We start from the raw sequence: 72089 nt of genomic DNA on the forward strand, positions 1-72089 counted from the left end.
GCCAGGGGGTGGCGACAACACTCCTTTTTCAGTGAAGGCGCCATTGGCCCTGGCGACCGTGTGTATTTGCTTGGTGTTGTCGCCACCCCCTGGCGACAACACCCCCCCTTATTTTTTTTTCAATTTTTTTGTTATTATGTTTTTAGCTGTTTTTTTTTTCTTATTTTTTTTTCAATTTTTTTTTCAATTTTTTTTTATATTATTTTTTTAGATGTTTTTTTATTTTTGAACATTTTTTTTAGGTTGGAAAAATAATATCAATAAATTTAAAATTACCAAATACATTTGCCATTAATCATAATTAAAAAGGTACATTAAAATTAAAAACAACACAAAATACATTAACGATACAAATAAAATTCCTATTGAGCGCCACCTGGACCATGGTACGATCCGCATTCAGGTTGTCTAATAGGTCGCGTAGAAGGGTCACGAGTTGGTAGTGCTCCCCTATTCCTACGACGCCCCCCTCTATTTGGTTCCTCTTGTGTTTGAGTCGACGGCCCCTCAATGCACTCCGGGTCTACAAAATCTGTGAGTCGTCCTTGACCTCTAGAATTCCCGCTATAGGAAAGGCGGGTGCCCGCGGCGCCGTCAAAGCTTTGTGTAGGTGGGTTGAAATTTCTCCTAGTGGGTGCGGCCTGGAAGTTTGGATTTTGGAAGTTGGTGGTGGATTCGGTTTGGTTAAAATAGATTGGTTGTGGTGGTGTATTGAAGTTCAATGGTTGGCTAGGGTATTGTGATGTTGGTTGGTCGAATGTGTTGTATGGCGGGTATTCTTCTTGTATGCCTATGTCGGGGGTTAGTGGTGGTGATCTGGAAGAACTCCCCACATGGAGGTCTTGGAAGTGTGATCTGGAAGAGCTACCCGCATGGTATTGTTGGGATTGTTGTTGTTGTTGTTGGTAAATAGGTGTTTGTTGGTGGATTGGTTGGTGGTGGTAATTTTGTTGTTGTTGTTGTTGTGGTGGTGGGTAATGTTGTTGTTGGTAATTTGGTGGTGGTTGATGATGTTGGAAATACGGTGGTGGTTGTTCTCGCTGAAAATTTTGTTGTTGTTGTTGTTGGAAAATATGTGGTTGTTGTTGTTGTCCTCCAAAATATGGTTGTTGTTCTCGCGGGTCAGCCAAATAGAAAGGGGCAGACACAATCATTTCGGGATTTGTGACCGATCTGTACCAGTTGACATATTCAGGCGTTGGTTTCATTTCTTTCGGCGCCACAAGAAATTGTAAAACAGTGGTGGAACGTTTAGCCCATATTTTACGCTGATCTCTAGCAAACATCTTCCAATTTTCTACGTACCACTGTTCGCTAACCTTCGCCAGATGCCAACATCCCAAAGAGTCAGGCTCAGGGGGGTCAGGGATACCTTGATGCATGCCGAATTGGAGCTTCACACGGTCACTTGGGTGCATCTCCACAGTGGTGAACCGTATGATGGGTGATTTTGCCGTCCAAACAGCCGCCTCTTTAGGGTCGGGTACGTGGTCCAAACCCAAGTAAGGTCTCCAAATAAACTGCAACAAAAAAAATATTAATTTCAAATTATATAAGATAGTTAATTTTACAAATATATTTAGAAGATGGAAATGTTTAGTGGTGTTACATCTTGGGGTCTTAATCGATCCAATAGTTGGCGGTAAAAAATGATTTTGTTTACTGGCGTATTGGTGTAGTCCATCCCGGTTGCATTAAACCTAAACACATTCAAAAATAAAAATCAATATAGTTACAATTAATAATGGAAAAAAATGCACTAATTAAAATAAGATCATTAAGTTACCTTGACGCATAAGGGAAGACGTAAATGTGCGGAATTGCTGGGGCTAATACTGGAATTCTCCACCATCCCCATGTTTGTAGCAAGAATGCACATCCACTAAATGTACAACTATCCCTTTTTGCATATTTTCACAAAGAGCTATAGAGGTATGCCAACACCGCCGAACCCCAACTATACGTCTTAATTGCATCAATGTCCTCAAGTAGACACAAGTACATAAAATTAACACTATTCCCCGTGCCTTCGGGAAATAGAAACCTACCAAATAACAACATAATATACATTCTAGTTTTTTGTAGTTTACTTTCTTCGCTAGAGCCTTCATTCAACTCAAGGCCTTGATAAGCTAGTTGAAGGCCAGAAAGCTTTATACCTTGGCCCCTACCTCTTTGTCGCCCCTCACCCTCTATTAAATCAACACCCAACAATTCGACGCATAGAGCGTTTGGTTGTTGGACATTTCCAAACACAGCTTTTCCATTTGTGTTGAGACCTAATAACATGTACACGTCCTCTAGAGTGACAGTACATTCACCCATTGGAAGGTGAAAAGTATGGGTCTCAGGCCTCCAGCGCTCATACAATGCTAATATAAACTTCATATCGATTGAGGTACTTATTAAGTTCATTACCTTCCCAAACCCCGCACGCTCAAGATAAGGCACAATCCAAGGGTCCGGAGAACTTATCGGTCCCACACGGGTCCTAAATCTCGTGATATCCTATAAAAAAACGATGAACCATAAGTATTTGAATGTTTGAAATTAGTAACTTTAATTAAAAAATTTAAGTGTTTAGAACATAAATAAATTGAATTTACTCAAACTTACATAATCGGCGATGTTTGCAATGGTTCCTCGATGCTCTTGACCCATTGTTAGGAGAGACATTTTTGTTGATGATGAAAACTAGTTGTTCTGATGAAAGTTGCTCTGATGATAGTTCTTTGGTGATGAAGAAAATGAACAAGTTTGGGAACCTATTTATAGCCAAAACAAAACACAATTAAATGTGTTTGGTGCAATAAAAGTCTGCCACAATTAAATGTGACAAGACAAGTGCATGCGACGGTTGAACACTTAACACGAAGCAAGTCGCCACCCCCGTTGGCAACTACTCTTAAAAATCAATGTTGTCGCCACCCCCGTTGGCGACAACTCTTAAAAATCAATGTTGCCGCCACCCCCCTTTGGCGACAACTCTAAAAAATCAATGTTGTCGCCACCCCCCTTTGGCGACTGCCATAATTGCATAGGTGTGTAAGAGATCCCCTAGCCTGCATGCATTAGTCTTGTAACATTTATTTGTTTCAGACTTTGTATTGCATGTATTCTTGCATGCATGTTTGTGTAGGAGGTGGGGACGAGATTCCATTGTGGCATGCATTAGTCTTGTCACATTTATTTGTTTCAGACTTTGTATTGCGTGTACTGAGTTATCTTAACTTTTTTTGTTTTTTTTAATTGTTTTTATTTTAACATATTTAAAAAATATGTATATTAAATTAGCGCAGATAAGATCAGTGAATCAGCTAACACGAGCGTTCATGGAAAACTTAATTCATTCATTAATTAAAAGGTACATTGAAAATAACCAACAAAAAAAACTAAAACATCTAAGAAATTACTACGGTTAAAACAATGTCATTGGGTCCATGCATCATTTGAATGCAATCAATGTCGTATTCCACGTTATCCCAGAAACTTATCGTTGCTCCAGTCACAGCATCGACCCTTGTTTTAAGCCTCTTGATGCTTCTTATCTATTCGCCGGATTCGTACTCCCCCTCTAAAAAAAGTCATGAGAGTCCTCTTGAGTTGCTCGACGGAAGAGATATTCCAAAACATAACCGGCATGGGAGGTTTGACGGGTGAGAATATGACATGTTCGTTCCTTCTGCGATACTCCGGTTCAGGTTCGATATGCCATGTTGATCTTCGGGGCGGCGTCTCTGTTGTCCGGTGACATCCATCTGGCCTAATGCGAGACATTGTTGTGTTTGTGTAATTGTTTGGTATTTGGAGTTTGTTTTTCTGTGTGTAAACTCAACTCTAGGAGCCCCTAATTTATAATAGTAGTGGGTAGAAAAGGAGTATTGTTGCGTACTGTTTACAAGCACGCCTAACTTGTATGATAAATGAAGGCACACTGATCAATGCATGGCTTGATGGGACTAGACGAAAGCATGCGTATTTGACTGTCCAAAGCATGCGTATTTTACAAGCACCCCCATTTTGTCATGTTTGATTCTTATGCAGAATTATTGCATGTATTCTTGCATGCATTAGTCTTGTGTAAGAGGTGGGGATGAGATTCCATTGTGGCATGCATTAGTCTTGTCATGTTTGATTCTTGTGCAGAATTATTGCATGTATTCTTGCATGCATTAGTCTTGTATAAGAGGTGGTGCATGTATTATATGAACTACTTCACAGATTTTTTTACAACACAATTCTCCCAAACATTTCTTCTTTCACACATAAACTTCACAAACATTCATCCCAGATATTTCTCACAAACACATATCAAAATTATGGCATCCACCTCGCAATACAAAGTTCGTGTTCATATGAACGGTGAGACTTACCACTGCGACACAAACGGTTTTCTATTTAGAAACACTAACTCAACACGTTTTTCTCTAAATAGACAAGCGGACTTCTCTTATCTAAAAAGGAAAATCGAATCCAAAATAAGAGAACCAGTCTCTCAAATATTTTACCAACAACCCCTGTTTGAACCTAACAACTCGGTCAAGTTTTATCAATCACAGATAACAACTGACATAGAGGTTCAAAACATGTTCCTTACCCATGAGTATTTTGGTTATGATTATCTGGAACTGTACATAGTGGTCGAACAAATTGTTCCTTCACAAAATATTCAGTCACAGGTTATTGATCCTGTTGTTGATGACGAACAACAGCCCGAACATTTCATTGACGAAGAAACTGAAATAGAAGATGTCGTTGATGAGTTGGTGAATCGTGATTCCGAAGATGACGAACAAGTTCCAGTACCGGATCTAGTACCGGATACACATGCATATTCACCTCCAGCACATTTCACAACACTTAATTTGGGAGAGGACGAGCCATCATCCGATATGTTCTACAATCCATATATGAGGTCAGACGAGGAGTTAAAAGAGGGTGACACGTTTCGTTCGAAGGATGATTGTATGTTGGCTATAAAAAATTGGCACTTAGCAAATTGTGTTGATTTTAAAATTGGTCGCTCAAATCTAGAGAGAGTCACTATTGTGTGCGAAAACCCGGAGTATGGATACATGCTGAAGGCATCATTCAAAAAGAAATTTAATGCGTGGGTGATACGTTCGATATCTCAAGGCCACACCTGTGTCACCACTAATATGGCGCAAGATCATCGAAAACTCAGTCATGACATGATATGTCATACCATCATTCCTCTTGTCGAAACTGACCCATCACTGAAGGTGAAGACAATTATTTCTCATTGCGTTTCTGTGTTCAAATACAGACCTTCGTACAGAAAGGCTTGGTTAGCGAAGCAAAAAGCAATTGAAAAAGTCTACGGCAACTGGGAGGAATCATACCAACAACTTCCTCGCTACCTGGCTGCACTGCAATTGTATTCACCTGGGACTGTTACTATATTGGAGACACTGTCGGCACAGTCCCAGGACGGAACCCCTCTCGAAGGTAATGGAATCTTCCATAGACTGTTCTGGGCGTTTCGACCATGCATCATTGGTTTTGGTTTTTGCAAGCCGATTATTCAAATTGATGGAACCTGGCTGTATGGGAAATGCAAGGGAACTTTGCTGATGGCGGTCGCGTAGGATGGAAACAGCAATATTTTTCCAATAGCCTTTGCTTTGGTAGAAGGAGAAACAACTGCTGCTTGGAGTTTCTTTCTGAAGAATCTCCGAGCTAGAGTTGCTCCACAACCTAATCTTTGTTTGATTTCGGACAGGCACGCTTCTATTGACAGCGCATACAACAATCCGGCAAATGGTTGGCACAACCCCCCATCTAAGCATGTCTACTGTATTAGGTATATAGCACAAAATTTTATGAGAGAGATCAAAGATAAAATTTTGAAGAACCACTTGGTGAACGCGGGGTATGCCTTAAATCAACCTGGATTTCAATACTACCGCCGAGAAATGGCGTTGACAAATCCAGATGTAGGGAGGTGGATTGACAGCATTGACAAAGCGAGATGGACTAGGTTATACGAAGATGGGGCTAGGTGGGGCCACATGACTACAAATCTTGTGGAATCAATGAACGGGGTTTTCAAAGGCATACGAAACCTACCTGTAACTGCCTTGGTTAGTGCTACGTATTTTCGGATGGCAACTTTGTTCGCCACAAGAGGTAAGCGGTGGAATTCAGTGTTACAAACACAACAGGTATACAGCGATGTCTGCATGAAATATATACAACAAGAATCTGCCAAGGGTAACACTCATCGAGTGATCGAGTTCGACCGTCATGGCCACACCTTTAGTGTAAAAGAAACAATTGACCACAACCAGGGGCTTCCACAACAAGAGTATCGCGTCAATATCCCAGGTCGTTGGTGCGACTGTGGCCAATTTCAAGCATATCGCATGCCTTGCTCCCATGTCCTTGCAGCATGTTCACATACTCACTTTGATGCATTATCTTTGGTATCAAAAATTTACAAGGTATCAACGTTGCTCAACGTATACGACAATTACTTTCCGGTGGTACCAATGGAGGCATATTGGCCTGTGTACGAGGGGGAAACAGTTTGGCATAACGATTTAATGCGTCGGAATAAAAGTGGTCGACCAAACAGCAGGCGTATTAGAACCGAGATGGACGCCACTGAAAAAATGCAGAGGAAGTGTAGTATATGTCGTGAGGTAGGACATAATAGGAACAAATGTCCCAATCGTGGATCTAGCTCCACAACATAGTATTTAGGTGCAATGATATTTGTAATTTATTTTTTCAATGAAATGGAAAAAAATAGTTAAAAAAAAATAATGGAAAGAAAATTAACAAAAAAATTATATAAAAAAAATAATGTTGAAAAAATAGTTGAAAAAAATAATATAAAAAAATTAGGGAGAAAAAATAGTAAATAAAAAAAATAATATAAAAAAATGAAAAAAAAAAAATAAGGGGGGGTGTTGTCGCCAGGGGGGGTGCGACAACACCTGTTTGTTGAACGTAGGCGCCAGGCCCACTGGCGACAATGCATTGGGCTTATTGTTGTCGCCACCCCCCCTGGCGACAACGTGCTATTTTTTTTTTTTAAAAAAAAGACATTTTGGGAATTTTTTTAAAAAGTTGGTTATTTTTGAAATTTTTTAAAAAAAACTGGATATTCAAAAAAAAAATCTTTTTTCACTCTCTGATAATATTTAAATACACTTGTGATATTTTTATTAAAAAATAATATAAACTACTCATAAAAAATTGTAGTTAATATTTTCTTCCTACACATGAAATTTTTTTCTTACACAAATGCAATTTTCACTCCCTGAATAATATTTAAATACCCTTGTTATATTTTTATTTAAAAATAGTATAAACTACTTTTTTATAGTTAAGTTTTCTCTTTTTCTATATTACATCTCCAATCTTTCTACAATATCTATTCTCTGTATTACATGTTTTTAAATTTATTTATTAATGTAGTTAATAAAAAAATTGTGAATCTTTATTCAATTATGAAATTATTATCATCGCCTACACACTTTCGGTCTACATGTGTTTATTTTACTAGAAAGTTAAAATGTAAAAGTACCTTATATTATAGCATCCTAACAAAAAAGAAATTGATACCATACCACTCAATTTGATGGTGAAATGCTAGAAGAGGTTATCATCTCATCTAAAAATACTAGTTAGTATGTGAACTTTTTCTTAGAACATTTTGCTTACAACTTTAAAAAATTTCCATACAACGATGTAGAGTTACTTGTTCCGACTATTTGGTGTAGTTGTCCCCCTCAAAAGTCATTATTTTCTCTTAACAACTTCTTCGGGAGCATATCTCGACCAGAGAAAATTTATCTAAGAGAGTTGTTCATTGACCTCTGCGACTATTTTTTGTCCCTTCTTCTCTGTTCATGTTGAGACGGCCTCCCATTCTTTGTGACTTATAGGGTTACTTCCTCTGTTTAGTATCACATCTTTAGGTGGTTGGGGTGGTAGGTTGTTTTACCTAGAAATATTTTGACCCTTTTTCAGATGTTTCTCATTTCTAAAGGAGGTTCTAGGACTAGAGGGGTTAAGGATAATCTAGCATGTTGTGATTTGGTCTATTTGAAAATCTCAAAATGCTATTGTTTTTTTTGGAACTCTGGTGTCACCAAAAGATGTGGAAGACATGGACATTTTTTGGCATGAAAATGGTATCGTGGTATGTCTGAGGTAATCTCTCATATCATCTTGGATCTGCTTGAGGATCCTATTATGTGTCTAAACCAATAGAGGGGTGAGTGGTATCGACCTCCATTGGATGTGTTATTGCTGCGTCTTATAGGGTTTGGTGTTCTTCAGGTGTCCTCGAGTTAGAGAGGTCTAGCTTCGTCCGATGCTAGAGTTTTTCTAAGTGTTTTCTTGTTTTAGTTTTCTTTTGTAATTGTTGTATCTTTGATGCTTAGGCTAACTGTTCTGTTTTTTGTTTTTTCCCTTTTAGATCCCGAATTGACACTTCTTTTGTCCTCCTTGGATCTTTGTATTAGTTATAGAACCTCCCATTTCTTTTATATATATATATATATAAGAAAAGTTTATCTTTTCCAACATTGTATCTGCATCCGCCAAGTGGCTTGCTGTAAGAAGAGAATTCCCTCCTTGAACTGTGAGCCTAGAGGCTCCACGTTACTACTGATTGCTCTTCTTCCATTTTCCATACGTTATAACATGTCCTATGGAATGTTGGAACATGTTCTGGAATAACATGTCCTATGGAATAGCTTTCAAGCCTTCAAATGGAGCATTAGCTACACATGACAAAAGGAGTCATGTGGATATCTGTAAATTGTTGTTGCAATGGTACAAATAGTTTCAAACCAGAGTACCGTTCAATCTTGTGAAGTTTCTATGAGAAAATGATGCCATTCAATCTGTTATGACATTATGAAGTTATTGTAATATGAACAAGACATGATTGAATCTAATCATGGGAAGTTGGGTGAAAAACAGAAGTTCACATATCTCTTGGAATCTTAATGGATGAGTCTTAGAGAATTTAGTTTTTCTACATAGAATCCTGAAAGGACTCTTTACGAGGTCACAATGTGACATTCTGAATTCCTAGTATGTGTCACTAAGTCAGAGTGAAAGGAGAACCCTTAGAATCCAATATGAACAAGTGTACAATCTGGTGAAGCATCCCTGATTGGTGGGAGAAGATATGCTGGTCATATGTTGCAACAAGAAGACAATGTCTTGACATGTTTAAGGACATATTTCCCTTGAGACCGGCAAGGAAATGTTTGGAAGACAAGATAATTCACAGTCATAAGGATGTGTCTGTGACGGTGCAACGGGATATTATTGGTAATTTTGTTCTCTCAAAAGAATTAGTCCTCATCTAGAAAAGGCAATCAATGGTAGTCTTGGAAAGGAATGTTTGAATTCGGGTATTTTCCTAAAATACCGATTTGTGTTGACTAAGATCAAGACCATCATTATTTCCTATGCCTGCAGGTGGATATATATATATATATATATATATATATATATATATATATATAATTCCATCTCCTTCTATGTATTAAAATTGTTGAGTTCCTTACAAACCAATAGGTCTTTTGGTCGGGTATGTGTGAAGTACCTCTTGGGTCTAGTTATTAGAAGGCTTTTAGTATCAGTCTTTGTTAAAATTGGGAGAGGAAATCTTGATCAACATTGGAATCTGATGTTAGTATAAGGATCACAAAGTAATATAATAGGATGTCCTATTCAGATAATAATTTTGTGACTTGTGATCTGAGTTATGAACACAGTTGTTACTTGTGTTCTGAGTTATCCAGGGTTGTAGGCTTCACCCTTATGCCTAAAACAGGATAGCTCAGATTGAGTGGTGCCTGCTGCTAAAGGGTTCTCGTGTGTCTCTTAGAATCAAATTTTTCCTTTAGTAGTCAGTAGAGATTGTTGGGTTAAGGGGGAGTGTCCAAATGTAATCCTCATGAGGTTACTAATGTAAGGAGTATACACCACTATGTCTTCAGGTTTCTATCTTATCTTGAAGTTAAGGTTCTTTGGTAACTAAGTCTGATAAGGCTAAATGGTAATGTTCCGAAAATGTCAAACAAGATGTTGCGACATATAAATCAGAGCTGACTGTTCGTCCTGATGTTGGCTTTGCCATATTATGTCTTAAAAGGGGGGAGGACTTGTATGAAGACAATAAAGATTAAAGAAGAATCAGAGACAGTGAAGATTAAAGAAGAATCATTTTCTATTTGATATTGTGAAGACTGTCGAAGAAAAAGATGTAAATTTATTGTTTCTTATGTTTGTTGCTAGTTGGGTTCAAATGTATATATAATTTTAGCCAAAATAAGCCAAAGGGGGAGATTTTTAAATCTTTGAATTATGTAATGGCATTCATGTTTGGCTAAACTATAATAGCAACAATATGTATCATAGGATGTAAAACTTTCTAATAGAACACATGTACAAAACACATCAGGTACATCAAGAAGATGTGCTATGGAATGTGGGAACATGTTCTGGAATAACATGTCCTATGGAATAGCTTTCGACATCACGCCTGCTGAGCTCGATTAATGAGATTCAGTTCCGATTTAACATATGCAGAATATTCTTTGAATATTAGGCAAATCATATAAGGCGTTATATGTTTAAAAGGTCTGAAGAATGAATCAGAATATTTGAAGATTATATAGTTTCTAAATATGGAGATATATTCGGAAACTATTTGTATTGAAGACCTTGTTTGTAGAAAAAGTTACTGATTATTTGTAACAGCAAATTAGCTATGTTTGAAGGCATAAATCCACTTGGGTATAGGTTATAAATAGAAGGGTTTGTAACCTAAAAAAGTGAGCTAGTCAAAGTATATCAAGATGTAATCATTAGGGCTAGGTCAAGTGAACCTCTCGGGTTGTGGGAAGGTCACCGCAACGTTCAAAGCCAGTATGCAAAAGGCGGTACATATGTTCTTGGAGGAAGCTGTGAAGTAACTCAAGGTTGTTGTTCTTAGGTAGGAGGAAAGCTAACAAACATCAGAGTTTGGCTTTGTGTCTTAGCTGGATTGTCATGACAGTGTGTCTTCCAAAACTATTTGTCTGTGTGATTAGAATGTTGGTGATTAGGCCGTTGTTACAGCTCCTGGGACTGGAAAATTGTACAGCACCATTGCGATGGTTGGGAGTGAGATGGGTTTCTCATATCTAGAGAGGATCTAGGTAGAAGGGTCATTGAGTGGAGATTAAGTGAAGAGTTGTAACTAGAGGTTGTATAGCTCTGAATTAATACTGCTGATAGTGGACTTCCTTCCTGGCTTGGTAGCCCCCAGAGTAGGTGTGTTTGTCACCAAACTAGGTCAACAATTGATTGTTTTCTTTACTTTTAAGTACTGCACAAAATCATTTATATCTTGCCTGTGTTTTTCATGACAGACCGGATGTCTCGACATCCTATAAGACATCTGGGTCTGCTACACCAAAATTTTAGCGTTCATGCATTCAAGAGTTTTCAACTGATCCACTCTCAATAATCATAATCATTTTGATATTTATAACATGCTTCACGTATTCCTCTTCCATAATATCTCAACCCTCAAAATTTCCTGCTTGTGGCAAACGATTGGACGTTTTGGCCAGACCGGTGGCGAAAATCTACGACGTCAACGATAGCAAGAAGCTGGGGAAGGTTTCTGTTCGAGTTCATCACAAATGGAAGGCTGTGTCTAACAAAATGGAGCATTTTGAGATGATCTTTGTCGACATAGTGGTAATTTGTTGCTTTATTTACTTTGTTATTGAGATACTGTGTTTTTGTTTATGGTTTGTTGGGTGCTGAAAAATCATTTTTTGTGTTGCACAGGGTGGGGACATACATGTTGTTATCCATGCAGCACATTACTCTCTATTTGATGATAAATTGGAATTGGATCATAGTTACATGGTTTCAAATTTTAAGGTTCAGCCTAATGTCTTGGCTTTTAGACCTTCATGTCATAAGTGTTTGTTGAAGTTCACAGGAGGAACGTCGGTTGCGGATGATAACAAGAATGAAATACCGCCAAAGCCGCTGGTGTTTATGAAATTTACTGATATAATCACCGTTAACTTTAACAAGGATGTGCTAGTATGTAAAATATTCTACCCCTATTCTATTTTACACTGTTTGTTTTTTTATATGTTGTTTTCACCTTATGTTGTTTCCGTGATGTCTGTGTTTTAAGACGTCATTGGTATGGTGGAAAGTATTAGTTATTCACAGACGGCATCAAGTGGCAGAAAGTAGCAGCTTAACATTATGTTGCAGGACCATGGGTTTGCATTTATAATTTCATTTTAGGCCACATATCTTCTATGACTTCTTAGATGACATGCCTTTCTATTATTTCTGCAACAACAACACTATCAATTGTACGCTTTGGGAATCATATGCTGAACAATTCTCGAAGTTCAACTAGGAACGAGGGGATGATTCCGGAGCTATGTTTGTCATGCTCCGATATGCGAAAGTCAAGGAACAAGGTTAGAAATTTTGTTATCTTTCTGTAAGATATCCTGATTTTTTTAAAGTAGATGCTTATGTATAACTCTACTGTTGTAGGAAAGTTTCCGCTGTCCGTGACAAACACCTTTAATGTCACTCTACTTTGTCTCAATACTGATTTTCCTCTGATAAAACAGTTTATGGAAAGGTACAGTGATGTAATATGACTTAGTATGGTTTCAGTGTGTATGTCATATGATGCTGACACTAATGTGTTATTTGTACAACATGCCGAACGAGTCAATGATTACTGTATCTGGCTAGGTGGGTTCTAATTCGCAGCTTTCATCGTAGAGCTCTGAAAATCAACATCTCATTCATGTTGAGAAGTTGCTTTCAAAGGCTGTTATTATGCCCATTTGTGATATCATAAAACTTAGATCTGTATGTAGCCTGTTTGTTCACAAGTTATCCTAATTTATTGTTTTTTAAGACCATGTCCTTGCATTTGATTGTGTATTATATTAAAATCCTCTATCATTTTTGTAGATTACATTTTGTGAGACTGTTGGTGAAACTAAAATGTTGGTTTCCTCTCCCTATGGCTAGTATTATCGTTCTTGTCATGCTTGCTCTTGTATGGCGTGTAACACCCCATTTTAAATTATTTAATCGTTATAGTAATTTATTTGTTTGACGTTGTTTTGGGTGTGGGGTTAAGCGCGTAGGCGGAGTGCCCTTACCGGAGCGGGTAAATTAGAAATGTCAGAATAGCATTAAGTTAGTAATAATAGACTTGGGTAATATTATTATTAGTAATATTATTGATATTAATAATATTATTATTAATATTACTATTTTGTTTTTATTGTTACTATTATTTATATTATTATTAGAATTATTATTATAAGTATTATTGTTAATATTATTATTATTATTAATAGAATTAAGGAAATTAGGTTATTAGTGGCTAAGGGCAAGAGTGATATTTTACTAATAAGTATATAAGGGTCTAAGGGGAGGAATTAGGTTTTTAGAATCATTTGTGCATTGGAGGCTAAGGGAGGAGGAAGAACAATGAGGCAACTAAGAGATTTTTCCATAGTCAAAGCAATTTCCGGAATTGAGGTAAGGGCGGAGAATGGGTTCTTTATAGGTGATTTAATCATGAGAGGGTAGTGAGGGGTCCTTTCCCTCGTAGGGATTTTGTATGTTAATTTCTGTTGTGTTTGAATGTTGATTGCAATTGGTGAATTATGTGATTGAATTGATACGAAATTAACATTGTTATTGTGGCTGTCATATGTTGATAATACTGTCACGGTCGGTTGATTCAATTGGAATAGTGACTTCTGGAAATTGTCATGTGTTGATGAATTAGTGTTGAATTAATTTGGGAACCAATCGGGTGATTAGAAAAATTATTTTGTTCTGTGAATGATGTAGCACAATGTAAGAATTATTACTGGCCACATAGTCTAAATTTTGGAAAACAATCACTAAGCGTAGAAGAAATATAAAGGATTGGTGTAGGACCCGTGTGTGAAGGGGGGAAGACCGTCCCGGGCTAAGAAAGGGGTGGGGGAGCCACGTGAATGCCTAGTCTTATGTCTTAGCATGTTTTAGTGATTGCTGTGAGTAATTTTGTACACTAGTTTAATTGAATAAATATTAGTAATAAGTACTAGTAATTAATTAGCAACCTTATGATACTGATCCAAAGAACTTCATGTAATTAATCCACTTATAATTAGCAAGATAAGTAGTAGAACAACTTAGAACAAATGGCATATAAGTGGTTATAGTAGAAAATTAAATAAGGGTAATAATGGCTTAGTAAATTGCAGCAGTGCATATTAATAGGTGGTATGAGAAAGAGAGACTAGTGATTTATTTGGCACTCACATTTTGATATGAAACTGGTTTGTGTGTTATATCAGAATTTTTGGTGACAAAAAAAAATAATATAAGTGAAAGTATATTATCAATGTAAAATATCAGTCCACGTTTGGATTAATAATTGGTAAGTTTATCCAGAATAACATAAATTCTTGTTGTGTGCTGTCTTGGGACAGCAGTAGTAATTCCAGTGTGAATTACGGTAAGCGTGGCTTACGAGTGATCAGGAGGATCGTGTAATATACATAATGTTTAATTTAAATATGTATATTATTTGTTGGTGCATTGCATATCATAGCATTGAGACTGCTAGGTGAAAATATTTGGTAGATGCCTAGTAGGTCCGGACTCATCGTGGAGTCGTAGTGGAGATAATTCGTTGCTCAGTGGAGTGTATGCGAATTATCCGGATTCCTTGTGAATCGGGTTCGATTGAATGAACCGTGTTTTGGTACCACATGCATTTGTGTCAATTCATGGACTCACATTGCATTATTGTAATTGATTGTTAAATTGTGATTCAATTGATATGTGTGTTGTAAATATGTGATAATGTGTGATTGGTGTGAGTACTACTCCTTAGCATGTATTATTCACCGTTATTTATTGAATGTAGTTCTCACTCCCTTTCTTGTTTGTTGTGGTTGTGCTTCTTCGGAAGTACAGATAATTTAGGTACTTAAGCTGTACGTGGAGTACGTGTCGCTTGATCGAGTCTTAGGAGTCGCTCTGATACGTAACACGGGGATATTTTGGGAATTTATTTCAAATGTTATTTTATTGAATTTTGTTACGTATCGCTTTTAAGTTCTAATTTTTGGAGGACCACAAGTTAAGGTGGATTTTATTTATTAGTGGCAAGTGTGTCGCGATTTATTTTAGATAAAAACTATTTCCGCTGTATTATTAATTTTTTTGTGAGAAACGAATAAATAAAGTATTGAGACTTTAGTTTCTATTTTATTTGAAAGATGTGACATTCCACTTGTGTTGTATTACTCTGATAATATTATTACTATTTTACCGTAATTTTTAAATTGGGAAAAGTGAGGTGTTACATGGCGCGTAGTGACAAACCTCGATTTGAGTGTGAGGCAGGGCATTTTACTGAGGCAGAGATTTTTAGGTCTCACTGTTTTTCATATGATATTCGTTTTTGCATTTAAACGTATAGTCCTCTATATATGTGACACTGACTCTGTTTGTGTGACCCAGTTATACTGGAAATCTAGGTATAAGATTGAGATTCAAGTTTCTCATGCAAGGAATAGCTATGGAACAGAGAGTATAAGCTTCTTTTGGGATTGTCTGCATCTTAGCTGTGTCACACCATGATCCTGGTACTTCTTTTCACACATTATCCCTAAAACGTACACAATTATGCAACACGTAAGTGTTCATCGGGTTGCATCCTTATACATGTTGGAACTCATGATCCATTGGTTTTCCCACTGGCTTTGCACCATATGTTGGATTTCAAATTAGCTTTCAAAGTCAAGTGGCAGCTACGATGGAAGAATTGCTCGGTAGTTATGCTCTTGAAAAATGACCCTTTTGTGAAAGAGCTCGGCGGTCAGTTGGACACAGTTAAGGTAATTTAATGTAATCCTTTCGGTTTTATTGTTTAGTTGGTTATAATTTGTAGTATTTCTTTTGACTTTATTGTAATTGACTTTTAAAAGGAGCCTGTACCTATACGCTCCGTACCGTTTGACCCACTGCAGGTATTTACCTCTCTATATGATTTTGGTGTCTTAGTAGTTGTAAGTTATTTCATTTGTAACCGTTTTTGTACATTGTATGTTTATGTAATATATTTGCAATGATCTGTAGATCAAGGAAAGTGTTGGTGAAGCAAAGCCCATCGCCCCTGCAGAACCTGATTTTGAACTGTATAATAGGATCTTGAAATCACTTCCAAGCACAACCCATATCCCATTACTCCTACTTCCAAAAGACAGTTTCCAGGTGCATCAAGCGAGTCGACAACCTCATATGGCCTTTGTGATGGAGAACTGTCATCAAACAAGCTGAAGAAAATTATCAAAGTAGAGAAGATAGATTAGTCGTTGCTGCATATTTTTATGTGTCTTTAGTTGTTTTAGTGTGGTATGGTATGGTCAATTATCATTAGTTTCCACTTGTGGCCGTTGTGTTTGGACGTGTGCAATTACACTTTTGTTACTTTATTTGTTTTGGTCTATGTAATTCGACTTCTGTTACCTTAATATATCACTTTTGTGTTTTCTTTCACTCATACTGTATACTGATTTGATTTGCTTTGTCATTACACCATACTCCATACAAAATCATCCTCTACATGTTATAAAAAATCAATACAAAACTACCATGAATCAGGGTTTACAATATTGGCGACTAATGAACGCGGGTGAACTGCACACACAAAATCAGTCATTGCATGTTATAAATAATCAATAGAAAACTACTCTTAATCAGAGTTTACAATATTGGGGACTAATGAACGCGATTGAACTGCACACATCATATACGCAGACATTAAATTAATGTGTTGAACCTGACTATAATCACTATTCTTTAGAAATTCTACAATATTCTAAAAAATTATCTTTTCCCAATGCTGCCTCCGCATCCGGCACATCACTTGCTGAAATAACATAATATTCATTTTATGCAAGCCATATACCATGAAACAGACGCAAAAGAATTAAGAACAGCTAAATGTTCATCAATGTTGGCATTAATGGAGACAACAATAATGGCATATCCGGAGGACTCTACATAACGTTTGCAAATTATAGTGACATGATCTCTCATTTCAATGTATCAATTATATGTCACATTAATCTTCAGTTTTCCAGGCAGTTAACAAACCTATCCATCCATTTCCCTCATCCCAATCAACTTTCCAATATATTCCAATAATTAAATATCTATTGGATTCATAACTCCTGCTTAAATTCCATTACTTTTAATACGTGCAGTTTTATATTCCCCTTAAACCGGTCATCCTCATGTTTGCATTACTTACTGTCATCGTTATTATATGTTTCAACCATGCTATCAAGTTTTCAACCTAACAATGTCACTAAATCTTCTATTGCTAGACATAGTGGGAGACTTATTTTGATGTGATAGCAAGGAGTGGTTCAATCGTTATACATGCTTGAATTCATGATCCTTTGGATTTCCCATTGGCCCTCGACCAGCTGTTGGATGTGAAAATGGCTTTCAAGGTCAAGTCGTAGCTGTAACACCCCTTTTATAAACCCAAATTATAATTAAACATTCACAGAGTATTAATATGCATAAAATAAAAGGGCGTCACATGTTTTCACCGCAATGAAAACCCAAAACAAAATACAAACATATGAACATGCACCTGATCATTTCATAACACAATTTGAAAACTTCATATTTCATTAATTATGCATATCGCATGCGGAATAATAATTACAATTAAACCATTTCAATGAATATATCCCATACTATATTATCTACCAATTCAAAATGACATAATCAAACTATGCTATATGAAATCCAATAACTAGGCAACATAGCCTTCAACAACCATATTCAAGATATCATGTTAAAATACTAAAAGATAACAATATCCAAATAACCAAGACATGATTTCAAATAAACCCCCAAGTGTTACATGATCATAGCATTTGACTCACTACCTAATCAAAACGATAAATCAAAAGCTCATCGGCTAAATCCTCGGACAAGCTCACTATTCGTCGAAACCTGCACAATGTCACAATGAACATAATTTAAACAGAAGGGTGAGAATTCACATCATAATGAATACATAATATATGTACAATGAACATAGCATAAAATAGCATTATCATTCTCCACACTTCATAAATTAAATAAGTTCCACGATTATTGCACACACACAAATAAGATTTCCACACAAACAACCACATCAATTCAAACAATCACATAATACGTAATGCGAATCGAATGCAATTAATGTGACTCAAATGCATGTGGTACCATTGTGAGTATCAAGATCACCGCTCCCGATCGAAACTAGAGCCACGCTTCAGATCCGGACAAGATCAAAGCCCTCCAAAAATATGAACCTTTAGTTCCCCGCTTCCGAACCACAAAGGAACAAAGCCACGCCTATGTTTCCTCACAAGGATCAAAGACACCATGTGAAACCAAAGTTTCGCCGCCTATGTTTCAAAGCCACCATGTATAACCGAAGTTTCATCGCCTATGTTTCAAGGCCACCATGTGTACATGTACAATTATCACCAAAACATATGCAATTAAGATTATCCATACAATCTTAACATACTGCATACCACAATAATTTTACACATTGAATTATCCACCAATTATACAACATGCATCAAGTAATCATTCACAAAGAATACATTAAATTAGCATATATTCATTCACCTCTTCATGAATATCATACCACATATCATACCAACGAATGTTATTCATACTTTATCAAGTCACAACGCACATACACATAATTACATGTTATTCACATAACAAAATCATAAATAACTCCTCAAATGCTAACCAATTCTATCCTATCATATAGATAATTACATTAGCTTCCTAACGCTTCGAACGGCACATAAAAAGGAGTTACGGATCAAAAGTTATGAGGTTTAGAAGTTTGACAAAACATGACACTTTCGCCTGGCAAAAAGAATGGCTCGCCCGGGGCTCCAAGTCAGTAACTTGGTCACAAAAACCCTCGTTTTCCCGCTGACTTTCCCGGCGAACGCTCGCCCGGTGGAAGAAATCCTTTGCCCGACGGAAGACACCAGAACATCAAAATTTTGTGCGTTTTCAGCACCTTCAACACCAACCCAAACCCGATTGTTGCCAACTAAAACTCATCTAAACAGAAATTTAACACCCATAAAAGGGTTCCTAAACATCTCCCTAACCATGGGTTCACATACAAATATTATCAAACATGATTAATAGTACAAATCCCATGAATTCAACATAAACTCTAACATGTGAAAATCTATGAAATTGAGAGGGATGAATACCTATTATACTACTACACATTGCAGACATATATATTCAAGATAATGAGATTTCTCCCCCTTACCTTGAATCAATGTCTCTCTTCTTCAAGAATCTCTCAAATCCTCTTCTTTCTCTACTTTCTCCTCTAGCCTCCTTTTTCTCCTTTCTTACTAAAATGATAGTATTTTATGAAATAACCTAATTCCTTACTATCTCATTAAGTTATATGGGCTTAGTCTAATTCACACTCCCTTATTATTTCTATTTCCACATAATAGGCCCAATAGCTAATATAACTAATTATACTACTAATGATTTAATTAAACCAAATTAGCACAAAACACCGAATTAAATAATTATCACACTAAATAATAATTAAATAATTATACCAATGCTAAAATAAACGTTAAATAATAAAATATAAAAAGCGGGATGTTATAGCAGCCACGTTAGAAGAATTGCTCAGTTGTTATCCTGTTGAATGTCAAGCAGGTCAGCAATAAATTCGACACGGTTGATGTAATTTAATTGAATCTTTTTGATTTTATGATTTAATCCACTATCGTGTGTAACATTGGTTTTGACTGTAATTTAATTCACATTATAAAGGAACCAGAACCTCTACGCTCTATAACCTCAGAGCCATTGCAGGTATTTACGTTGCTATATGATTATCTTCTAATAGTCATTGTGTTTTATGTAATTTCTTAAATGGTTTGTATATATTAGGTGTAACAAATAATTAAAATAATTTGTAGATCAAGGAAAGTGTTGATAAGGCAATGCCTAGTGGCCATGAAGAACCTGATTTGGAGAATTTTTTTTTTGAATAACCATTTTTTTAAAAAAAATTTCAGAAATAACCAAGATTTCAAAAAAATTACACAAATGTCATTTTTTTTTTAAAAAACACACGTTGTCGCCAGGGGGGGTGGCGACAACACTGGGCCTGCAATGCAGTCGCCAGTGGGCCTGGCGCCCATGTGTTGATTTTAGGTGTTGTCGCCACCCCCCCTGGCGACAACACCCCCCCTTATTTTTTTTTTCTTTTTTTTTTGTATTTTTTTTTCTTTTACATTATTTTCTCCTAAATTTTTTTATGTTATGCTTTTCCATTATTATTTCAAAATGGATTTTATAAATAATTTTTTTTTCCATGGTATAATGTTTTCGGTAATTTTTTTACCGACAAAATTAATGTTTTCGGTACTATTTTTTCTTAAATCTTTGTAAATTTTAGTGGTTCCAATATTTTTTTCCATAGTAATATTTGGTAATTTATTTTAATATGTATCATGAACTATTTTTTATTTAGTAATTTTTTTTGTGACCCATAAAATTTATTTAGTGTTGTAACCCATAAAATTTATAATAAAAAAGTTCATTTCATTGAAAGAGTAAATTACAAACATCATCGAAACTAATAACTATGTTGTGGAACTAGATCCACGATTGGGACATTTGGTCCTATTATGTCCTACCTCACGACATATACTACACTTCCTCTGCATTTTTTCAGTTACGTCCATCTCGGTTCTAATACGCCTGCTGTTTGGTCGACCGCTTTTATTCCGACGCATTAAATCGTTATGCCAAACTGTTTCCCCCTCGTACACAGGCCAATATGCCTCCATTGCTACCACCGGAAAGTAGTTGTCGTATACGCTGAGCAACGTTGATACCTTGTAAATTTCTGATACCAAAGATAATGCATCAAAGTGAGTATGTGAACATGCTGCAAGGACATGGGAGCAAGGCATGCGATATGCTTGAAATTGGCCACAGTCGCACCAACGATCTGGGATATTGACGCGATACTCTTGTCGTGGAAGCCCCTGGTTATGGTCAATTGTTTCCTTGACACTAAAGGTGTGGCCATGACGGTCGAACTCGGTCACTCGATGAGTGTTAGCCTTGGCAGATTCCTGTTGTATATATTTCATGCAGACATCGCTATATACCTGTTGTGTTTGCAACACTGAATTCCACCTCTTACCTCGTGTGGCGAACAAAGTTGCCATCCGAAAATACGTAGCACTAACAATGGCAGTTACAGGTAGGTTTCGTATGCCTTTGAATACCCCGTTCATTGATTCCACAAGATTTGTTGTCATGTGGCCCCACCTAGCCCCATCGTCATATGACCTAGTCCATCTTGCTCTATCAATGCTGTCAATCCACCTCCCTGCATCTGGATTTGTCAACGCTATTTCTCGGCGGTAGTATTGAAATCCAGGTTGGTTTAAGGCATACCCCGCGTTCACCAAGTGGTTCTTCAAAAATTTATCCTTGATCTCTCTCATAAAATTCTGTGCTATGTGCCTAATACAGTAGACATGCTTAGACGGAGTGTTGTGCCAACCATTTGCCGGATTGTTGTATGCGCTCTCAATAGAAGCGTGCCTGTCAGAAATCAAACAAAGATTGGGTTGTGGTGCGACTCTAGCTCGGAGATTCTTCAGAAAGAAACCCCAAGCAGCAGCTGTTTCTCCTTCTACCAAAGCAAAGGCTATTGGAAAAATGTTGCTATTTCCATCCTGCGCGACCGCCATCAACAAAGTTCCCTTGTATTTCCCATACAGCCACGTTCCATCAATTTGAATAATCGGCTTGCAAAAACCAAAACCGACGATGCATGGTCGAAACGCCCAGAATAGCCTATGGAAGATTCCATTATCTTCGAGAGGGGTTCCGTCCTGGGACTGTGCCGGCAGTGTCTCCAATATACTAACAGTCCCAGGTGAATACAATTGCAGTGCAGCCAAGTATCGAGGAAGTTGTTGGTACGATTCCTCCCAGTTGCCGTAGACTTTTTCAATTGCTTTCTGTTTCGCCAACCAAGCCTTTCTGTAAGAAGGTCTGTATTTGAACACAGAAACGCAATGAGAAATAATTGTCTTAACCTTCAGGGATGGGTCAGTTTCGACCAGAGGAATGATGGTATGACAGATCATGTCATGACTTAGTTTTCGATGATCTTGCGCCATGTTAGTGGTGACGCATGTATGGGCTTGAGATATCGAACGTATCACCCACGCGTTAAACTTCTTTCTGAACGATGCCTTCAGCCTGTATCCACATTCCGGGTTTTTGCATGCAATAGTCACTCTCTCTGGATTTGATCGATCGGCTTTAAAATCAACACAATTTGCTAAGTGCCAATTTTTTATGGCCAGCAGACAATCATCCTTCGAACGAAACGTGTCACCTTCTTTTAACTCCTCGCTTGACCTCATATATGGATTGTAGAACATATCGGACGATGGCTCGTCCTCTCCTAAATTAAGCGTTGTGAAATGTGCCGGAGGTGAATATGCATGTGTTTCCGGTACTCGTTCCGGTACTGGAACTTGTTCGTCACCTTCATCTTCGGATTCACGATTCACCAACTCATCAACAACATCTTCTATATCAGTTTCTTCGTCAATGACATGCTCGGGTTGTTGTTCGTCATCAACAACAGGATCAATAACTTGTGACTGAATATTTTGCGAAGGTACATTTTGTTCAACCACTATGTACAGTTCCAGATAATCATAACCAAAATGCTCATGGGTGAGGAACATGTTTTGAACTTCTAAGTCAGTTGATATTTGTGATTGACAAAATATGACCGAGTTGTTAGGTTGAAGAAGGGGTTGTCGGTAATATATCTGAGACACATGTTCTCTTATTTTGGATTCGATTTTCCTTTTTAGATACGAGAAATCAGATTGTCTATTTAGAGCAAAACGTGTTGAGTTTGTGTTTCTAAATAGATAACCGTTTGTGTCGCAGTGGTATGTCTCACCATTCATATGAACACGAACTTTGTACTGCGAGGTGGATGCCATAATTTTGCTATGTGTTTGTGAAAGAAGAAATGTGAAAGGAAGAAATGTTTGGGAGGATTGTGTTGTGTTGCAGAAGTGAGAAATGGTTGGGATAGTTTGTGTTTGTAGTAAAAAATAGTATGTGAGGTAGTTCCTATATATCATGCAAGAAATCCTACACAAGGGTAATGCATGCAATAATTCTGCAGAAGATAGTAACTTTGACATGACTAATGCATGTCACAAGAGATTCTCGTCCCCACCTCTTACACAAGAGTCATGCATGCAATAAATGAGGCAATAATTCTGCAGAAGATAGTAACTTTGACATGACTAATGCATGCCACAAGAGATTCTCGTCCCCACCTCTTACACAGGGGTCATGCATGCAATGAATGAGGCAATAATTCTGCACAAGATAGTAACTTTGACATGACTAATGCATGCCACAAAAGATAGGGCTGCATGCATGAAGATAGGGGGAATCGTTGCAGGAATCTATCAGGAATCGTTTCAGGAATCATTACAGGCGCATGCTAGTGTACAGGAACTCGTTTCGGACGCATGCGAAGGACAGAAAACAGATGGGGACCATGTGGGGCCCTGAATTTTATTCTACAAAATTATTGTTTATGTTTTTCCCTTGTAAATGAAACCCTAATTGTCCCTCTATAAATTAGGGTTTCTTGTGTGCATCAGTACAGACACGAAAAAATGCGATCTCGAATAAGGCCAGATGGCACGCACCGGACTACTGATCCTCCGCCACCTGTAAGGCGTTTGGACTATCAACCTCCCATTGTCCGAAGGAACGGTTACGTTATTTTCTCTGCCGTCAAACCTCCCATGCAGGTAATGTTTTGGAACATTCATTCCATGGATCAGCTTAAGAGAACTCTTCTCAGGTTTTTGGAGGGAGAGTGGAGTCCAGGCGAACAAATCAGATCTATCAAGAGACTTAGAACAAGGGGAGGTGTTTTTCTTGAAAGACAGCGTTGGTGGGAGACAATGGAGGACGACATTCAATGCACTCGAATGATGGAGGACAGAGAAGACATTGTCCTAACCGTTGTAATATCCTAGACGTTACAGTTTCTTTATTATTTCAGCTACTTCTGTACCGTCCAATTAAATGCTCTGAGCATATATTAATGAAATGTTTTTTTAAGATTACAAAGTTTCCAATTAGTATTTAAGTTATTAAAAATTAGTATTTAAGTTATTAAAAATTAGCAAAATAAAGGTGTTTCACCGATTATAAATAAAGGTGTGTGTGTGTGTGTGGAGTTGAAGTACCAACTCTTTCTTCATTCTTACTGCAAACACTGAAAATGAACTCAGTTTGGGCTGTCGTTTTTTTTGAGGAAGGTAGTCACATGCGTGTCTGCCTTAACCCCCATTGGAATTTCCAGAGAATTGTTAGAGCCATCAACACCGGGTTTCGTCAACTAGATGGTCCGACCAGAAAAGTTAAACAGATAGATTACCGTTGTCCATACATTACGTTGACGGATAATAATCCAGAAGGCACCTACATGTATTATTGGGACCGCGTGAAAGACGATGTGGACGTGGATCTAATGTTTTGGACACATAGTGGAGAGGTTAACCGAGGCGTTGAAGATCCACTTGTTCTTGCAGTGATACTCGAGTAGTTTAGATTAAGTGTTGTTGTGTTTGTTGCAATGATCGAGCGTGTACTACAAGTTGTTATGTGTTATTTTCTTAGATGTTTTTAGTTTCTGTGCTGGTTATTGTCAATGTACCTTTTTAATTAATGAATGAATTAATGTTTTCCATAACATATATATATCTGCACTATTTTAATATAAAAGTCTCAAAAGCTATTATAGTTGTATGTTTTAAATGAATTCACACTAATGATAATGCATGTCACAAATTATGATATGGAATTAAAATCTATTATAACATAACATTTTCAAAATGTAACATAAATATGAAGAGACCAGACTAATGCACGCCATAAGAGAACCTCGTCCCCACCTATTACACAAGGCTAATGCATGCAAGAAATGAACCAATAATTCTGCACAAGTCACTGTATATGACGTGACAAGACTCTGCAGGGAATCTCGTCCCCACCACCGACATGAAGTGACAAGACTCTGCAGGGAATCTGGTCCCCACCACAGACTTGACGGGACAAGGCTCTGCAGGGAATCTCGTCCCCACCACAGACATAAAGTGACAAGACTCTGCAGGGAATCTCGTCCCCACCACCGACATGAAGTGACAAGACTCTGCAGGGAATCTCGTAATAACCTATGCATTTTGGCTATAAATATGTTCCCAAACTTGTTCATTTTCTTCATCACCTCTTATACTATCATCAGAGCAACTTAGCATCAGAGCAACTTTGTGTTTCATCATCAACAAACATGTCTCTCCTAACTATGGGTCAAGAGCACCGAGGCACCATTGCAAACATTGCGACCTATGTAAGTTTTAGTAAACACTTAATTTTTTTTACTTAAATTTACTAATTTCAAATACTTATGGGAGGTGTTTTTTTTATAGGATGTCACGAGATTTAGGACCCGTGCTGGTAAGATGATTGCTCCTGACCCTTTGATTGTGGACTACGTTAAACGTGCGGGATTTGGTGAGGTAATGAACTTAACACATACCTCAGTTGATATGAAGTTTATATTAGCATTGTGTGAGCGTTGGAGGCCTGAGACTCATACTTTTCACCTTCCAATGGGTGAATGTACCGTCACTCTAGAGGACGTGTACATGTTGTTGGGTCTCAGAACAAATGGAAAGGCAGTGTATGGAAATGTCCAACAACCAAACGCCCTATGCGTCGAATTGTTGGGTGTGGATTTAATAGAGGGTGAGGGGCAACAAAGGGGTAGGGGCCAAGGTATAAAGCTTGCTGGCCTTCAGGAAGCTTATGTTGGGATTCAATTGGATCAGTTTTCTGACGAAGAAACTATACTGCGGAAAACTAGGATGTATATTATGTTGTTGTTTGGTAGGTTTCTATTTCCCGAAGGCACGGGAAATAGTGTTAATTTTATGTACTTGTGTTTACTTGGGGACATTGATGCAATAAAGACATATAGCTGGGGTTCGGCTGTGTTGGCATACCTATATAGTTCCTTATGCAAATGTGCAAAAAAGGATGTTTGTACATTTAGTGGATGTGCATTCTTGCTACAAACATGGGCATGGTGGAGGATGCCGATATTGGCCCCTGCAAATCCAAACAGTTACGCCTTCCCTTACGCTTCAAGGTAACGTTTGGATCTTATTTTAATTATTGCTTTTTATTCCATCATCATTGTAACTATATTGATTTATATCTTTTAATGTGTTTAGGTTCAATGCACTCGGAATGGATTGGTCCAAAACGCCTGATTCCAAAATCATTTTCTACCGCCAGCTATTAGATCGACTAGGACCCCAAGAAGTAATACCTCTAAAAATGTCCATTTTCTAAATATATTTTTAAAAATAACTATCTTCTATATTCTGAAATTAATATTATTTGCTTTGCAGTTTATTTGGCGTCCTTACTTGGAATTGGACCACGTACCCGACCTTGACGAGGCGGCTATTTGGACAGCAAAATCACCCATCATACGGTTCACCACTGTGGAGATGCACCCGAGTGACCGTGTGAAGCTCCAATTCGGCATGCATCAAGGTATCCCTGACCCACCTGAGCCTGACTGTTTGGGACGTTGGCATCTTGCGAAGGTTAGCGAACAGTGGTACGTACAAAATTACAAGTCCTTTGCCATAGAGCAGCGTAAAATATGGGCTCGTCGATCAAAAACGGTTCTAGAATTTCCTGTGGCGCCGGGAGAAATGAAGCCAACTGTTGAGTATGTAAACTGGTACAGGACCGTCACAAATCCAGAAATGATTGTGTCTGCCCCTTTCTATTTAGCTGACCCGCGAGCACAACCTCCATATTTTGGAGGACAACAACAACCACCACCAAATTACCACCAACAACAACAACACCCACCGCCACCAAATTACCAACAACAACAACAACCACCACCAAATTACCAACAACAACATTACCCACAACAACACCAACAACAACAACAACAACAAAGTTACCACCAACAACCAATGCAACTACAAACACCTTTTTACCAACAACATTCCCAACAACTCCACCCGTTTTTTTCATCCCAAACTCAACCACAAAATCAAGAATTCCATGCAGGGAGCTCTTCTAGATCACATTTTCAGGAATTCCATGCGGGGGGCTCTTCAAGATCACCACCAATGACCCCCGACATGGGCATAGAAGAAGAATACCCGCAATACACCACATTCGACCAACACACATCACAGTACCCCAGCCAACAATTTGACTTCAACACACCGCCACAACCATTGTATTTTAACCAAACCGGATCCACCACCGACTTCCAAAACTTCCAGGCTGCACCCACTAGGAGAAATTTTAACCCGCCTAGACACAGCTTCGACAGCGCCGCGGGCACCCGCCTATCATATGGAGGGAATTCTATAGGTCAAGATGTTGAAGACCCAGGTTTCATTCAGGGACCGTCGACTATGGCACAAGACGTACCAAATAGAGGGGGGCGTCGTCGCGGGAATAGGGGGGCATTACCAACTCGTGACCCATCTACACGACCCATTCGACAACCTCAGTGTGGATCGTACCATGGTCCACGTGGCGCGCAATAAGATTTTTATTTGTATCTTGAATGTATTTTGTAATGTTTTTAATTATAATGTATTTGTATCGTTAATGTTTTTTGAAATGTCTTTAATTTTAATGTATTTCTATCGTCAATGTATCGTTATTGTATCTTAATATATAATTATTTTAACGAATGTCCAACTTGGATTTTAATGTATTTAATATTTTTTAAAATAATATTAATTTTTTTCAATATTATATAATCTTAAAATTTATTTTATAATATAAATATAACATTGTTTTACTAACCAACTTCACAACTATATTAACCACAAAAATATAAGTTATTGATTAATTATTTTACTTATAATTCATTAACTACTTCCACTACTTCATTGACCAATAAAATATATATTATTAACCATGTTCAGAAACTAAATTATAAATAAGTTAATTAACATTTATATTCCAAAAATAATTTTAACAAGATAGATAAAAAAAACAATATAAAAAATTTATTGAAAAATTGTTGTTAAAAAAAAAACTAACAAAAATTATTAAAACATTGTAGTTATTAAAAAAAAAATACTGAAAAAAATTAGGAGGACAATATGTTAAAGAAAAAAAAATTACAAAAAAAAAAAGAAAAAAAAAATAAGGGGGGGTGTTGTCGCCAGGGGGGGTGGCGACAACACCTAAAATCAACACATGGGCGCCAGGCCCACTGGCGACTGCATTGCAGGCCCAGTGTTGTCGCCACCCCCCCTGGCGACAACGTGTGTTTTTTAAAAAAAAAATGACATTTGTGTAATTTTTTGAAATCTTGGTTATTTCTGAAATTTTTTTTAAAAAAATGGTTATTCAAAAAAAAAATTCTGATTTGGATATGGAACCTTCATTTACCATTTCAACATCTGCATGAATTGAAATGGAATATATATATATATTGATCTTTTTGAAATCACTACAACGCGCAAGGCTTTTAAAAGCGCTTTTTTTGGCCTTTAACAGCGCTTTAAAGCGCTGCCAAAGCCAGCGCTGGCATAGGCTACGAAAGCGCTTTTAAAAGCGCTCTGGTAGGCCCCCCCTATAAGAGCGCTTTTCTGGAAAAAGCGCTCTTGTAGGCCCCCCTTTAAGAGCGCTTTTCAGGAAAAAGCGCTCTGGTAGGCACCCCTATAAGAGCGCTTTTTTCAAAAGCGCTTTCGTATGTTGCGTTTTTTTTTTATGCTTTTTATTATTTCTAAACCTGCACTTTTGGCAGCAATATTTTAGAACCTGTAATTTACTATTTTTTGGCAGTATTTTTTCATGAACCTATAATTTATCATTTCAAATCGATATATACCATTATAATCGATATCGATTATATACAAAAAAAGTATTATATTATATACCATTAATGTAAATCAAAATACATATATACATATTTCTAAACCAAAACAACTAAACCAATTCACACATTTCTAAACCAAAACAACTAAATGGGAAACAACTTCCGAGTTCTTATGCAACTAATGTACGCTTCCTGTATTATCTGGATCTATGTTGTATTGATGCTTTAGTGGAGAACCAGTAGTCACCTGAGCTATGTTGTATTGTGTCACAGAATATGAATCAAATAACTGTACCCCGAACAATCCTGCCACAGAAGACTTCGGGGTACATTACTTGATTCATATTCTGTGGAACATAATCGGCAGGGGCACATTGTGTTCTATCCTTTACCAGTCCATCCACTGTTTGAAGCTCAACCTACAATAGAAAAACGTGATTATTTACACAACATTCACATTCTCAATATTTTCTCTATCAACCAAAAATTTCCTCATCTCCGAACAAAAGACAAAATAGTTAATAAAAATAGTGCTATACCAGAACAGAAACCAATTTATAAGAAATCAATTAACAACCACATGCACATAAAAATAGTTTTTGATAAAAGAACAAGTCAATTGAGCCAACAACCAAAAACCCTAAAAAAAATCAGCCGTAGAGCCGTAGAGCCAACAACCAAAAACCCTAAAAAAAATTATGTTCATCATCTTCGAAAAACCTATCCAGAAACTGTAAATACATTGTTCATATTCATCCAACAACAATCACAATACACAGCCGCAAACACTAACCAAAACCCTAATTGTTCATCTTTCTCATACACGCAAACCATTCATCAGAAACAAAACCATTCACAAATCATCATCAAACATAACCAGACAAACATTCATCAAACCCAAACATTTGTTCATCACTTTCCTAATCAAACAAACCCTTCAGAAATTTGAGAGAGGAAGAGAGAATAAGAAATAAACTCAGAAAGGTCTCACCCGGTTTTGGTTTGTAGATTCAGAATCGAAACCGAACTCAGCAACAACACGAACCTCAACTCACCATAAACTCGTGTGTTTTGGATCTGAAAGGAAGAAGAACGGCGGAGGTTGCTAGGGTTTCGGAGAGAGGACGGCGGAGCAACGAAGGAAGAAGAAAGATCTGAAACAAAACGCTTGTGTTTGTAAAATATATAATTTTTTAAATGGGCTACCAGAGCGCTTTTCAAAAGCGCTTTAATAACACCCCCTACCAGAGCGCTTTTATCCCAAAAGCGCTTTCGTAGCACCCACCCTATAAGAGCGCTTTTAAAAGCGCTTTCATAACCCCTCCTACCAGAGCGCTTTTTAAAAGCACTCTCATACCCCCCCCCCCTACCAGAGCGCTTTTTAAAAGCGCTCTCATAACTCCCCCTACCAGAGCGCTTTTTTTGCATCATTTTTCCTTGTTTATTAATTTTGTTTTTAGCGAGCCCTACGAGAGCGCTTTTGCTAAAAGCGCTTTAGTAGCTGCGCTGCTACAGCTTAAATTTGGCGTAGTGAATTGCATAACAGGATCATGAAATCACTTCCTAGAACACCCCATATCCTATTACTTCTACTGGAGAAAGACAGTTTCCAGGTGCATCAAGTGAGTCAACAACATCGGATGAATTTTTTGATGGAGAGCTCTCATCTAACAAGCTCCAAAAAGTTATCAAAGTAGAAAAAATAGATTAGTAGTTGCAACAGTTTGTTCTATGTGTTGAGTTGTTTTAGTCTGATTTTCTTTCGACAATTGTCATTAATTTGTGTTTTATTAACTTTTTGTCAGTTTCTTTCCATGTGTGTTATTATACTTGGATCTGGTGTAATTCGACTTATGTTAGTGGAGTGTATGACACCTGTCTTTATGTTGAGTCATGGTGACTACTTGATTGCTTTGCAATTATGATTATGGATTATTACTTTTAATGCAGTGAGTTTTATATTCAATCTCGCATCATTTGCCAATTATTTATTTAATAGATATGGTTAATTATATTTAGTAGTAGTTTCTTTCAACTTACACTAAATTTAAACCGTCGTAAATATCCACCTTTCTACTTTCCATAATACATCACATTCCAATGTATAATTCTTGATATTAAAAATGTCATTACATAAGACCTTCCGACTTTCCAAATGACAAAACCTTCAAAACAACCTTTATATATACATTATCAGTGTTCATTATCCTTACACAACCTAATATCAGATATATTATAAAGCAACTTCCACAAAGAATGGAACCACGAACAAGTATAACAAAAATGGAGCAGAAATAAGAGCCTCCTATCACTGAAACTGTTAATTAGTTTGACTTTGCCATAGGTTTTGTTCAACATGGTTCTCATCATCAAACTGCCTAGCCAACTGTTAACAATGGAGATGCAGTTGTGACACCACTTCCTCATCCAGAAGTAGTTGGTCAGGTCCCACATGAGGCAGCCACGTCTGCTGAAAGAAGACAAAATAGGAAGAGGAAGATAAGACAAAGAAAAAGGAGAGTAACCAAACATGAGGTGATCAGTTCTTCGGATGAAGATGAAAAAGCATGGGATTGGTCCAACTTTATGTCAGGAAGGAGATATCGTTTTGATAATTAGGATTTCATTGTAATTTTGTAATGCCCTTATTTTTGGAATAATAAACATATTTTTGCTTAACTCTAAAGTTTCAGCATTATTTGTGTTCATTTTCAATCTGCTTGCAATGAATGAGGGTTCCAGTTTTCTCCATTTATTATAACCAGACTCAATAAGACTATTCAATGAATGAAAATATACATTGTATTCATCTTGCAATAAATACTAATAACACAATTTGTGATTCAATCAGCTTTGAGATACATATTTATATCCCCAAAGGTATTAATCGCCCTATATTGTATTTATATTATAACATCCATATTTAATTTGAATTATAAAAGCCATAATAAATTATATTAACAAATACTTATAAACTATTGGGTGTACCCATCAAACATTTTCAAAATTCATTATTTAATAAAATCATATTATTGCAACTATTCATTTAAATAAGTTACAAAACATATGAGTTAGTAATAAAACGTATAAATTTAGCTACCATGCCCATTAACAACAAAACAACATTATACATAATAAAGCTTTAACAACTTCTTCCAAACATTTTTGTACAATGCATAACAATAAGCTAACAGAAAGATCACGAAATTCTAACATTCTCTCTCCTCGATGTTCTCTCTTCCCTCTCTCTAGAAGTGGGTAGGGTTTATCTTTTGGTTTTTTCCGATGGCCGTGGGTGGACGTCGGCAGGGCGGAGATTGGGAGGTTGCTAAGAGAAGAAATTTTAGGTATTATGCTCCACGATGGGACGTGTTTCCTTGGGGAGGTGGAATTTCCATAAGCAGCAACGCGCAAATCACCTCTATCTATTTCTCGCGTTTCCCAGACGAGTATTCGGCGAAACATTTCTTCGAACTGTTTGCATGCATAAGGAAAGTGGTGGAGGTGGTTATCTCACCTAGGAAGAACAGTTTCGGAAGGAAATTTGGTTTCGTCAGGTTTGAGGATGTAGAGGACAGAAGGATGTTAGCCATCTGGTGTGACAACATGATGATTCTGGGGAAAAAGATATACGCTAATCTGCCTAGGTTCGACCACTCTAGCTTGGGTTTCGAAGGAAAGTCAGGGGTGAGTCCATTTCAGGGGAAAAGGAATCAGTTTCAGAAGGTAGAGAAGGTTGGGACGAAGGGAGAGGAGTTGAATGTCGGGAAGAGCAGCAATTCAAACAGGTCATATGCAGATGTGGTAAATGATGGGGAAGGAGGCAGCAGAAACGAAGCTCAAAGGCCTGTGCTTTGTTACGCGTCTAGTGAGGAAGATAGAAGAAGGCTGGAAAGAGCTTATGTGGGGTATGTTTTGATTCCAGGTTCGACGTATAACATTCAATCGCACTTCGAAATGGAGGGTTACTTCCAAGTTAAAGTTACACCGATAGGGGAAATTTATGCCTTTTGGAAGAAGTGGAGGGAGGAGTTATCGATTATTTAATCGGGGTGGGCGAAATATGGTGGAAGCAGTGGTTCACAGTGATTAGGAGGTGGAATGAATTCGATCACGACGAAGGGAGAGTCATTTGGGTTAGTGTTTACGGGGTTCCAATCCATGCCTGGAATGCCAACTTTTTTGTTGTGTTAGCAAATTCGATGGGAAGGTTCATTTGTCTGGACGAGTCAACGGCGGATAGGTCCAATTTCGACACAGCGAGATTCATGGAAAGGGTTCACTTAGACCATGTGCTGGAAAAAAGGTGTTGGTTCAAATTGACGGAAAGGAATTCACACTCTTCTTGAAGGAGGATGCGATTGGTTCGATGCGTAATTCTACAGGTACTCGAAAACCTCTTTCCTCTGTGTCTGAGTATGTGGAATCTGAGGATGATTGGTCTGTAAACTATTTATATGATAATGATGCTGTTGAAAATGTTAATGATGTTTCGGTGACTGCTTCTTTGTTTGGTCTAAATTGTAAGAATTCTTTAGAACAGTGTGTTCCTGTTAGCACCGAGGGTGGGGAATATGAGAGGGATGGAATTTTGGATGATCATAATAATTGTCTCAAACAGAAGAAGTGTGGAGCAGCGATGGATTCTAGTGTATCTTTGGTTCCTGATTCTGGAAATTTTAATTGTCCCGATCAGGACCTCTTTATTCCAAACCAAATCTCTTTTGATGCGGCTGTGAAGGAGTTGCAGGGTATAAATGGTGCCAAATCAGTGGATGAGGGTAAGGAAGGTTTTAAGGAATTCTTGGAGGATGGAGAGACAATCGGTAAGGGGCAGCAACGCTTTGTTTTTGGCAGTAGCAGTGAGGCTGTTGCGCAAGTAGCCGGTTTGAATGGTGAAACCCGGGTGCTGGCAGCGGGATATGGGGCTGGTGTTTCAAAAAGGGTCCGGTTTAGGAAACTTCAGGATATTGGCAGGGACAGGGGTTTGGTTGCGAAACAGAAAAAGGGCAGGGGGTTCCCAGGAAGAGGCAGTAGTTGTGTTCAAAAAGTCAAGAAGCTTAAGGGGAAAATGGTGAAGGTAGTGAACACAAATATTTCCAACTCAGATTCGATTCATTCTTTTAGTGGAGAAGGATCGGTTTTTTACGGAAACCACAAAGAGGACTCGGACATTCAAAGGTGCAATAATAGACAATGGCATTTTTTGGAAGGATATGTGGGAAGGAAATTGTTGTCGGCGATTGTTTCTTTGGGGGTGGTGGATGCGGAGGGAAGGGAAAAATTGAGGAGTAGGATTTAAAATCTTGAGAAAGTAGGGAATGTCATAATGGAGGGTAGGAAGGAGTTATCAATTTGTTTGAAATGATTATTGGCTCAATGAACATTAGAGGAGGAGGTAGTTCTTTAAAGAGAAGGAGGGTGAACTCTATCATAAAGAACGGGAAAGCGGATATTTTCATGATTCAAGAAACAAAAATTAAAGATTTTAAGGACTATTTTGCTAAGAGTTTTTGGAGTGGTCAAGATATTGGATGTTCCTTCTCAAATTCTTTGGGAGCTTCGGGTGGTTTATTAATTCTTTGGAAGGATGGAAATGTGGAGGTTGTTAATAGCTTTAGAGGGGAAGGTTTTCTAGGCATCAAGGAAAAGTGGGAAAATCATTGGTATTATGTTATAAATGTTTACTCTTCATGTGCTTTGGAAAAGAAGAAAAGGTTGTGGGATGATTTGTTGAGGTTGAAGGAGAACTTCAAAGATGGTGAGTGGATTATTGGAGGGGATTTCAATGCCATAAAAGGATCATTATAGAGAAACTCATATGATCATGATTTGCAGCGCACATACTCAGTTGAACCGAATCGTCTTGAAACCATGAAACTCTTTATTACTTTTCTTGATTTTAAACGACGAAATAAACGTCCTTTCATAACTTATAGCACAGAGAAAGAGGGCAAATTTTGGGGTGCAACACGCAACATTCTCTGTGGCATTGCTTTCAGACAGTCCTTTAGGATCTTTGCTCACATTTGACTTTTCCAGTCTTCTTTCCCGATCTACAATGTCCATCACAAGGCTTACTCTTTCTTCTAGCAGAAATCTATTGATACTTCTGTATTCCCTACCTTTTGCACACAGTTTCTCATTCATTACACATGTCTCAGAGTAGCCAGTAGAAATTTCAAGTTTGGTGAGTTCTCCAAGATAGGATTCTTCATCAGGTTCATCAGACTCATCAGATTCGTGTCGATGATTTTTTAATTCATATTTGATCATGGAGTAGACAGAGGGGTGGACAGGTGTGTCAGGATTCCATAGATAGCAATTATCCTTATATCTAAATCCCTTCATGACTTCGTCATTTTCTTCATTAGTGACGATGCACTCATTTTTGGTGAACCTAGCATTAAATCCTTCATCACACAACTGACTGATGCTTATAAGATTTGCAGCCAGTCCTTGCACAAGTAACACATTGTTTAGATTGGGAATACCCACTCCTTCTGTCTTTCCAACACCTTAGACTTCTCTTCTTTCTCCATCACCCAGGGTTACATAGTTGTTTCCTTCTAGTTTGAGATGTACTAGAGAGCTCTTTCTACCAATCTTCTTTTGTTGGCCTCCTTAGAGAAGTCTGTGCTACTAGAGCAACATTCTTAACTATCCCTGATTGCTTTCTATTACAGGTATCATGATCAAGTTTGACTTGTTGAGATTGATCTGGATATCCAAACAGTCTGAAACAGAACGGATTTATGTGACAAAATCTTCCACAGTGATGACACCTCCATTTCTGGAACCTTTTCTTTGAGAGCCTCCTTCTTCTGTTTCCTTGATGTTGTGACATTTGGATTGACATTTGCTTAGTCACACACGTCTTGGATTCTCTCCTCCTGAGTTTAAAGATTAATTCTTCTTTAGCCACGAATCCCACTCCAGACATGTCTTTCGATCTTTGTTCAAATTCTTGAATTTCTTCTAGAGTATCAGATCCATTGTTCAGCATTTTGAACGACTTGGTCATTTGATCAAGTTTGTGGTTCAACATGCTTAATTCACTACTGAGGGAGTCTATGGTTGCAAGATGTTTAATCTTTTCAGATTCTAGATCTCTTATGATCACCTCTTGCTTCTCCACTTGTTTGCAGACTTCAGCATTTTCCCTACACAACTTCTTGTACGAGGCAGCTAGTTCATCAAAGGTTAGCTCATCATCACTGGAATCATCATCATATTCATAGATTCTTGTTGAAACTGTGACATGCTTTGCAGTTTCCTTTTATGAATCTAAGTCTTCGTCAGACCAAGTAACAGTCAATCCTTTATTTTGCTCCTTGTGGTAGGTAGGACATTCAGCTCTAATGTGTCCGAATCCTTCACATCCATGACATTGAACCCCTTTCCCTAGATAGGGCTTCTCCTCAACTTTGAATCTTTTGCTTGAGTCATATGTCTAAATGATGTCATAGGAAGTGTTCTTGACATTGGGTCTGGACTTCTGATCAACTCTTTTAATAAGTCTGTTGAATTGTTTTCCAAGCATGGCTATGGCGTCTGATAAATTCTCATCACTTACACCATTGCTTTCTTTTGAATCATCACATGTGTTGGTGACAAACGCAATGCTTTTTTTCTTCTTTTCAACAGGCTCATAGATGCTTGACTCAAAGGTTTGAAGAGAACCAAGAAGTTCATCCAGCTTCTTGTTGCTGATGTCTTGAGCTTCCTCTATGGCAGTTACCTTCATATGAAATCGCTTAGGAAGTGATTTGAGAATCCTCCTTACTAGTTTTTCTTCAGTCATTTGCTCACCTAAGGCTGCAGAGTTATTTGAAATCTCTCAGACATTCATGTAAAACTCATAGATGGTTTCATCCTCTTTCATCTTGAGATTTTCAAACTTAGTGGTAAGTATTTGAAGTCTCGACATTTTTACCTTGGACGTACCTTCGTTCGTGTGCTGTTTTGAGAATATCCCAAGCTTCTTTACCCAGCTCACAGTGTTGTACAAGTCTGAAGATGTTTTTGCCAATAGCATTGAACAGGGCACTTAGGGCCTTGGAGTTTCCCAACGCTAACTCTTCTTCAGATTTGCTCCATTGAGTTTCAAGAATTAGAACAGTGGTTCCAGCTTCCAGAATCTTCTCAGGATGTTTCCATCCACTTTCAACAGCTCTTCAGGCCCTGCTGTCCACTGACTTAATAACTGCTACCATACGAGGTTTCCAGTAGTCATAGTTAGAGCCATCCAGGATAGGTGGTCTGTTCCCAAACACTAACAGTTCCTTCTCCATAGTACCAGAATTTTGTTATCCCTAGATCTCACCCAGATGTAAACAGGCAGGGTGCCTGCTCTGATGCCAATTGAAAATTCTAGTAACACACGCTCAATGTCAAACTGGATGTTATGACATCCATAAATACGCAACACAGACAATAATAATAAACAACATAAAGTAGTAAAGAACACACAAAATTGTTTACCCAGTTCGGTTCAAACAACCTACTCTGGGGGCTACCAAGGCAGGGATGAAGTCCACTATTAGCAGTATCAATTCAGAGCTAAACTCTCAGTTTACAACTCCTCACTTAATCACTACCCTAGGTTCTACCTAGATATGGAATATCTCCATTCCACTCCCCCTCAATCACAGCAGTGATAACACATACATAAAAAACAATTACAGATAGAAGACATTCTTCAAAAACACACCTTGTTCTGTGTCATACCCCAAAATTTGCCCACACTTTTTAGTGATAAAAATTTTTGAAATTCGATTTTTATAAAATCTTGGATTCATTTACATTGATATCCTGAATTTTATAAATATTCGATTTAAAATCTATTTTAAAATATAGTAGTTTACTCTTGGCTTTTGGGTTATGTTTTAATAAATAGAAAATGTTGGCTTATGCTTCATACACTTTCAATTGGCTTATTATTTCAAAAAAATAACATAGCACAATTGGTAAGAATTAAAGGCTTGTAAACAAAAGGTCACGAGTACAAAAGGTTCTCCACTCTCTTCTTGTCATCAAGAATTTTCTAATCATTCTCACAATCTCACTCACACTTTTTAAAGTTTTTTTACACAAATATTTTTAAGGCATTTTAAACATTATTTTTTGCCGATGATTTTCATATGAGACCCCAATTTTATTTTTTTAACTCGTTTTATCTCTAAGTTGTTTTGACGATATGATGAATACTGTCTGATGGAATATATTTTTGAAACCTTTGTTTTTTTTGGAGACCAATTTTCTATTCAGTGTATATTTTTACCGGAGGCCACTTTTCATTCGTAATTTTTCTTTCATAATTTTTCTTTTTTCCCTTCATTTACATACTTTTAACGCTTTAACCCTTATTTTTGTGTGGCCTTGAACATACCAAAATTCAATACTACAAATAAATCTTTTTGCCACCAAAATCCTTCTTTTTAATAACATGTAAACTATCTCACCTTCGTATCATCACTAAAAAAAAAAAAAAAAACTATTAACTTTTTTTTTTCTTTTCATATTATGATCTTCATCAAAATCCACCATTCAAAATCTCTTTTTTTTTTTTTGTTAAAATACAAACTATAATCTTCTTCACATATTAATGTAAAAATTCCAATATGAAAAAATGATAACATACACTAATTCTAACTTTACAACAATAGTGTTCTGTTTCTCTTATTTTTGCAGAAATTTCTCATCAACAGTGGACAAAACAGAGGTGAAAACAATCAAATTGGAAAGCTACCGTTAATACCACAAATCGCAATCGGAATAGCCTTGACAACCACCTCAGAGCGGCCACCACATCCACATCGACGAGCGTCGTCTAACATCACCTCACGCGCACATCCCAGCCGAAGCTCCAACAAAATCAACTTGCAGCCAGCGCTCAACCATCACCGGATTCGGACACGACACACACCCTCCGCTCTTACGACCACTACCGCTGTCGGATAACGCCTTGGGTAATCTTCTTTCTTGTTACTTTTCTACTGTTTGCTTTAGTTGATTCATAGATGTTTGTTGTTTGTTTAAATTTGCGAGATTTGGTTGTTTGTTTTGTATGAGGTTTGATCTTCTTTTTCTAAATATGTTGTTTGAAAGAAACGTGTGCAGAGAGAGCCACTGCCGTTTTGTTCTTCGAGAGAGATGAAAGAGGTTTATTAGGGATTGAATTGTTTTCTTTTCTTTTTATCTCTATTTTATAGTTTTATTTTTGTTCACTGGTTTGTGTTAATTGGTTGTTCTTTTTTTTTTTTTTGGCACCGAGAAAGCAACACATTTCTTTATCATTACTTGTCTCTATATTGGCAAATGTTAAACTATTTAATTTTTATCTCATGTATATATGTATATATTTTTCAACGTTACAGCATCATCATGTACTCAAATTTTCTTTTGTTTACTTAACAATTATTATCATTAGTAATATTATCACATTCATTCAAACCCATTTTAACACCATACTTTTGTCATTTAGTTAATCTAATTTCTTAACCATGGTATTTTGTTTTAATTAAATTTAGTTTTAGTCCATTTTATTTAATACACAAAAATGTTAGTTTAATTGCTCATATTAAAAATACAAAATATGTTACTTTAATTTCTCATATTAAAAATATCAAAAATATAGTTTATTTTGATTTTATTTTTCTTTCAGATTTTAATATGCTTGTTTTTAGATTTTTCTTTAGTCAATCTTCTTGATTAATGTTTGTTAATATTTTTGTCATTTATTCATGCATCATTCATTATACTTATATCTGTCGCTAACGTTTTCTTGTTTTTTGTGAGGTACACTTTGAAACACTGGACTGTTATCATGGACATTTACAACTTCACTTAATTCTCATATATTTTTACTTTCATTTGGGATCTATAATAATTTTATCCCCGTTGGTTTTTATTGTAACTCCCCCATCCCGAAGCCCTGTAATAGCGTAGGAACTTTACATTCCGCACTTTATTTTCTGTACATATTTAACTGCTAGTAATTAGGGCGTGTATGGCAAGATAACTTAATCGAACGCTAGCTCACTAACTCAAAGATTAATTTATCTGAACATAACACACTTGATTGCTGCACACACTCATCCCTAGGGTACGCCCCTCTTGGTTGCCTTACGAATAATAATGGTCGTGTCCCTCGAATGTGGAGGTACCTACTAGCAAAAGTCCTAACGGTCAAGAAATCATCGTAAAGATCATAAGTCCCTCGATGACCCTTAAAGTTGCCTACGAAAATATATGATCTAGTCCCTCGAATGGTTGCCTACGAAACGATGATTGTCCCTTCGAATATTGCTAAAGGTACCTCTACCTGTTGCTTTTAACGACCTCGATGACCCTTCGATTGTCCCAAACGTCCAAACAATAGGACTACCTACCCTAAATGGTAAGGATAGCCCTATCCCTTTCTTAGAAGAATAAAAAGCATAGAAAAAGACCAATTTAGGGTAGTGCTCTTAATATGCCTAGCTCGATTAAAAAACATCTTTTCAATACTTTTTCAAAGACTAAGGCTACGCATTTACGCTAAAGTCCTTATGTCCCTTTTCAACTCAAGTCAAACAAAACAAACATGAGCTAAGTAAATTAAGAGCCCGTAGATAACTACGGATGAAAAGGGTGTTAACACCTTCCCTTTTCATAACTTACCCCCCGAGCCCGTTTCTTTTTTAAAAGGTCTTTTTCTGTACTTTTTACCTTTCCTAAAATTGGACAAAATAAAAGTCGGTGGCGACTCATGCTCAACGCAACATTGCTTGCTTAAAAATAAAAGTCAGTTCACCGAGTTACAATCTGCTTAAAAGCTTCAATCAAGAGACATACACTCGTGCTTAAAAGCTTAGAGTGACACAACTAAAACATAAACTAGTTCCAACGCAATCATCAAAGATAAAAGCGTGGATCACAAGAGACACTTACAGAACATCCGTTCTTCACAAATATAATCTTCTGTTTGTGTTCCAAATTAGGATTGCAGGTCTTTTCATAAGCAGTCTTGGGCCTTGGGCCTTTTTAGAAACACATTTGGGTTAAAAAAGTTAACCTAATTCACACGCCACTGCTTCTTACACAATGTGCTGTCAATAGGATCTTCTGGACGAAATCTGCAGCACTCAATAAAAAGTTTCCTAAATTGATTAAAAGGATAAATCAGGAAACACAAATAACAAATAATAACAGCTTCTGCTGTCACACATGGATGTCATGACATCGATCATGACATTCATTACAAAACCTGTATTAGCTCCACACATATATGCAACCTGCATAAACACAATCAACCAGGTATGTTTTACCAATAATGCAGCCAACATGCAAAACACCTTCATTGTGGATTTTAATTTGACTCTTTTGAGTAAGTGGAGGTGGAAGATTCTTCAAGGGGAGGAGTCTTTATGTCAAAATATTTTAAAGGCGCGTTATGGTGATTTAGTGGTGAAGATAATGGGTGGTGCCACTTCCTTCAAAGATAAGGGTGGGGATTCCTTTTGGTGGAAGGATATATTGAAGTTGGAGGAAAATTATTTTATTGACCCATTTTTTTCTTTTTGTAGGTTCATAATTCATAATGGGTATAATATTCCATTTTGGGAAGTAAAGTGGCTGAATGGGATTGTTTTGAAGGAAGAATTTCCGAGTCTTTTTGAAGTTTCTTGCTTGAAAGGGGTTTCGGTAGTGGCGATGGGAGGTTGGGTGGAGAATAAGTGGGCGTGGGGGGAGTGTGGTATTTTAGAAGAACGGTTGCAACATCCTTTGGTGGCGGCCGAATGGGGGTTCTCCGGAAAACCTTGGAGGATTTTGGAGCGTTGGGTGTTCATAAGGATGGGGTGGAATGGGTCTTAAATGGGGATGATGGGTTTTCGGTTGCTTCTTATTATGAGGCGTATGCTTGTAAACGTACTCCTTTTGGTCCGCTTGGTAGATTCTTTGAGGCAAAATCTTTGGTTTGGAAATCAGATGTTCCTTTTAAGATTAAGGAATTTGGTTGGAGACTCCTTGCAAATAGGCTTCCAACAAAAGATCTCTCGGTGTTAAGAGGTATTCCTATTCCTTTTGATAATTTAAAATGCTCTTTTTGTAGGATTGAACCGGAAAATCGGGATCATTCCTTTTTTGCTTGCCCTTTTGTAAAGCGTATTTGGAGGGATATTGCATTTTGGATAGGAAAAGATGGGATAGGGGAGGAAGAGAGCTTGTCAAATTTTATGGATTGGTGTAACACCCGTATAATTTTAATTTTTTAATTTAATTTGAATATTAGATTAATAATAATTATTATTATGGATTTTATGAAAATAATGGGAAAATGATGGTTGATGGCATTTGGGCCATGTGTGAGATTAGTAAGAAGAAGGGGGTGTGGTGTAGTAAAGCCCTTACTAATTTAATATTATTTTTCATAAAATAATCAAAGTTGGGAATTGGGAAAGAAAGAAAGGACGTGAAAGAACAGAATTGGGAACAAGGAACGTGAAGGAGAACTGTAGAGGGAGAGACCAAGAACCAAGACTTTTATCTGAGGTAAGGGGAGACTCTTCGTTTAATCTCTTTTATCGTATTATAGGTGATAGTATGGATTAGGAGTATGATTGGATCCATTGATTCTATATTCTGAATTTTCATCTGTGTTCATCATTGAGTTTTGGACTGTTAATCCCTAATAACTGATAGATTTAGGGAATGATAAATGAAATAGATTATGGGATTATATGTAACACCCCATTTCTACTCGGCAGTTATAATGCGGAAAATATCAGAGTATTTAAAAATTTCTGGACAAACAAATGAGGCGTCACATATTCATTCAACAATAAATCACATCATCGCATTTAGCGGATACATAGCACTTTCTTTAATGAATCAACAAATACTCAACATATAATACTTTTCAAAACAAAATAACTTCTTTCATTAGAACATGGTGGAATCATAGTTCTCAATCTTTAAATCAATAACATCTTATTCAGCTAAGATAAAACAATAAACAACAACATCATAACATCATAAATCGTTCCCCCGAGTGCTACGTATCAGAGCGACAACTGACTCGATTAATGGTAACTAAATCTTCATACTTGAATACCTGCACGTTACCAATATAAAGGCAACGACGAACAAGAGAAAAGGGTGAGATATCAAATCATATAAGTGGGCGCATGATAAATTGTATAATAGGATCCAGGAATATATAGTTATCACATCGCAAGTATTAATATTGCTATACACTTCATGCTTTCACAAATCTCACAACAAGTCACAACACTTCATATTCATATCAATTATATATATACTTCATTTACTTTGCAAGCCAAGTCACAATTCATCATAAGTATAAATCACAATTCTAATCCTAAAACATCACCGCATATAAGTCATACATCTAGTCACAAAAATATCACATATAAGTCACCCAGACATATTCAGTTAATTGCACTCACATGTATTGATATCATCATACTATTCATAAAATCATCAATTCACATTTTCACATACTTCCATCATTTAACAAGTCACCAAATACAATCACAATATATTCATAAAACGTCACAACTACGAATCACATAAGACACATGAGACATGACTCATGTATATGCATGTGGTACCAATCGGAGCTTCAGCCCCCGTCACCAATTGCCCGAATCTGAGGCACAAGGCATAAGCCTTCGTCACTAATTTGCCAATCCAGGCCGTCACAGAGTATGCATATGAAATGTGACTCGACAAACAAGACAACACAGCATACTCATCACAATCACATATCGTCACGATGCATAAGCCTATATCACAATCAATTACCATTATACGAGGTAATTCACGTCACCATAATATTTCATCTTCACATAGTCACAAAATTATCATCACGAATATATACAACATCACGCATTACCATTCATCACAAACATCGCCAAGTTTCGACACATCACAACAAACATATAACGTCAAACATTAACAAAGTCATCACAATATCATCATGTTTCGGTATATCACAACAAATCAACACATTGAGTCAATTCACATTAGTCTCATAATTCTCTATAAATTAGTCGTTAAATCAACTCACTAACCCGCTATAAACTAACCAAAATCATTCACTTAATATTCTCTAATTAATTATATATATATTCTACGTCACTATCGGTTATCTAAGTTCCGGTTAAAATTCTTAATATTCACGACTTTATTAGTCTTCGGGTTACACTTCCAAATCACCAAAAACACAACTCAACCGGTTAATTCGGATACAATTCTATTCTTTACCGGTTAATCTATTCGTTCGGTTAGATTCTCAAGATGTCATAATTTACCGCTAAACCGAATAGTTAATCTAAGTTCAATTTATTCTAATTAAATAGGCTTATTAAAAATTAATTCAACTATTAATTTAATCGACCGATTATTTTCATAATTTCGACAAAAGAACACCACCACGTTAATGTACTAATTAAACTTAGCTACCACGTAAATTTTCATCAAATTCCGGTCAACTAATTATACCGCTTAATTCGGCTATTTCGATCAAATGGGTCTGTTTTACATTATATAATTTCTAGTGACTAAACTCATATAATTCCAAAACGTGATTCTTTCATAAAATATTTTATTTATATAGTTGTTATTGTTTTCAAATTATTGTTCCTACTGTGTTCAATTCATTTCCTTCTAAAACCATAATTCATTAAGTGAGGCAAACATGGAAACAAGCACATGAGAAAATAGAAACACCAAAGAACAAAACAACAAAACGGCAACAACAACAAAAAAACAAAACAAAAGGCACAAGCCGTGGTGGCTGCCGACGGTCCGTATTCTGGGTACCATGCCCAACGTCATCATCATCCTTGACCCTTGTTGAAATGCCATTCGTCAATTCCATTCCAGACACTAGCAGATTTATTCAAACTCAAATAGCAACGGCAAAATTTAGGTTTTCAATTTTCAACATTAATTTAACACAGCAATATAAATTCATATATATTTTTTTTTTTAGCAACATTTCAACTTTCAGCAAGAAATTAACACAAACAATGTCAATAACTTAAATCCCAAATTCCCACATACAAGGTTGCATAGGCCCCATTATAAGAAGAGAACCCCACCCTTACCTTATCAATTGAAGCAACTCAATGGGTCTCCAATTTGACACCATGGATGGAAGTTTCTAAGCTTTGTTCTTCTCCTTCAAACTTGCCTCTTTCTCTTCTATTCTTCTTTTCTCCAAAAATGACAACTATTCTTTCTCCTCTCTAAAACCCTAATTTATCATTTCAATTGGGCTTAGATAACAATTCTTCACAACCAATTTAGGCCCAATAACATAAATGACCCGAAATAACCAACACATCACTTTATAATATTCCGTCGATATAATAAATTCCGACTTGTAATAAATAATATTATTCTTAATATTATTTTCCGACTTCAATTTAATAATTCCAAATGTGCCCTTAAATAACACCGACAATACAAATTCGACCAATATATCATATTTCCGGTCTAATCTTAATTACTCAGAAAATTCCCAAAACTTCAAATATTATTCCAATAATATTTCTAATACTGAAAATATCAAAACTCTTGATTAAATATCGACCCGCTATCCCGAACTAATACCGACTAAATCGTCTCAAAATACGAAAACTTCACTAAACACTCCGAACGTCTAGATTAAGAGAATAATCGAATTTTCGGGCGTTACATTATACACCGTGGTTGTGGATGAATTCGTATGCTGTTTAGATGTGAATTTTCTGGTTTTTAGACTCAAAATCGTGGACTGGTATGAGTAGAAACGAGTGGGTTTTGGACTGTTACGAAGTTGCAGGTGCTGGGCATTTTCTGGTGTTTCGCGTATGAAACAGTGCCGTACGCGTATGGGATGAGGTCATACGCGTATGGGGGACACTCCCAAGGGGCTATACGCGTATGATACGCAGCTGCCCTGTCCCAAACACCCTGTGCTATTGAAATGCGTATGATACGCGTATGGAAATTTTGAAAGAGGAAAATTATTCTGGTGATACGCGTATGGCAAGACTGATACGCGTATGAGGTTGCTTTTGGGCAAAACCTGGTTTGTTGAAATGCGTATGATACGCGTATGGAACATAGAGATACGCGTATAGATGCGTATGGGCATTATGATACGCGTATGGTCGCTGTGAGTGCAAATTCCTGTTTTGTGATTTTTCTGGAAAGTTTAATGACGCATAACTTTCGATCTGTAGGCCTGTTTTGTGTGCCGTTTGAGGATGAGTGAACCTTATAGTGTGATAGTTTGGTTTACTGATGGCTTAATTGTATTTGAATGATGTGAATGTATATATGAACATGCTTAATAATGATGATGATGATGATGATGATGAAATGAGTATAGATGATGCTACTCATAGTATGATGATGAAAGTATGTTATATATATGTTACATGCATTCATAAACATTGATGAGAACTGAATCCTAGATGATGAGAGGATTTCAATGAATGGCAGAATTCCTATTGTGTGGAATTTGTGCTGGCAGGGCCGTCTCTGGATGATGATAGATCGGTCGGTGGATGATTTCCACTGGTGATGATTTGGTACCACATGCATAGTGTCAGTTTCATACATGTGCATGATTTGTTTATAGCATGATGATATATGTTATATGATGACTTGTCTTTTTATCTGTGGATGTGTGAATGACGTTTTGTCTGGATATGAAATAATTGGGTGAATGATATAACTATGAAATGTTATTATTTATGATGCAATAACATTGGTTAACTGTGATGAGACTCACCCTTACTTGTTGTCATTTTTCAGATTGAGGATAGCGGCGTGACTTGGTGAGGATTAGCTCATAAGTCGGTTTTTAGTATTGTGTCGGTGTCATGCTCTGATAGATGTAACACTTGGAACGCTTTGTTTTTAGAGTTCTGATTATAACTCTATTTGTATTTGTTTATGATGTTTGAAGTCTGATACATTATTGATGAATGTTGACTTGATGAATTAATTCCGCTGTGTAAACATGTTTTGCTTAATGAGTTATAATTACAGATGTTTTCAGTGGGTGCATGATATGTACTGACGTGTGGTTTCTTCATTTTATGAATTGTGACACCTCTTGCTTGTTTACTCTGATTAATAATTATTTAACTGCCGCGGGTTATTAGAGGGGTGTTACAATAGTTGTATCAGAGCATAGTCGGTCGTTGTGACCAGAGTCTTAGTGTCAGTCTTGCTGTGTATGCGACTAATACGAGTTATTTGTCGATACTTTTGTTCTGACTGGATTGTTTGTGTAAGCAGAACAATGGCTGGAAGAGGAGGAAGAAACGATGATGCTCTCGCTGAGGCTCTGGGCATGATTGCTGGTGTGCTTGGAGGAGGGACTGTAGGAGCAGGGATTGGTGCTGATAGGCAACTGGGGAATTTTCAGAGGAACAATCCTCCATTGTTCAAAGGCACGCATGATCCAGAGGGTGCTCAGAAATGGCTCAAGGAGATCGAGAGGATTTTCCGAGTCATTGACTGTGTTGAAAATCTCAAGGTGAGGTTTAGCACTCACATGTTATCTGAGGAGGCTGATGACTGGTGGTTAGCGACCAGAGCTGAACTGGACGCTGGTGGTATAGCAATTACTTGGGCTATATTTAAGAGGGAATTTCTGAGGAGGTATTTTCCTGAAGATGTCAGAGGCAGAAAGGAAGTTGAGTTTCTAGAGCTGGTGCAAGGTAACATGACGGTACCAGAGTATGCTGCCAAGTTTGTGGAACTGGCAAAGTACTATGTGCACTACAACAACGACGAAGCCAGTGAGTTCTCAAAGTGTGTCAAGTTTGAGAATGGTCTACGTGATGAGATCAAACAGGGTATCAGGTACCAGAGAATCCGGAGATTTGTTGACCTGGTAGATTGTAGCAGGATTTTTGAGGAAGATAGCATCAAGCTGAAGTCATCTCACTCTCGCGAGTTGGTTGACAGAAAGGGTAAGAAGCCTATGGATAGAGGTAAGCCATATGGTAGAGGTAAACCTGTCGATTGGAAGAAACCCAGTGGGGGAGATTCCAGTGCTCGTATCAGATGTTACAATTGTGGTGAGATGAGGCATCGTAGGAATGATTGCAAGCTTGATCAGAAGAAGTGTTACAAGTGTAACCAAGTGGGTCATATTGCTGCTGACTGCAAGAAGAGGGTTGTGACTTGCTACAACTGTGGTGAAGAGGGTCACATCAGTCCTAATTGTCCTAAGCCGAAGAAGAACCAATCGGGAGGAAAGGTTTTTGCTTTGACCGGGTCAGAGACTACTCTAGAGGACAGGTTGATTAAAGGTACGTGTTTCATTCATGGCACACCTTTAGTTGCAATTATTGATACCGGAGCAACGCATTCTTTTATTTATTTGGATTGTGCTATGAGGTTGAATCTTGAGATATCGGATATAAATGGAAGTATGGTTATTGACACTCCTGCGTCGGGTTCAGTAACTACTACGTCTGCATGCTTGAATTGTCCGGTTGACATTTTTGGTAGAGAATTCGGGATGGACTTAGTGTGCCTTCCGTTGAAACAACTTGATGTAATCCTGGGAATGAACTGGTTGGAATTCAACCGTGTTCATATCAACTGTTTTACGAAGACGGTAATTTTTCCTGAAGAGGTTAGTAATGATGATCTGGAAATGACAGCTAGACAAGTGAATGAAGCCATCGGAGATGGAGCAACAGTGTTTATGTTGTTCGCATTGATGAATGTGAAGGAGAAAGTGGCGAGTGGCGAATTGCCTGTGGTGTGTGAGTTCCCAGAAGTCTTTCCAGAAGATGTGAATGAATTACCACCGGAAAGAGAAGTGGAGTTTTCTATTGAATTGGTTCCGGGAACTAGTCCAGTGTCGATGGCACCGTACCGTATGTTGCCGTCTGAATTGGCTGAAATGAAGAAGCAGTTAGAGGAATTGCTTGAGAAGAAATTTATTCGTCCTAGTGTTTCGCCGTGGGGTGTGCCTGTGTTACTGGTAAAGAAGAAAGAGGGTTCAATGAGGCTGTGTGTAGATTACAGACAATTGAACAAGGTCACTATCAAGAATCGGTATCCATTGCCGAGGATTGATGATTTGATGGATCAATTGGTTGGGGCATGTGTATTTAGTAATATTGATCTGAGGTCTGGGTATCATCAGATACGTGTGAAAGATGACGATATTCAGAAGACTGCTTTTAGAACGAGGTATGGACATTATGAGTATTTTGTAATGCCGTTTGGGGTTACTAATGCACCTGGTGTTTTTATGGAATATATGAACAGGATCTTTCATCCTTATCTCGATAAGTTCGTGGTGGTATTTATAGATGATATCCTGATATATTCTAAGAATGAGGAAGAACATGCGGAACATCTCAGAACTGTGTTAGAGCTGTTGAAAGAGAAGCAACTTTTTGCCAACTGTCGAAGTGTGAATTCTGGTTAGAGGAAGTCAGTTTTCTTGGACATGTGATTTCTAAGGATGGTATTGCTGTTGATCCTACAAAGATAGAAGCTGTATCTCAGTGGGAAGCTCCGAAGTCAGTGTCAGAGATTCGTAGTTTTCTGGGTCTCGCAGGTTATTATAGAAAGTTCATTGAAGGATTTTCAAAGTTAGCATTGCCGTTAACTAAATTAACCAGGAAGGGACAAGCTTTTATTTGGGATGCCAAGTGTGAAGAAGGATTCCAAGAGTTGAAGAGGAGGTTGACTAGTGCTCTTATCTTGATTTTGCCGAATCCGACAGAATCATTTGTAGTTTATTGTGACGCATCATTGATGGGTTTAGGTGGTGTATTGATGCAGAATCAACAAGTGGTCGCTTATGCGTCGAGACAACTCAAAGTGCATGAAAGGAATTATCCGACTCATGATTTGAAGTTGGCAGCTGTGGTGTTTGTTTTGAAGTTGTGGCGACACTATTTGTATGGTTCGAGATTTGAGGTATTCAGTGACCATAAAAGCCTGAAGTATCTCTTCGATCAGAAAGAGCTGAATATGAGACAGAGAAGGTGGTTAGAATTTCTGAAAGATTATGATTTTGGTTTGAATTACCATCCGGGTAAGGCAAACGTGGTTGCTGATGCATTGAGTAGGAAGACCGTGCATATGTCTAAGCTAATGGTGAAGGAATTGGACTTGATTGAACAATTCAGAGACTTGAGTTTAGTGTGCGAAAGTACTCCTACTAGTGTTAAATTGGGTATGCTGAAGTTGACTAGCGGTATTCTCGAAGAAATCAGAGAAGGTCAGAAAGCTGATGTTGGATTGGTTGATAAGTTGACCTTGATTAACCAAGGCAAGAGTGGTGAATTCAGAGTGGATGAGAATGGTATACTGAAGTTTGGTGACAGATTTTGTGTTCCTGACGTTGATGAACTCCGAAAACGTATTTTGGAAGAAGGACACCGTAGTGGGTTGAGTATTCATCCTGGTGCTACCAAGATATACCATGATTTGAAAAAGTTGTTTTGGTGGCCTGGAATGAAGAAGGAGATTGCTGAGTTTGTGTACTCTTGTTTGACTTGCCAGAAGTCAAAGATTGAGCATCAGAAACCATCTGGGTTTATGCAACCGATGTTTATTCCTGAGTGGAAGTGGGATAGCATATCAATGGATTTTGTTTCGGGTTTGCCGAGAACTGTCAGAAATTGTGAAGCTATCTGGGTCGTGGTAGACAGGTTGACGAAGTCTGCACATTTTATACCGGTGAGAATGGATTATCCGATGGAGAAGCTAGCTCAGTTGTATATTGAGAAGATAGTTAGTCTTCATGGTATTCCTTCAAGTATCGTGTCAGACAGAGATCCGAGGTTTACATCTAAGTTCTGGGAAGGTTTGCAGAAAGCTTTGGGTACTAAGCTGAGATTGAGTTCTGCTTACCATCCGCAGACTGATGGACAAACTGAGAGAACGATTCAGTCGTTAGAGGATTTGTTGCGTGCTTGTGTGTTGGAAAAAGGAGGTACTTGGGATAGTTATCTCCCTTTGATTGAGTTTACCTACAACAACAGTTTTCATTCGAGTATCGGTATGGCTCCGTTTGAGGCTTTGTATGGTAGGAGATGTAGGACGTCGTTGTGTTGGTACGAATCTGGTGAGAGTGCTGTGATTGGTCCAGAAATTGTACAACAGACTACAGAGAAGATTAAAATAATTCAAGAGAAGATGAAGGCTTCTCAGAGTCGTCAGAAGAGCTATCATGACAAGAGGAGGAAAACACTTGAGTTTCAAGAGGGAGATCATGTGTTTATGAGAGTTACTCCTATGACAGGGATTGGTCGGGCATTGAAGTCGAAGAAGTTGACTCCGCGTTTTATCGGACCATTCCAAATTTCTGAAAGAGTGGGAGAAGTGGCTTATCGTATCGCTTTACCGCCGATGCTTGCAAATTTACATGATGTATTTCATGTGTCTCAGTTGAGGAAATACATTTCAGATCCGTCCCATGTGATCCAAGTAGATGATATACAGGTGAAAGATAACTTGACGGTTGAGACTTTACCTGTGAGGATTGAGGATCGAAGGCTGAAGCAATTGCGTGGCAAGGAAATAGCTTTAGTCAGAGTAGCTTGGGGAGGACCTGCTGAGGGAAATGTTACCTGGGAGCTAGAGAGTCATATGAAGGATTCTTATCCAGAGCTCTTTACCTAAGGTATGTTTTCAAGGACGAAAACTCTTTTAGTGGGGTAGAGTTGTAACTGTGAATACAAGATTACACTCAAAGATGTTTTTGATTCATGGCAAACTCAAATAAGCATTCAAACAACAAGACGGAAGCAGAAAACTTAAAGAAAAGCAAGCTTTGATCTCTCATAGGTCAACCCATTATGTTTATATGTTTATAGGTTGCCTCAACACAAGCAAAACAAGAAGAATGCAGAAAAACAGCAGTTAGGTCGACCTACCATCAACCCAGGTCGACCTAAAATGGAGAAAAACTCATATATCCCTGCTAGGTCGACTCACACATCATTTAGGTCGACCTAAATTGATGAATTCTACATACCAGCCTGTTAGGTCGACCTACACATCAACTAGGTCGACCTAATCTGTGAAAATGTCCCCAGAATGCATCAGAAGAGGATTCTGGTCGACCTACTCCTTCAACAGGTCGACCTAACTGGGAGCAAAATTCTGCAAGCTCTGTTAGGTCGACCTAAGCACTACAAGTGGTCGACCTAACTGATCAAGAAAGTTCAAAAATCAGTTTTTCTTGGTTCTAACTGTTATGCAATCATATATATTGTGCAAGGGCAATTATTCAATCAACACCAACGACTGAAAGATACACAAACGCTTCTCATCTTCATTCTTCATCATCTCCAACACAATTACACATAATCATTCTTGCGTTGCGGGTTAGTGATGAGTTCGATAACGTCCATGGAACGGAATTGAAGATTCCTAGTGGGTGAAGGTTTGTGGGGTTTGTTGGTGAATAAAATTTGCGGGTTTTGTCCTCCACGACGGGTGGTTCTTGGGGGTTTTTATCAAGAGGCGTTCATTGAGGATTCGGATGAGTGTAACGATTGAGGAACGGGGAGTTCAAGGAATCAAGACACTGCAGAAGGGAATCAAAGTGAAGCTCTTGGATAACCTTGATCTGGCTCAAGATTAAGGGGGAAGAAGATTCAAAGGATCGACATAATTGGTTTATCGTTTATCGCTTTGTTATCTTCTTTGTATATACTACTTTCAACATTAATGAAAGATTACCCAATTTCAATTTGGAATTGGGGGCAGACGTAGTCGTAGCGAGGACGATCGACGAACTGCCTAAACAAATATCGTGTTCTTGTCGCTTTTACTTTCTCTTTTACTTTCTGTTCATAATTGGTTATAAGTGCAAAATTGATCAACGATTCAAGTGTTAAAATTGTGAATTAAAGTTCTGCACAAACATCACAATTCACCACAACTTGAATCACTATCAATTTGAACGCATCACCAAGTGTTTGTGTTTTTGCTTAATCCAATCTTACTGCATTGCAAATCAAAGTTGTCAATCTAGAAGTTAATTGGTTTTCAGTTGTTAAACGTATTGGTTAGCCATCATATTACTTCACCATCAATTCCACTTACTTTTTGGTTTTAAAACACATACGACCTTTGCAATAGCGGTCCGGAATAGACGCAAGTCGATTCAGAACCGCTTTCGCTCGAGTCAGTAGAAAAATCCGTAAAAACTTAGTGAGATCTATTCACCCCCCCTCTAGATCTTTAGGCCAGCGTCTAACAAGTGGTATCAGAGCCTGGTTTATTCCGTGCTACGTGAAACACTTATTGGAAAGATGGCTTCCGGACCTAAAGGGGCTCATAATAGAGCTCCAATTTTCAACGGAGAAAACTACGGCTATTGGAAGGATTGTATGTGTGTCCATATCAATGCAATTGATAGGAACATCTGGACATCTATTGTCAATGGTCCATTTCAGATCACTATGACAAATGCAGCTGGTGCAGTTGTTCCAAAACCAGAAGATACTTGGAATGCTGAAGATGAAAAGAAATATGCATACGATTGGAAAGCGAGAAACATTCTAATCTCAGCTCTAGGAGTTGATGAATACTATCGTGTTTCCCATTGTAGATCAGCTAAAGCTATGTGGGACACATTGCAAGTTGCCCACGAGGGAACGGATGATGTCAAACTAGCTAGGATCAATACGTTAACTCAAGAGTTCGAACTTTTCCACATGGAAGATGGTGAAACCATCGAAAGCATGCAGAAAAGATTCGTTCACCTGAAAAATCGATTAAATTCTCTTGATAGACCTGTTTCCAATGCAGTTGCTACTAACAAAATCTTAAGGTGTTTGAACAGGGAATGGCAGCCCAAAGTTACAGCAATTAAGGAAGCAAATGATCTCAACACTTTAGACATTACCACTCTCTTTGGTAAACTAGAGGAACATGAACAGCATCTTAAATGCCTTGACATGCATGAGAAGAGGACAAAGAAAGAAAAGAACATGGAGAAAGAGGTAGAGAAGAAGTCAATAGCTCTAAAAGCTTCGAGCTCCAAGACCTCAAAACGAGAGCCAAAGGATAGTGACACAAGTGATGACGAAGACTCCGATGATGAGGAAATGGGACTGTTTGTGCGAAGATACAACAAATATCTAAAGAAAAATGGAGCAAAACATTCCGACAAAGGATTGATCAACTATAGAAAGCAATCAAACATGTTCAAACAAGATGACGACAACAAAGGAAAGACCAAAGGTCTTTGCTTCAATTGTGGGAAAGCCGGTCACTACAAACCGGATTGTCCATACCTTAAGAAAGAAAAGGAGAAGAACCAAAGCAAAGGTCATAACAAATCTAAAAGAGCTTACATAGCATGGGAAAGTGATTCATCTAGTGAAAGCTCGTCAAGCGATGAAGAAGAATCAGCAAACCTATGTTTCATGGCTCATCAAAACAAGAAAAAGAAAGCTGTAAGTCATCTTAAACCTGAACTCGTAGATAAGGTATCTCATTCTCAACTAAAACTTGCTTTTGAAGAATTACATAGAGATGCAATTAAAGCTTTCAAACTTTTGGCCTCAAATAAGAAAATATTTTCATATCTTGAATCAAAAGTTGAGAAAACCGAAAGGGATATGGAAGCTTTAAAACAATCTATGCTAGACATTCAAAAGGACAAAGTTGAAATAGATCCTACATCATGGTTTGGTTGTGAGACATGTCACATTTGGCAAAAAGAAGTAAGAGATCTAAAAGCCAAGTTAGACAAGGCTCTACAACCAAAAGTGACTTTTGCGGTTGATCCAAACAAGTTCAAAAGATCGTATACTCCTTTATATAGTAAATACACTTTTGTACCAAAAGTATCAACTAGCAAAACTCCATATTCTCATCATATTACCTGTCATTATTGTTGCAAAAAGGGACATACCATTGAAAAATGCAAATTTAGGAGAATTTTAGTTCCTAAAGGAGTATTTCAATGGTTGCCTAAGTGCAACAAATTGTGTACTCACTACCAAGGACCCAATGAAAATTGGGGACCTCCCTCTTTAAATTAATCTTGCAGGAAAAGTGTCTTGACATTGCCGAAAGGTTGTGGTTCCTTGATAGCGGATGTTCAAGACACATGACTGGAGACCTATCTCTTTTCGTTGAGTTTCAAGCAAAGAAAAAGGGGTATGTCACCTATGGAGATAACAATCGGGGAGCCATACTTGGTAAAGGAAGTGTAGGTAACCCTTCTACCACTACTATAACTGATGTGCTGCTAGTAGAAGGTCTTAAACATAATCTTTTAAGTATAAGTCAATTGTGCGACAAAGATTTTAAAGTAATGTTTACAAATTCTGGATGCACAATAGAACATACTAAGAAAAGAGACATTATGTTTAAGGGCTTAAGAGTAAACAACATCTACATGCTAAACTTGGATGAGGTATCTAAGTCTAGTACCAAATGTCTAGTTGCTCTAGGCGATGACTCATGGCTTTGGCATAGACGTCTCGCCCACATAAATTTTGACTTACTAAATAAAGTTGTCTCAAAAGATTTAGTAATCGGCTTACCCAAAATGAAGTTTTCAAAAGATCATCTATGTGATGCTTGTCAAAAGGGAAAGCAAACAAAAATCTCTTTTAAATCAAAGAACGTGGTTTCAACATCACGCCCTCTTGAACTACTTCACATGGATCTCTTTGGCCCTTCAAGGACTAAAAGCATAGGTGGAAACACCTATGGTTTTGTCATTGTCGATGATTACTCGAGATTTTGTTGGACAATCTTTTTACCTAGTAAGGATCAAACTTTTCCAGCTTTTACACAATTTGCAAGATTATGTCAAAACAAAATGAACAACAAAATAGTTGCAATTCGAAGTGATCACGGTGGAGAATTTGAAAACATTCTTTTTGAAAAATACTGTGATAAACATGGAATTGAGCATAACTTTTCAGCTCCTAGAACACCTCAACAAAACGGAGTAGTTGAACGTAAAAATCGAGTTCTAGAGGAGCTGGCAAGAACAATGCTGAATGAGGGTAATCTACCAAAGTATTTCTGGGCTGACGCGATTAGTACAGCATGTTATGTTTTGAATAGGATAACAATACGTCCTATACTGAACAAAACTCCCTATGAATTACTAAAGGGTAGAAAACCAAATGTATCTCATCTCCATGTATTCGGTTGCAAGTGTTTTGTTTTGAACAATGGTAAGGATAATCTTGGCAAATTCGATGCTAAAGCTGATGAGGGCATATTCCTTGGTTACTCACAATCTAGCAAAGCATATCGAATATATAATAAGAGATTACTTATAGTAGAAGAGTCAGTACACGTTTCTTTTGATGAATCTTATGCAAAATATGTCGAGAAAGGTCTTTCATTTAATGGTGCAGGCCCATCCACTGAAGACATTGTCAAGGATAAGGAAGATGAGGATGAAAGTATTGTAAAGAAAGATGCTGAGAGAGAGAAAGATGAGTCTCACAATGAAAATGAAAAAGAAAGCATCTCAAACAATGAAGAACTTCCCAAGGCCTGGACAAACGTGAAAGACCATCCAATTGACAATATAATAGGAGACATCTCAAGGGGCGTTACAACACGCTCAAAGATAAGTAACTTCTGCCATCATTTTGCTTTTGTTTCACAAGTTGAGCCGAAAAACGCTAAGGATGCATTACTTGATGAGCATTGGCTAATGGCCATGCAAGAAGAATTAAACCAATTTAAACGGAATGATGTTTGGGACTTAGTCCCTCATCCGGGAGATCATCAAGTAATAGGCACTAGATGGGTTTTTCGTAACAAACTTGATGAAAACGGTGTTATTACTAGAAACAAAGCTAGATTAGTTGCCCAAGGTTACAATCAAGAGGAAGGTATTGATTATGAAGAGACATACGCTCCTGTAGCACGTCTCGAAGCTATTCGCCTCTTACTTGCTTATGCTTGTTCTAAAGACTTCAAACTATTCCAAATGGATGTTAAGAGTGCCTTTCTAAATGGCTATATAAATGAAGAAGTCTATGTTGCTCAGCCACCCGGCTTTGAGAATTACATGTATCCAACTCATGTTTATAAGCTGAAACGTGCTCTATACGGTCTTAAACAAGCCCCTCGGGCTTGGTACGAACGTTTGAGCAAATTTCTCCTTAGTCAAGGGTACTCTAGAGGTAAAGTTGATACTACTCTCTTTATTAAAAGAAAAGATAAGGATATTCTCTTAGTCCAAATTTATGTAGATGATATTATATTTGGGTCCACTAATGCAAAACTTGTCAAAGACTTTTCTAAGCTTATGCAGAGTGAATTTGAGATGAGTCTCATGGGTGAGCTAAATTTCTTCCTTGGCCTACAAATCAAGCAACTCAGTCATGGAACGTTTGTGAATCAAACTAAATATTGTACGGAGCTGCTCAAAAGATTTGGAATGAGTGAAGCAAAGGAAATTGACACACCTATGGCAACAAATACAAATCTAGACAAAGATGAGAAAGGTAAAGAGGTTGACGTGAAATTATACCGAGGTATGATAGGTTCACTATTGTATCTTACTGCCTCAAGACCAGACATTATGTTTAGTGTGTGTATGTGTGCAAGATATCAATCTTGTCCAAAAGAATCTCACTTGAAAGCTGTCAAAAGAATTCTGCGATACTTACGTGGAACTACTACATATGGCCTATGGTATCCAAAAGGAAATGAGTGTCATTTGGTAGGATTCTCCGATTCAGATTTTGCTGGCTGCAAATCCGATAGAAAAAGCACTAGTGGAACGTGTCATCTATTCTCAAACTCATTAATAAGTTGGCATAGTAAGAAACAAGTATCGGTTGCATTATCCACTGCTGAGGCAGAATATGTAGCTGCTGGAAGCTGCTGTGCACAAATATTATGGCTCAAGCAACAACTTCTTGACTTTGGTATTAAGCTTGATCACATACCTATCATGTGCGACAACACAAGCGCCATAAACTTGAGTAAAAATCCTGTCTTACACTCACGTACCAAACATATTGAAATAAGGCATCACTTTCTACGAGATCATGTAGAGAAAGGAGACGTTACTTTTGAACATGTAGAAAGCAAGAAGCAACTAGCTGACATCTTCACCAAACCTCTAGCAACGGAGCAATATTTCAACATTCGTAGGGAATTAGGGATACTCGATATCTCTAATTTGGGCTAATTACGTTTGTTTTCTCTTAATATTATTTCTTTACTTTATGTATATATCTATTTGTCTTGCTAACATTTTTCTTAGCGTAAAGGTAGTTCATCATCAAGCCAGGCGTCATATTGAAAAAGCGGTAACGTAATTGTTGTTCACTTCCAAAAATATTATTGATACTATAATATGCTATCAATTAACATGCTTATAGTGACTTCATGCATAAAAACTGCTCCTGCTCACATATGTGTCTCATTCTATCATTAACTACCTTTTACCTACTATACTGTACATGCTAGCATTATTATCTATGGTTCTCTTGTTACTCTCCTATTCTCCTGTTTTCTCTTTTTGATGTTGACAAAGGGGGAGATAGATGCTGGATGTACGGGGGAGCTTTGTTGAGAGATTGCCCTGTTGAGAGATAGATGCTGGATGTACGGGGGAGCTCTGTTGAGTCTTTATCATTTACTACCAAAGCTTAGACGAATGGTTTGCCATCATCAAAAAGGGGGAGTATGTGAATACAAGATTACACTCAAAGATGTTTTTGATTCATGGCAAACTCAAATAAGCATTCAAACAACAAGACGGAAGCAGAAAACTTAAAGAAAAGCAAGCATTGATCACTCATAGGTCAACCCATTATGTTTATATGTTTATAGGTTGCCTCAACACAAGCAAAACAAGAAGAATGCAGAAAAACAGCAGTTAGGTCGACCTACCATCAACCCAGGTCGACCTAAAATGGAGAAAAATTCATATATCCCTGCTAGGTCGACTCACACATCATTTAGGTCGACCTAAATTGATGAATTCTACATACCAGCCTGTTAGGTCGACCTACACATCAACTAGGTCGACCTAATCTGTGAAAATGTCCCCAGAATGCATCAGAAGAGGATTCTGGTCGACCTACTCCTTCAACAGGTCGACCTAACTGGGAGCAAAATTCTGCAAGCTCTGTTAGGTCGACCTAAGCACTACAAGTGGTCGACCTAACTGATCAAGAAAGTTCAAAAATCAGTTTTTCTTGGTTCTAACTGTTATGCAATCATATATATTGTGCAAGGGTAATTATTCAAGCAACACCAACGACTGAAAGATACACAAACGCTTCTCATCTTCGTTCTTCATCATCTCCAACACAATTACACATAATCATTCTTGCGTTGCGGGTTAGTGATGAGTTCGATAACGTCCATGGAACGGAATTGAAGATTCCTAGTGGGTGAAGGTTTGTGGGGTTTGTTGGTGAATAAAATCTGCGGGTTTTGTCCTCCACGACGGGTGGTTCTTGGGGGTTTTTATCAAGAGGCGTTCATTGAGGATTCGGCTGAGTGTAACGATTGAGGAACGGGGAGTTCAAGGAATCAAGACACTGCAGAAGGGAATCAAAGTGAAGCTCTTGGATAACCTTGATCTGGCTCAAGATTAAGGGGGAAGAAGATTCAAAGGATCGACATAATTGGTTTATCGTTTATCGCTTTGTTATCTTCTTTGTATATACTACTTTCAACATTAATGAAAGATTACCCAATTTCAATTTGGAATTGGGGGCAGACGTAGTCGTAGCGAGGACGATCGACGAACTGCCTAAACAAATATCGTGTTCTTGTCGCTTTTACTTTCTCTTTTACTTTCTGTTCATAATTGGTTATAAGTGCAAAATTGATCAACGATTCAAGTGTTAAAATTGTGAATTAAAGTTCTGCACAAACATCACAATTCACCACAACTTGAATCACTATCAATTTGAACGTATCACCAAGTGTTTGTGTTTTTGCTTAATCCAATCTTACTGCATTGCAAATCAAAGTTGTCAATCTAGAAGTTAATTGGTTTTTTCAGTTGTTAAACGTATTGGTTAGCCATCATATTACTTCACCATTAATTCCACTTACTTTTTGGTTTTGAAACACATACGACCTTTGCAATAGCGGTCCGGAATAGACGCAAGTCGATTCAGAACCGCTTTCGCTCGAGTTAGTAGAAAAATCCGTAAAAACTTAGTGAGATCTATTCACCCCCCCTCTAGATCCTAAGGCCAGCGTCTAACAAGTGGCATCAAGAGCTCTGGTTTATTCCGTGCTACGTGAAACACTTATTGGAAAGATGGCTTCCGGACCTAAAGGGGCTCATAATAGAGCTCCAGTTTTCAACGGCGAAAACTACGGCTATTGGAAGGATTGTATGTGTGTCCATATCAATGCAATTGATAGGAACATCTGGACAGCTATTGTCAATGGTCCATTTCAGATCACCATGACAAATGCAGCTGGTGCAGTTGTTCCAAAACCAGAAGATACTTGGAATGCTGAAGATGAAAAGAGATATGCATACGATTGGAAAGCGAGAAACATTCTAATCTCAGCTCTAGGAGTTGATGAATACTATCGCGTTTCCCATTGTAGATCAGCTAAAGCTATGTGGGACACATTGCAAGTTGCCCACGAGGGAACGGATGATGTCAAACTAGCTAGGATCAATACGTTAACTCAAGAGTTCGAACTTTTCCACATGGAAGATGGTGAAACCATCGAAAGCATGCAGAAAAGATTCGTTCACCTGAAAAATCGATTAAATTCTCTTGATAGACCTGTTTCCAATGCAGTTGCTACTAACAAAATCTTAAGGTGTTTGAACAGGGAATGGCAACCCAAAGTTACAGCAATTAAGGAAGCAAATGATCTCAACACTTTAGACATTACCACTCTCTTTGGTAAACTAGAGGAACATGAACAGCATCTTAAATGCCTTGACATGCATGAGAAGAGGACAAAGAAAGAAAAGAACATGGAGAAAGAGGTAGAGAAGAAGTCAATAGCTCTAAAAGCTTCGAGCTCCAAGACCTCAAAACGAGAGCCAAAGGATAGTGACACAAGTGATGACGAAGACTCCGATGATGAGGAAATGGGACTGTTTGTGCGAAGATACAACAAATATCTAAAGAAAAATGGAGCAAAACATTCCGACAAAGGATTGATCAACTATAGAAAGCAATCAAACATGTTCAAACAAGATGACGACAACAAAGGAAAGATCAAAGGTCTTTGCTTCAATTGTGGGAAAGCCGGTCACTACAAACCGGATTGTCCATACCTTAAGAAAGAAAAGGAGAAGAACCAAAGCAAAGGTCATAACAAATCTAAAAGAGCTTACATAGCATGGGAAAGTGATTCATCTAGTGAAAGCTCGTCAAGCGATGAAGAAGAATCAGCAAACCTATGTTTCATGGCTCATCAAAACAAGAAAAAGAAAGCTGTAAGTCATCTTAAACCTGAACTCGTAGATAAGGTATCTCATTCTCAACTAAAACTTGCTTTTGAAGAATTACATAGAGATGCAATTAAAGCTTTCAAACTTTTGGCCTCAAATAAGAAAATATTTTCATATCTTGAATCAAAAGTTGAGAAAACCGAAAGGGATATGGAAGCTTTAAAACAATCTATGCTAGACATTCAAAAGGACAAAGTTGAAATAGATCCTACATCATGGTTTGGTTGTGAGACATGTCACATTTGGCAAAAAGAAGTGAGAGATCTAAAAGCCAAGTTAGACAAGGCTCTACAACCAAAAGTGACTTTTGCGGTTGATCCAAACAAGTTCAAAAGATCGTATACTCCTTTATATAGTAAATACACTTTTGTACCAAAAGTATCAACTAGCAAAACTCCATATTCTCATCATATTACCTGTCATTATTGTTGCAAAAAGGGACATACCATTGAAAAATGCAAATTTAGGAGAATTTTAGTTCCTAAAGGAGTATTTCAATGGTTGCCTAAGTGCAACAAATTGTGTACTCACTACCAAGGACCCAATGAAAATTGGGGACCTCCCTCTTTAAATTAATCTTGCAGGAAAAGTGTCTTGACATTGCCGAAAGGTTGTGGTTCCTTGATAGCGGATGTTCAAGACACATGACTGGAGACCTATCTCTTTTCGTTGAGTTTCAAGCAAAGAAAAAGGGGTATGTCACCTATGGAGATAACAATCGGGGAGCCATACTTGGTAAAGGAAGTGTAGGTAACCCTTCTACCACTACTATAACTGATGTGCTGCTAGTAGAAGGTCTTAAACATAATCTTTTAAGTATAAGTCAATTGTGCGACAAAGATTTTAAAGTAATGTTTACAAATTCTGGATGCACAATAGAACATACTAAGAAAAGAGACATTATGTTTAAGGGCTTAAGAGTAAACAACATCTACATGCTAAACTTGGATGAGGTATCTAAGTCTAGTACCAAATGTCTAGTTGCTCTAGGCGATGACTCATGGCTTTGGCATAGACGTCTCGCCCACATAAATTTTGACTTACTAAATAAAGTTGTCTCAAAAGATTTAGTAATCGGCTTACCCAAAATGAAGTTTTCAAAAGATCATCTATGTGATGCTTGTCAAAAGGGAAAGCAAACAAAAATCTCTTTTAAATCAAAGAACGTGGTTTCAACATCACGCCCTCTTGAACTACTTCACATGGATCTCTTTGGCCCTTCAAGGACTAAAAGCATAGGTGGAAACACCTATGGTTTTGTCATTGTCGATGATTACTCGAGATTTTGTTGGACAATCTTTTTACCTAGTAAGGATCAAACTTTTCCAGCTTTTACACAATTTGCAAGATTATGTCAAAACAAAATGAACAACAAAATAGTTGCAATTCGAAGTGATCACGGTGGAGAATTTGAAAACATTCTTTTTGAAAAATACTGTGATAAACATGGAATTGAGCATAACTTTTCAGCTCCTAGAACACCTCAACAAAACGGAGTAGTTGAACGTAAAAATCGAGTTCTAGAGGAGCTGGCAAGAACAATGCTGAATGAGGGTAATCTACCAAAGTATTTCTGGGCTGACGCGATTAGTACAGCATGTTATGTTTTGAATAGGATAACAATACGTCCTATACTGAACAAAACTCCCTATGAATTACTAAAAGGTAGAAAACCAAATGTATCTCATCTCCATGTATTCGGTTGCAAGTGTTTTGTTTTGAACAATGGTAAGGATAATCTTGGCAAATTCGATGCTAAAGCTGATGAGGGCATATTCCTTGGTTACTCACAATCTAGCAAAGCATATCGAATATATAATAAGAGATTACTTATAGTAGAAGAGTCAGTACACGTTTCTTTTGATGAATCTTATGCAAAATATGTCGAGAAAGGTCTTTCATTTAATGGTGCAGGCCCATCCACTGAAGACATTGTCAAGGATAAGGAAGATGAGGATGAAAGTATTGTAAAGAAAGATGCTGAGAGAGAGAAAGATGAGTCTCACAATGAAAATGAAAAAGAAAGCATCTCAAACAATGAAGAACTTCCCAAGGCCTGGACAAACGTGAAAGACCATCCAATTGACAATATAATAGGAGACATCTCAAGGGGCGTTACAACACGCTCAAAGATAAGTAACTTCTGCCATCATTTTGCTTTTGTTTCACAAGTTGAGCCGAAAAACGCTAAGGATGCATTACTTGATGAGCATTGGCTAATGGCCATGCAAGAAGAATTAAACCAATTTAAACGGAATGATGTTTGGGACTTAGTCCCTCATCCGGGAGATCATCAAGTAATAGGCACTAGATGGGTTTTTCGTAACAAACTTGATGAAAACGGTGTTATTACTAGAAACAAAGCTAGATTAGTTGCCCAAGGTTACAATCAAGAGGAAGGTATTGATTATGAAGAGACATACGCTCCTGTAGCACGTCTCGAAGCTATTCGCCTCTTACTTGCTTATGCTTGTTCTAAAGACTTCAAACTATTCCAAATGGATGTTAAGAGTGCCTTTCTAAATGGCTATATAAATGAAGAAGTCTATGTTGCTCAGCCACCCGGCTTTGAGAATTACATGTATCCAACTCATGTTTATAAGCTGAAACGTGCTCTATACGGTCTTAAACAAGCCCCTCGGGCTTGGTACGAACGTTTGAGCAAATTTCTCCTTAGTCAAGGGTACTCTAGAGGTAAAGTTGATACTACTCTCTTTATTAAAAGAAAAGATAAGGATATTCTCTTAGTCCAAATTTATGTAGATGATATTATATTTGGGTCCACTAATGCAAAACTTGTCAAAGACTTTTCTAAGCTTATGCAGAGTGAATTTGAGATGAGTCTCATGGGTGAGCTAAATTTCTTCCTTGGCCTACAAATCAAGCAACTCAGTCATGGAACGTTTGTGAATCAAACTAAATATTGTACGGAGCTGCTCAAAAGATTTGGAATGAGTGAAGCAAAGGAAATTGACACACCTATGGCAACAAATACAAATCTAGACAAAGATGAGAAAGGTAAAGAGGTTGACGTGAAATTATACCGAGGTATGATAGGTTCACTATTGTATCTTACTGCCTCAAGACCAGACATTATGTTTAGTGTGTGTATGTGTGCAAGATATCAATCTTGTCCAAAAGAATCTCACTTGAAAGCTGTCAAAAGAATTCTGCGATACTTACGTGGAACTACTACATATGGCCTATGGTATCCAAAAGGAAATGAGTGTCATTTGGTAGGATTCTCCGATTCAGATTTTGCTGGCTGCAAATCCGATAGAAAAAGCACTAGTGGAACGTGTCATCTATTCTCAAACTCATTAATAAGTTGGCATAGTAAGAAACAAGTATCGGTTGCATTATCCACTGCTGAGGCAGAATATGTAGCTGCTGGAAGCTGCTGTGCACAAATATTATGGCTCAAGCAACAACTTCTTGACTTTGGTATTAAGCTTGATCACATACCTATCATGTGCGACAACACAAGCGCCATAAACTTGAGTAAAAATCCTGTCTTACACTCACGTACCAAACATATTGAAATAAGGCATCACTTTCTACGAGATCATGTAGAGAAAGGAGACGTTACTTTTGAACATGTAGAAAGCAAGAAGCAACTAGCTGACATCTTCACCAAACCTCTAGCAACGGAGCAATATTTCAACATTCGTAGGGAATTAGGGATACTCGATATCTCTAATTTGGGCTAATTACGTTTGTTTTCTCTTAATATTATTTCTTTACTTTATGTATATATCTATTTGTCTTGCTAACATTTTTCTTAGCGTAAAGGTAGTTCATCATCAAGCCAGGCGTCATATTGAAAAAGCGGTAACGTAATTGTTGTTCACTTCCAAAAATATTATTGATACTATAATATGCTATCAATTAACATGCTTATAGTGACTTCATGCATAAAAACTGCTCCTGCTCACATATGTGTCTCATTCTATCATTAACTACCTTTTACCTACTATACTGTACATGCTAGCATTATTATCTATGGTTCTCTTGTTACTCTCCTATTCTCCTGTTTTCTCTTTTTGATGTTGACAAAGGGGGAGATAGATGCTGGATGTACGGGGGAGCTTTGTTGAGAGATTGCCCTGTTGAGAGATAGATGCTGGATGTACGGGGGAGCTCTGTTGAGTCTTTATCATTTACTACCAAAGCTTAGACGAATGGTTTGCCATCATCAAAAAGGGGGAGTATGTGAATACAAGATTACACTCAAAGATGTTTTTGATTCATGGCAAACTCAAATAAGCATTCAAACAACAAGACGGAAGCAGAAAACTTAAAGAAAAGCAAGCATTGATCACTCATAGGTCAACCCATTATGTTTATATGTTTATAGGTTGTCTCAACACAAGCAAAACAAGAAGAATGCAGAAAAACAGCAGTTAGGTCGACCTACCATCAACCCAGGTCGACCTAAAATGGAGAAAAATTCATATACCCCTGCTAGGTCGACTCACACATCATTTAGGTCGACCTAAATTGATGAATTCTACATACCAGCCTGTTAGGTCGACCTACACATCAACTAGGTCGACCTAATCTGTGAAAATGTCCCCAGAATGCATCAGAAGAGGATTCTGGTCGACCTACTCCTTCAACAGGTCGACCTAACTGGGAGCAAAATTCTGCAAGCTCTGTTAGGTCGACCTAAGCACTACAAGTGGTCGACCTAACTGATCAAGAAAGTTCAAAAATCAGTTTTTCTTGGTTCTAACTGTTATGCAATCATATATATTATGCAAGGGTAATTATTCAAAAAAACACCAACGACTGAAAGATACACAAACGCTTCTCATCTTCGTTCTTCATCATCTCCAACACAATTACACATAATCATTCTTGCGTTGCGGGTTAGTGATGAGTTCGATAACGTCCATGGAACGGAATTGAAGATTCCTAGTGGGTGAAGGTTTGTGGGGTTTGTTGGTGAATAAAATCTGCGGGTTTTGTCCTCCACGACGGGTGGTTCTTGGGGGTTTTTATCAAGAGGCGTTCATTGAGGATTCGGCTGAGTGTAACGATTGAGGAACGGGGAGTTCAAGGAATCAAGACACTGCAGAAGGGAATCAAAGTGAAGCTCTTGGATAACCTTGATCTGGCTCAAGATTAAGGGGGAAGAAGATTCAAAGGATCGACATAATTGGTTTATCGTTTATCGCTTTGTTATCTTCTTTGTATATACTACTTTCAACATTAATGAAAGATTACCCAATTTCAATTTGGAATTGGGGGCAGACGTAGTCGTAGCGAGGACGATCGACGAACTGCCTAAACAAATATCGTGTTCTTGTCGTTTTTACTTTCTCTTTTACTTTCTGTTCATAATTGGTTATAAGTGCAAAATTGATCAACGATTCAAGTGTTAATATTGTGAATTAAAGTTCTGCACAAACATCACAATTCACCACAACTTGAATCACTATCAATTTGAACATATCACCAAGTGTTTGTGTTTTTGCTTAATCCAATCTTACTGCATTGCAAATCAAAGTTGTCAATCTAGAAGTTAATTGGTTTTTTCAGTTGTTAAACGTATTGGTTAGCCATCATATTACTTCACCATTAATTCCACTTATATTTTGGTTTTGAAACACATACGACCTTTGCAATAGCGGTCCGGAATAGACGCAAGTCGATTCAGAACCGCTTTCGCTCTAGTTAGTAGAAAAATCCGTAAAAACTTAGTGGGATCTATTCACCCCCCCCTCTAGATCCTAAGGCCAGCGTCTAACAAAGACGACTTGAAAGCGCAACGCAGTGGAGGAAAACGAATCCATGGACGACAACGGCGAATGTTCAGAGGTTTGTTCTCTTAATCGATGTCTGTAACTTGATTCTACCATGGTTTTGTAAACTTGTTTCTTACATTATGTTTAACATTTCAAAACAATGTACTGTTTAATGTTGTGTTTCGACACGGAGGAGAGTTTATGGATAATAATGATGGTGAAACGATTTACAAATGTGGTGTTTCTACTCTGATTTCTGGGGAACATATAGATGAGTGGACAATGCATCATGTTCTTAACTTAGTAACTGGATGGGGGGTACTTAGAAGGTTTTTTTAGGTTATGGACCAAAATAGTTGACAAAGACCCTAATTACTTTCAGATTAGAAATGATGGGGATGCCTATGATTTTGCTGCCTATGGTTGTGCGACGCAAGCGGATGCGGAAATTTTGGGGAACATGATCCAAGTGTAATTGGTAGAACCCCTAAGTTTGTGTATGATTTAGAGGTTAGTGATGAAGAGGTTGTTGAAGGTTTTAATGCTAGTGAGGATGAAAGGAAAACTGCCATTGTTGATGGGTTTGATGAGCTTGATGGTATTGATGTCAGTGTACCAATTAGGGAGGGCCCAGTCATTGCAGGTTTGTTACCATGTCCAAAGAAGAAGAAATTTTATGATGATGAGGAGGAGAAGTACCTTAGTGAAGAGCTTAATAGTTCTGACCCTAATCACTCAGAAGATGACAAAAAGCCTAAGTTTGAGAAGTTTAAGAAAGAACAACTTACAAAGGATTTTAAGTTTAAGTGGGGTATGCAACTCACTTCCCTAGATGACTTTAGGGAGGTTATACGTGAGTGGACAATTTTAAATGGGAGGGAAATAACATTTATAGAAAATGAGGGATATAGGGTGAGAGTTGAATGTAAGGCCAAGTGTGGTTTTTTAATGCTTTAATTCAAAGTGGGCCACAAGCACACTTATGCAATTAAGACTATAAAGGACACTCACACATGTGCTAGGAGTTTGGATAACAAAACTGCAAATTCAAAGTGGGTGGCCAAGGCAGTGGTAAAGAAAATGCAGACTTGTGACAACTTGAGGATCTGTGATATTATTCAAGATATGAGGCAAAATTATGGAGTGGGTATCACTGTGGGCAGGGCATGGAAAGCAAAAATGATTGCAAGACAAATGATAGAAGGGGATGCAGACAAGCAATATTCAAATTTGTGGAGATATGAAGCTGAACTGCATAGGGTGAGTGCTGGAAACACTGTAAAGATCAACATTGAGAGACCATCACCTTCCATCCAACCAAGGTTGGTTCTTTCTATTTCTGTTTTGAGGGATGTAAAAAAGGGTTCATAATGGTTGTATACCCTTTATTGGGGTGAATGGCTGTCATCTAAATACTAAATATGGAGGCCAGTTGTTGATAGCAGTTTCGATCTCACAAGATCATCTTCCCACAGAGCAATCCTCAAGAAAATACCTTCAAATACTCTCAACAAAGGACATAGCTCCCCGACAGAGATTTACATCTTCAACATTACCGGTTTTCCGACATCTCTCATCCCCAATCAGGGTACAGCAAGTTACTAATCATCCCCAAACAAAAATCATAAATCCATAGTCAAGCGTTTCTAAGATAAGATCAACAACAGAAAGATCTATCCTCTCAATCAAGATAATCGAATAAGCACAAATCATAGTCATACATCATAAGTCATGAACATATTCATACATTGCATACATTACCTCATATGCAAGTTTCTCATTTATTTTAAGAAACTCATAATACATGCATCATAACATTGCATAAAGACTAACTCTACTTTTTCAGGACACAAGAACAAGCAGATAAACAATATCCAATTCAGTTACTACGAACGGTACTGACACGATCATCTCTCTAAGACCTAATTCGGCCACCACGAATGGTGTTGACAAAAGAAAGAACCATACTTAATCATGACACTCCATTCAGAAAAATCACGACAACTGAGTCACGATAAAGGAATCACGACAACTGAGTCACGATAAAGGAATCACGACAACTGAGTCACGATAATGGAATCACGACAACCGAGTCACGATAAAGGAATCACGACAACTGAGTCACGATAAAGGAATCACGACAACTGAGTCACGATAATGGAATCACGACAACTGAGTCACGATAATGGAATCACGACAACTGAGTCACGATAATGGAATCACGACAACTGAGTCACGATAAAGGAATCACGAGAACTGAGTCACGATAAAGGAGTCACGACAACTGAGTCACGATAATGGAATCACGACAACTGAGTCACGATAAAGGAATCACGACAACTGAGTCACGATAATGGAATCACGACGACTGAGTCACGATAATGGAATCACGACAAATGAGTCACGATAATGGAATCCCGACAACCAAGTCACGATAAAGGAATCACGACAACCGAGTCACGATAAAGGAATCACGACAACAATGAAGTCACGACAATGGAGTCACAACGAGTAAGTCACACATCTAATCCCGGTATTCAGTTCAGAAACAATCATGACAATAGAGTAACTACGATTAATTCACTTCATACTCCCATCTGGATGGCATCTTCAAGCCCATCTCCGACAAAAGTCCCTTCATCATCAGCTAGGGCAAATTCCTGGGTATTCTAGTGTTCAATCCTCTTCAACCTTCAGATTTCGATTGGCATACATACCACTCTATATCTTCAGGTTTGAGAAAATTGAACAAGGGCATCTGTCATACCCCAAAATTTGCCCACGCCATTTCTCTTGTACAAATTTAAATCATCACACAAAGCTCCAAGACACACTCTCCTATACAAGGCTCTGAGACTAGAATTGGCTTATTCAAAGGAAAATAAGTAAATCAATGGCTCCAAGGCATCTCATATGGCTCAATATATCCCCATGACAAGTATCAAGTCTCATCTCAAAGGATTGGTCACTCAATTGTTCAGAAAATCAATAGTCGACTAAGTTAACCTAAAAGTCAACTGTGGTCAAAGTAAAGTCAAAACTCCTGATTTTTTGTCAAGATCCTCATATTGAAGTATCATTCACCATTTGATCAAGATGTGATCATGGTTCATCAAGGAAAGATCAAAAATCAACAAATCAAAAGTTTCTAAATTAGGGTTTGTATAGGAAAAGTCAACTGAACTTTGACCAGCCATAACTCCCACATGGAACATCAGAAATTTTCCATCCAAAGCTCATCTTGAAGGAAAATGAATTCTCTACAATTTTGTATTTCACATGCCAAGTCCAGAAATGCTTCATTTGAGAAATATGGATCAAAAGATTATAGGTCCTTTTTGAAAGTCAACCGAAAGCAGTTTTTTGTCAAAGCCAATATCATCAAGATAAATTCTTCAAATGGAAAAAAGCTTCCAAAGTGGATTGAAGAGGACATCTTGAGGTTTCCAAAAAGTCCTAGAAATCCTCCATATCTTAAAATTTGAGGGAGATATGCCTTGTCAAAGTTGGTCAATTTGAAGGGAAAAAATGTGAAGTAAAAGGCTTAATAATGGATTTCTTTGCAAAGAGGCCCAATATTTTATGATCCAATATTGCTATACAAGTCATCTAGAAGCTCTAATCTCTATGCCACGAAATTTTGATTATTATTTGATTTTTTAGTGAATTTTATTCATTAAAAATTGATGAAAATCAAAGATTTAAAGAAATTATGGAGATTTGATTTAATTTTAAATTATCAACTAATTCCAATCATCAATTACACTCCACAATCATTCCAAATTCGTGCAAAATCATATTAATAAGATTAGATTGAAATTGTGACATTTTTGGAAGCTTTAACACCATATTTCCATCAAATCTCCAATCTTTGATCCAAGAAGATTTAGTTGAGTATTGTTAACCTAAAACCTTGTACTATAAGTACATAATGTATCCATAAGGTGTGGGAGGATTTTGGCCGCAGCAAGAACCAAAGGAGAGCTAAAAAAACCGTGGATTCAAGTGCCATAGCAAACGGATTTTGAGGCCAGTTCAAGCCCTCCCACGCATCCAAAACACTTCCCCGTGATTCTCTGAAGCTAACCATATCACTCCTATCGATCGAAGCATCTGGAATCCCCATGAAAGAACTCACGGTTTGCATCAAAATTTTCGAGTCCAATTATACCGAACCACGCATCATAAACTAATTTCAATTGCATATTTGTGTTTACATTGATGTTTACGATCGTTCTGGATAATTAATTTGATTTTGGTTGCGTTTTGAGAATTTTACCATGGTTCGGGTTTATACGCCATGAATTGGGGATTGCAAGTTAGGTGCAAAATTGATCCAAATTAAGGGCGATTTTTTGTTCATAGACCGACCTTTAATTATTCTGGACTTTTATTTGATGTTTATCTGGTCTATATGTTGAGTTTTAAGCTCGCAGGTTTTAGCCATGGCGGAAATCCGTAGGTAAAAGTAACCTGAAACCGTGGGCAAAAGTCCCAGTCTCCACGAAGAAGATGAACAGGGCAAGGCGCGAATTCTGTTTGAATTTCTGAATGTTCTTTTTTTTATATATTATGCTTAACGTTGGTTATGTTAACAACAAGCAAAAATTGGCTTAGTGGTGAGGAGGTGCGTCCCAAGGTCTGTGCTGAACGTCAGGGGTTCGATCCCTGTAGGAAGCAAACCTTTCTTTTTTTTCGAACATTAGTACGCAGATCCCATGGTGCCAGCATACGTGAGTCCATGATA

General features: G+C 37.6%; 1 protein-coding gene across 1 annotated transcript; it reads left to right on the forward strand.

Moving 5' to 3' along the window:
• Nucleotides 1-25196: 25196 nt before the first annotated feature.
• LOC131632745 (serine/threonine-protein phosphatase 7 long form homolog) lies at nt 25197-31071 on the forward strand. The gene is made up of 4 exons (XM_058903475.1): nt 25197-25618; nt 25698-26356; nt 30693-30768; nt 30952-31071. Exons 1-4 carry the CDS (start codon nt 25445-25447, stop codon nt 31069-31071), a joined length of 1029 nt encoding a protein of 342 aa, XP_058759458.1. The 5' UTR covers nt 25197-25444.
• Nucleotides 31072-72089: the final 41018 nt, after the last annotated feature.

The sequence above is a fragment of the Vicia villosa genome, unplaced genomic scaffold, assembly GCF_029867415.1.
Source record: "Vicia villosa cultivar HV-30 ecotype Madison, WI unplaced genomic scaffold, Vvil1.0 ctg.001007F_1_1, whole genome shotgun sequence".
NCBI lineage: Eukaryota > Viridiplantae > Streptophyta > Magnoliopsida > Fabales > Fabaceae > Vicia > Vicia villosa.

Excerpts from the sequence above, each read along its gene's own strand:
- LOC131632745 (XM_058903475.1), top strand. The coding sequence starts at position 25,445 with ATGCATTTTGGCTATAAATATGTTCCCAAACTTGTTCATTTTCTTCAT. Across the intron at positions 25,619-25,697 it reads TTGCAAACATTGCGACCTAT|GATGTCACGAGATTTAGGAC; the intron begins GTAAGTTTTAGT and ends TTTTTTTTATAG. Across the intron at positions 30,769-30,951 it reads ACAGTTTCCAGGTGCATCAA|TTTCTTTCCATGTGTGTTAT; the intron begins GTGAGTCAACAA and ends ACTTTTTGTCAG.